Source organism: Cryptomeria japonica, chromosome 2 (assembly GCF_030272615.1).
Source record: "Cryptomeria japonica chromosome 2, Sugi_1.0, whole genome shotgun sequence".
Taxonomy (NCBI): domain Eukaryota; kingdom Viridiplantae; phylum Streptophyta; class Pinopsida; order Cupressales; family Cupressaceae; genus Cryptomeria; species Cryptomeria japonica.
The window spans coordinates 506,074,765-506,146,853 of record NC_081406.1 but is presented as its reverse complement, the minus strand read 5'-3'; positions in this window follow the sequence as shown (position 1 = coordinate 506,146,853).

Below are 72,089 nucleotides of genomic sequence, written 5' to 3'. Positions count from 1 at the left end.
AGTCTCATATACCATATCCAACTGTCATCAAATTTTGCCATCAGGCACTCACTAATCTTACCATTAAGTTGAAACAGGTTTCCTCTAGTTTTCTTATCAGTGCCAACAAGTTCACCACTCTTTCCAGTTATTCTACAGACTCCACCTTTGAATTCTAGTATGAGTCCTTTATCATTTAGTTGAGCAACACTCAAAATATTATGCTTAAGGCCTTCCACCCAATAGACATCATCCACACTTCTCTTTCTATTTAGTGAGATGGATCCTGTTCCTTTGACCATGCAAGGTGCATCATTACCAAATCGGACAACACCTCCATCATATTCTTCAAGAGACATAAACTTTCTCTGGTCACCGGTCATGTGGTGAGAACACCCTCTATCAAAGATCTACTCATTAGAATTGTCAATATGTGAGACAAGGGCTTTCTGGTTAGACAACTCTTCCTTGACAGCCACAAACACTATGTCCTCATTCTCTTCATCCTTATATTCCTCATCGGTAACACCTTCATCCACTGCAACAAGATAATGTCTCCTACCTACTCCTTTATACTTCCTAAACCTCTCTGGTTTATCCTTATTGTCATTGTTAGGATAGTTAATAGCTATATGTCCTATCTTATTGCAAGAAAAACACTTTAGAGGAAGCTTACCTTTGTATTTTCTGGTGCCTTTTGGAAGTCTCTTGGCAAGAAGATCTTCAAACTCCATCAGAATCTCCTCATCGTCCATATCTCTACTTGGCCTAGATTCATAACTGGTACTGACCTCTTTTCCTTTCCTGGTCGGTGCAGAGGAAGCAGACGCTCCAAAGGCTGACTCAATCTTCTGAACACTACCATCATAGTCATTCAATTCATATGCAGTCAACTTTGCAATAATAGAGTCCAAAGATACCTTAGTTTTTTCGATAGACCTTAGCTCCTAAATAGCGGCAACCCTAATTGCATAGACCAGTAAAAGTGATCTCAGAACTTTACTGACAATAGTGGCATCATCAATTGTTCCTCTAGTGCTCTTGATCTCTCCAACCACTGTCTTGATTCTTATGCCATACTACTTAATGGTCTCTCCTTCAACCATCCTCATATCTTCAAACTTTCCTCTAAAGCTTTCTTCCTTAGCCTGCTTGACATGTTCATCACCACCATAAATGGATTCTAGTATGTCCCATACTTCTTTCGGATTGTCCTTATCTTGTACATCAATGAACTCTACATCGGACAAGCTGCTAATAAGGGCTTCCATGACTTGCCCATTTTCTTGTATCTCTCTTTTCTGATCATCAGTTAGAGTGCCAGAAGGGATTACATAGGCATTCTCAACATAGTTCCAGTGTTGTGCACCCAAACTTTTGATATATATCTTCATCCTATCCTTCCATATTTTAAAGTTGTCCTTGTTGAACTTAGGACCTTCCCTCTTCATCATTAAAACAAGATCTTTTGCCTCAAGTGGTTAAGCTTATATCACTGAGCACCTAGATGGGCTCTGATACCAATTGATGAATAATGATGAACTACTAAGGTCCTAACCGGTACTGAGAGGGTGGGGGGGTGAATCAGTACACAAAAATAAAACTGCTTCAACACTTTGACATATCAAAACATAGCTGACTAGTTGTCTTCACTACTGAACTTAATCATAGCTATAATGGTTAAGAAAAAATACTTTAGACAACATTCAATAGATCTCAAACCTTGATAACTACTTCACTGATATAATCATGCATGAGTTGTACCAAAAATACCACAACCATCTAACAATGCATGCATATCTAACTTAATCAAAACCACACAATCATCACATGAAAATCTCACAACCCATAACACACAGATTTTTCATGTGGAAACCCAAATGGGGAAAACCACGGTGGGAATGAATACCCACAAGTTGTTTGTGAACTCTTTTGAAGTCCACTTTGTTAGGAGCCTAGTCTGATTAAAGACTTTACAATAAAGGTCTTGTTAGGAACTGATCCTATTAGGGATCACCTGATTAAGGGATGGCTATATACCCTGTTAGGAGTTACCTCGCTAGAGGATTTAAATAACACAATAAACTTGAGCCACCTGGCTAGAGGATTTACAACAAATCCTGTTAAAGCTACCTGGTCAAGGGATTTACCTTCTATTGAAATAGTTAGAAGACAACAGGTAAAACATTGATCTGATAACAACACTTCTTGCTAAGGTAGATCCTTTTCAGTTCCTCTCTTCTATAGTCACACTCTACAGATTCCTCACTCTGGTTCAATAAGCATCAAATCTCCAACACATGGACACAAATACAACTTTTGCCAACCACTGCAATATCAAAAATCATTGACCTTATAGACAACAACTAGGTCGGTAGCATAAACCCTAAACCTTAAATATTTCAATTTTACACTTACAAGCGGTCCAATCCTAACCATCCAAACACATTACATCAAATGAAACAATCTAAAATAGATCTCAAGACATTCTGCATCATCCAATCTTCACCGCATATGAAAGTCAATAACCCATCACACGCTCTTCACACACTGCTAAGAAAAATGCTCATTCTCGAGGTAGGCATTGAATGCATTCAATATTCATGTGCAAGAACCACAAATAAATCCTTCATGTGCACACAACTGACGTGGCATCTTGATCCTTATCCTTATTCCTTAACCAACTGGTCACAAAACATCATCGGTTGCACCACACAAGCCAAACCGATAACCCTAGAGTTGAACTGATGCTACCAACTGATAGTCACACTTAGTGAACCTCGACACCGGTCTACTCCATCCCGGTTGACCATAACCACTTCCAATATTTATACTGGTGCATACTAGTTCACCTACTTGATCACTTATTGACATCAATGACAACATACATTATCACCGCTTCATCATATGCCAACAGATTAGATGTGTTAATTGCCATAGGATCTACCTCAAGCGGTTAAGCTTCTACAAAAGAGGACCAAAGCTCTGATACCAATTGTTAGGATAACCAGTGGACAACTGAGAGGGGGGGTTGAATCAGTTGTTAATAGATTATAACTTTTAATGCACAATACAACCTTAAACAAATCAAGTATCGGTAAAGCACATACAGATGTCGGTAGGAACAGATATCGGTAAATAATACAACTTATCAATTAACTAGATAATCAATGCAAAGCAACCATACCACATAACACCATGATTTGTAGGTGGAAAACCTAGGAAGGGAAAAACCACGATGGGAAGGCTACCCACAGTCAGATGATACTTTTGCATAAAGTATGTGTTACAATGAGGGGCCTGCACTTGTAGGAAGGCACACTACCTAGAGAGTACTGCTCATTATAAAAGAGTCTCACTGACTATAGAGAGGCTAAAACCATCTCAAGATAAATGGACAACAATCCAATAGAGTGAATTGCTAGAAATAACATCTACCATGCCTGATTACAGTCCCGGTTAAGCTCAGTGTTAGAGGACTAAATCCTCTATTGAATCTAATTCAATCACTAATGATCAACCAACTCCTCTACCTGAATGATATTACAATATTTGCACATTACGTTCCTTGACCATGACCTTTCCAATAATCATGATACTTTACAAAGAGTTTCTACCTCTTATTTATACAAACCTTAAGGCCTAAACCAATTAGGTTGGCCACCTAAAAGATATTACAATAAGATAATTACATAATTCCACATTACAATGATATGCCATGTCGGCTTAAGACTAAAACAACAACGGATCTATAAATCCTCTCGAAACATCTTGGTAACATGTAGAGTACACGTTAGCATGATATCGGTCCATAACCTAGATAGGTAACAGACCTATTTTAGGTCGACCACGCCAAATAAATATCTTCAAGCAGTTGAAGCACGATCAAAGAACATCTTTAGCATCATGAAATCCATGAAGAAGCTGCACCAACATCAACTATGCATCCTGTCGCGATTCTTTAATGAAGGCTCTATTGGTAAAGCCGTAAACCAGTGCCAGTAAGGGTTTACTAGAGTGTATGATAGCGTCCGATTACCAAGCCAATACCAACTAACCAAAACATGCTCATGGAGCATATAACACATGAAATCAAACATACTTTATTGATCCAAACATACTGGAAGTGTCCAACAGATAGTCGCTTCTGCCAGTAACACTAGATCTTCTACCAGTCAAAACTTGTCTGTCAGTAACCAACCATAATAGCTAGTGTTGACATCAAGGACAAAACATCAATGCAACACATAATCAATTCATCCATTATGCCAACAACAATAATGTCATATGTTGGAGGTGTAATGGCTTTGACCATAAAATTCATTACTATAGAAGGATGAACTTGCACTCACATGGCACTCACATGAAAACCAGTGTACCAACTATGCTCAACATGGAAATGGTTATAGATCATATGAGAGACAAAATGTTGCATGGAAAAAAAGGAGAAGAGGTTTTATTCCTACAAGATCAAGTGATCGACCGGTTTCAGTAGCAGGTTACAATGGCATGACCATAAGAAGATGGTCTAACCGATTTCACAAAAGGTCCCAAAATTATGAGTGTGGCATGAATGTTGTTTGCTTCTAAAACAATGTTTGTGGTCATGATGCAGAGCTGGTAGAGAAAGGACCAATCAGAAAAGTAAGGTAACACCTACTTCCAAGACTGAAAATGGGAAGAAGAATGAGACCAAGCAAGTATGGGGGAAGAAGCAAGAAGATGCAACCATGGATTGACACTATGCATTCAATGCACAAGTGATATCTCCTAAGGCTTAAAGGAGATGCATGACCTTAGGGAGAGTAGTACACTGACCTTATCATTCACCCCCTCTATGGAAGAGGACATATGGAAGAACGGGTTGCTGCCGGTATGAAGGAAATGAGATGGTAAGTGTGTGTAGTGGCTGCCCTGGCTACACACCTATAGATGAGAAATATATTTCTAGTGCATGTGCCAATGGATGGCTAATTTTCAATTAGGATCATAAGAAAATTGACACAAGAAAACATGAGTTAAAGAAAAGTTCTCCAGTAGAAATGATGGACCAGTACAAGAAACCGGTATGTGCAGAATGTTATCGATGTGTATGCTAACAGGTTATGTAAGACAATAAGATTCAAGATCATTGCATTAGCCCCGATATCATGGAATGAGGAGTTTATGTCTTAGGTGGTATTGGAGAAGATTTGAATGACATATGGTGGCCCAGTTGTTGATCATGTATGCATGTATCCTTTGTGGGCTAGCCAGTTTAATCTATGGCATGATAAGGATATTGTATGGCATTGTGTACACCTAGGATCATGTCATATGCTATGGTGGAAATTGTGGAGGTGATAAATCATTAGATTGATCATATATGCACAACTCAATCGGTATATGGTGAAGATTGGAGCTCTGGTTTTAAACCTAACATGCAATGAGGACCTAAGATGCATGACTCAGGGGGAGTTGATAGCCATGTTTTCTGACTTGTATCAGATTTGCTAGACACATAGGGTGTGCAAGTGTCTTTGGTTGTACCGGTGTGATGGGGTTTATGGAAGTGTTCAGGGTTGTGAAATATTTCAATGCCTATCCAATTGAAATCACACCTAGATCACCGAGCATGTTGCTTGCAAAGAGGGAGAGTTACCTACACAAGTGAACATGATTTTGGTATCAAAGAAGATACAATTGGTATCAGTGTTAGCCTCAACACTTGATATAAACATTATGGGGTCATAATGGCTTCTGCATATCAAAGGGAGATAATGCAGTTTGACCAGTAGGTATGTTGTATTCACTAATACACGTGCCTTCAATTGGTTTCAGTTGTGTATGTGCATGTGTTTCTGGTTTTCATATACACTTGGTTGTTGAGAAACTGGCATTAGTTGGGGATTGAGCCCTCCATCTAGGGTGTTGTGACTTGAGAGGATGTAATGAATGAAGGTAAAAGGAGAAGAAGAATCTAGTAAAGGAAAAGGGGAGAGAAAACTCTATTAGTGCCTAGTAAATACAAGGAGGAGAGAAAGCTTGTCAGTTCCCTTTGCCATTGTTGTCAAAGGGGGACAGAGATTCTATAGTATACCACATACTACATATGTGAGAATACATGGATCACACAAAGGGGGAGAGAGAATCTATAGTATGTCGGATACTACATGTGTTGACATTAATGACAAAGGGGGAGATTGTTGGCATTGTGTTGTCATTGATGTCAACTGGTATAGGGTTTCAACCGGTATAAGAGATGTATGTGCAACATTGTCATTGATGCATAGTAGGTCATCGGTAAGGAAGAGAAGGTCATCTATAATAATGGCCATTGGAGTCACCGGTACACAAGTTAGTGTTGACTTGTGTTGAAGACATAAGGACTGTAGACTGGTAAGTTGATGAATAATGATGAACAGTAAATACTCAACATATACTGAGAGGGGGGGTGAATCATTATAGACAAAAACTTCCTTAAACCACTTTGACTGCAAAGATTGCACTAACTGGTAAATAATATCACCGATCTAAATCAGGGCACTACAGGTAAAACATAGTAAGACTATGAAACACATAAACTGATAACACTTAGATCTTCACACAACCTAATATCTCATTTCCACTTCACCCATATGCTTAGACAAGTAATACATTATCAAAAATATAATGACCACTAGATCAACATGCTTTACCACTTATCAGAAAACACTAAGACATCACATGAAAAAGCATCACACATAACACGGTGATTTTTCACGTGGAACCCCAACTAGGAAAAAACACGGTGGGGATGAATACCCACAAGTTGTTCTTTGAACTCTTCTGAAGTCTGCTCTATTAAGAGCCTAGTCTGGTTAAGGACTTTACAATAGGTTCTGCTAGGAACCGATCCTGCTAGGGATCACCCGATTAAGGGATGGCTAAATACCCGGTTAAAGGTTAGAACCCTATTAAAGGTTACCTTGCAAGAGGATTTGAAGAACTCAACGATTTTGAATCACCCTATTAAAGGATTTACAAAAAGCCTGTTAAAGCTACCCAGTTAAGGAATTTTCCAACTGTTGAAATGGTTAGAAGTCAACAAGTAAAATACTGATCTAATAACAGCACTTAATGCTAAGGCAGATCCACTTTAATTCCTTCACATTTGCAATCACACTTTGCAGATCTCAACTCACTGCACCAGTCTAGCAAGAATCAAGTATCTCTTTACTTGGATACACACATAACATTTGCCAACAACTTCACAATGCAAATCATCATCAACCTTATAGACAACAATTAGGTCGGTAGCCAAAATCTAAAACCCTAAACATCTAGGTTATCAATACAGTCGGTCCAATCCTAACCATTTAATCACATTGCATAGAGTAAAACAATCTTGAACAAATCTCAAGATGTTCTCCATCATCTATTCTTCACCGCTTCTAGAAGATGATAACCCATCATGCGCTCTCCACCATTTACTGAGACTTCGCACATTCCTGAGGTAGATAGAATCAATCTTCTTCATGCAAGATCCTCAAGGAAATTCTTCACGCACACAAGACTGATGTGGCAACATGATCTAATCTTCATATCAATGCTAACCCATCATAAGATGTCGTCGGTCGAATCACACAGGCTTGAAATGCATCAACCGGAAACCCTAAAGCCAAGACTACCAACCGGTAGTCATATCAAATGAAACCCCGATACAAACTTTGCATATACCAGTTCGCATTCCAACATATCGGTTCACCATTTCACATATACCGGTTCACATCATCATACCGGTTTACTTCATACCATCATACCGGTTCTCTTGCCAGTTTGCTTTCTTCAATATATCGGTTCATACTTCAGCATATTGACATCAATGACAAAAAACAATATCATCATGTCATCAAACTCTATACATATGCCAACAATCTCCCCCTTTGGCATTGATGGCAATATACAAAGATATCTCTACGCCTCATATCTTCTCCCCAATCTCTTCCATATTATGTCTTCAAACCTGCAGATATCTTTTCTGCTTCACATCTTCTCCCCCTTTGACAACCATGCCAAAGTGGAGGCACAAACATCTACGTTCCACTATGTTTCTCCCCCTAAGGAGTAGCATCCTTCAACACACCAATCCTAAAATTATTTGACAATGCAATACTTGACTGATGTGGAGCACATACCTTTAGTTCACCTCTTGAAGGGGTAGCACCCCTAATTCACCTCTTAAATAAGTAAATAAAGCCTTCGGTAGAGGCTTGGTGAATATATCTGCTAAATACTCCTTACTAGAAACATGTTCCAATACAAACTCTTTGTTCTGAACTTTCTCCCTCAATAAATGATACTTGAGCTCAAAGTGCTTGGTTCTAGCATGCAATACCGGATTTTTGGAAATATTAATTGCACTTGTGTTGTCATAAAATATACTCACCGGTACAGATACAGGGACTTTGAAACCACTTAATACATGCTTCATCCAAATTTTCTGAGTGCAGCTCATAAATGTTGCTACATATTCTGCTTCTATTGTAGACTGAGAGATACAACTTTGCTTCTTACTCATCTATGAGACTAGTCTACCACCAAGAAAGAATGCACCACCAGTTGTGCTCTTCCGGTTGTCCACATTACTACCCCAGTTGGCATCTGTAAATACTTTGAGGTTGAAATCATTACTATATGGATACCACAATCCATAATCTATAGTTCCCTTCAGATATCTAAGAATCCGCTTGACTGCTACCAAGTGGGATTCTCTTGGACTTTTCTGGAAATGTGCAGGAATTCCCACTGCATGTGCAATGTTTGGTCTATTGTGTACTACATAGTGCAACTTACCAATCATTGATCGATAATCTTTCTCATTCACCAACACTGAGTCATCTTCTTTTGACAATTTACAATCTATCATAATTGGTGTGCCAACCGATTTACTGTCTTCCATGCCAAAGGTCTTCAACACCTCTTTGACATACTTGGACTGAGTGATAAAGATGCCATCTTTCATTTGTTGAATCTGTAGTCCAATCAAGAACTTAATCTCTTTTATTAGTGACATCTCAAATTCCTTCTTCATCTCATCTACAAATGTATGACTCATCTTGTCATCTCCACCAAAAATTATGTCATCAACAAACACTTCACAGATCAGAATCTAGTCTCCTTTTGACTTTAGATAGATATTGCTATCGTCACTTGTTCTTTCAAATCGAATCTTCACAATATGTGAGTGTAAGCGTTCATACCATGCTCTAAGTGCTTGCTTCAATCCATACAAGGCTTTATGTAGCCTACATACCACATCACTGTCTTCTGATAGGGAAAACCCATCTGGTTGCTCTATATACACTTCCTCTTCAAGTATTCCATTCAGGAATGCAGATTTCACATCCATATGATACACTTTGAATCCCTTGAAGGCTGCATATGCAAGAAGAATTCGAACTCCTTCCAATCTAGCTACTAGAGAAAAGGTTTCTTCATAGTCTTCTCCTTCTTCTTGAGCATATCCCTTACATACCAGTCTGGCTTTGTTTCTTACCACTGTGCCATCTTCATTCAGCTTGTTTCTAAAAACCCATTTGGTGCCAATAATATTTTTATGCTCAAGTCTGGGTACCAAAGACCATGTACCATTCTTTTCTATCTGGTCAAGTTACTCTTCCATAGCCTTAATCCAGTCCTCATCTGTGTATGCCTCTTTAAATGATATAGGCTCAAATTCAGAGATCATGCAAGAATTTTCCCTAACCTTTCTTCTTGTAAGAATTCCTGCATCCTTATCTCCTATGATCTGCTTTGGATCATGATGTAGATTTACATTCCTAGGAATGATATTAATAGATTCCTCTTCCTTTTCTTCTCTTCTTCATCCTCATCTTCATCAACATCTATTGGTGTAGGAGCAGTGTTACTGGTACTTGGTTGTTTGCAACCGGTTCCCAGAAGGTTACAACTGGTTCATCTACCACTTGCTCACTGCCAGTTTCCTCAGGTTTCTTAGAGTTTTTAACAACTCTAACATTGATACTTTCAACAATTCTCTGAGTCCTATTGTTAAAACACTTAAGAGCTTTTCTCTTGGTGGAATACCCTAGGAATATTCCCTCATCACATTTTGTATCAAACATGCTTTGGTGTTCACTCCTCTTGATATAACATTTGCTACCAAACACTCTAAAGTAGCTTACTACAGGAGTCTTACCGGTCCAATACTCATAAGGATTTTTATTCTTACCTTTTTTGATGAGTACCCGGTTCATAGTGTAGACTGTAGTGCTCACCGCTTCTCTCCAAAAGGTGTGAGCAACCTTCCCTTGAATCAGCATCGTTCTGGCTACTTCAACTATAGTATAGTTGTTCCTTTCTACTAGGCCATTCTGCTATGGAGTCTAGGGGGCAAACAGTTGCCTCTTGATGCCATTCTCTTCATAGTACTCATTGAATTCTCCAGAGGTGAACTCACCTCCTTGATCGATTCTAAGGCATTTGATCCTCTTACCACTTTCCTTTTCAACTAGTTCTCTAAAGGCTTTGAACTTTCCAAAAGCTTTAGACTTGTCTTTCAAGAATGTGACCGACATCATTCTTGAGAAATCATCAGTAAGAATCATAAAGTACCTATCTCCTTGAACACTCCTAGTTTTCATAGGACCACACAAATCAGTATGCACAAGATCAAGTAAATTATCTACTGTGAAAGATTTACCTTTGAAGGTTGAGCAAGACATTTTCCCTAGTTGACATTCTCTGCACAAAGGATTCTCTGGTTTGTTTAGCACAAGCAATCCTTTAACTACCTTGATCTTACTAGCCTTCACAATGTTATCAAAATTTACATGGTAGAGTCTCCTATGCCATATCCAACTATCATCAAATTTAGCCATTAGACATTGACTGATATTTGTATTTAACTGAAATAAGTTACCTTTGGTCTGCATATCGGTGGCCATCAGTTCACCACTCTTTCCTTTTATTTTGCACACTCCATCTTTGAATTCCAGAGTGAGCCCTTTATCATTCAGCTGAGCAACACTCAAAAGGTTATTCCTAAGACCTTCCACCCACTACTTTTTCCATTTAGAGAGATGGACCCTTTGCCTTTTACCATACAAGGTGTATCATTACCAAATCGGACTACACCTCCATCATACTCTTCCAGAGACAGAAACTTTCTACGGTCACTAGTGATGTGGTGAGAACAACCACTATCAATAATCCACTCATTGGAATTATCAAAGTAGGAGACAAGAGCCTTCTTGTTTGACACATCTTCCTTAATAGCTACAAATACTATGTCTTCACTTTCTTCATCTTCTGATTCATCATCAGTGACACCTTCATCAACTGCAACAAGACAGTTTCTCCTATTTCCTCCTTTGAACTTTTTGAACCTCTCATGTTTGTCCTTATTATCACTATTAGGATAGTTGACAACAATGTGTCCTATCCTATTGCAAGAAAAGCATTTCAAAGGGAGCTTACCTCTATATTTTCCAGTTCCCTTAGGAAGTCTCTTGTCTAAAAGAGCTTCAAATTCCATCAGGATCTCCTCATCATCTATATCTCTGCTTTGTCTAGGTTCACAACTTGTACTGGCTTCTTTACACTTTCTAGATAGTGCAATAGATGCTTTAAAGGTTGAATCAGTCTTCTGAACATTGCCATCATAACTGTTTAGCTCATATGTGGTCAACTTGGCAATGATGGAATCTAGGGACACCTTTGTCTTGTCAATAGATCTCAACTCTTGAATAGCAGCAACCCTTATTGCATGGACCGGTAATAAGGTTCTCAAAACTTTACAAACAGTGGTGGAATCATCCATTGTACCTCCTACACTCTTGATGTCTCGAACAATAGTTTTAATCCTTATCCCATATTGTTGAATGGTCTCTCCTTCAACCATCTGCATGTCTTCAAACTTCCCTCTAAGGATTTCTTCCTTAGCTTGTTTCACATGCTCCTCACCATCATAGATAGACTCAGGAGCATCCCATACATCTTTGCGATTGTCTTTTTCTTGAACATCTATAAACTCAACATCAGATAGACTACTGATAAGAGCTTCCATGACCTGCCCATTCTCCTGAATTTCTCTTCTTTGATCATCGGTGAGAGTACCTGTAGGGACAACATAGGTATTCTCAACATAGCTCCAGTGTTGAGCACCCATGCTTTTAATGTATATCTTCATTCTGTCGTTCCATATCTTAAAGTCATCTTTGTTGAACTTAGGACCTTCCCTCTTCCTCATTAGAATAGGATCTTTTCCTCGAGTGGTTAAGCTTACAACACAGAGGACCTGGAGGATGCTCTAATACCAATTGATGAATAATGATAAACAGTAAATACTTAATAGATACTGAGAGGGGGGGGGGGTGAATCAATATAGACAAAAGCTTCCTTAAACCACTTTGACTGCAAAGACTGCACTAACTAGTAAACAACATCACCGATCTAAATCAGGGCACTACCGGTAGAACATAGTAAGAATGCGAAACACATAAACCGGTAACAATTAGATCTTCACACAACCTAATATCTCATTTCCACTTCACCCATATGCTTAGACAAATAATACATCATTAGAAATATAATGACCACTGGATCAGCATGATGTACCACTTATCAAAAAACACTAAGACATCACATGAAAAAGTATCACACATAACACACTGATTTTTCACGTGGAAACCCAACTAGGAAAAACCACAGTGGGGATGAATACCCACAAGTTGTTCTTTGAACTCTTCTAAAGTCCACTCTATTAGGAGCTTAGTCTGGTTAAGGACTTTACAACAAGTTCTGCTAGGAACCGATCCTGCTAGGGATCACCCAGTTAAGGGATGGCTAAATACCCAGTTAAAGGTTAGAACTCTGTCAAAGGTTACCCCACAAGAGGATTTGAAGAACTCAATGATTTTGAGTCACCCTACTAAAGGATTTACAAAAATCCTATTAAAGCTACCTGGTTAAGGGATTTTCCAACTACTGAAATGGTTAGAAGTCAACAGGTAAAACATTGATCTTATAAGAGCACTTAATGCCAAGGCAGATCCACTTTAGTTCCTTCACATCTGCAATCACACTCTACAGATCTCAACTCATTGCACCAGTCTGGCAAGAATCAAGTATCTCTTTACTTGGATACACACATAACATTTGCCAACAACTTCACAATGCAAATCATCATCAACCTTATAGACAACAATTAGGTCGGTAGCCAAAACCTAAAACCCTAAACATCTAGGTTATCAATACAGTTGGTCCAATCCTGACTGTTTAATCACATTGCATTGAGTAAAACAATCTTGAACAAATCTCAAGACATTCTCCATCGTCCGTTCTTCACCGCTTCTAGAAGCTGATAACCCATCATCCACTCTCCACCATTTACTGAGACTTCACACATTCCCGAGGTAGATAGAATCAATCTTCTTCATGCAAGATCCTCAAGGAAATTCTTCACATGCACAAGGTTGACGTGACAACATGATCTGATCTTCATATCAATGCTAACCCATCATAGGATGTCATTGGTTGAATCACACATGATTGAAATGCATCAATCGGAAACCTTGAAGCCAAGACTACCAACTGGTAGTCATATCAAATTAAACCCCGATATAAACTTTGCATATACCGGTTCACATTCCAACATACTGGTTCACCATTTCGCATATACCGGTTCACATCATCATACTAGTTCACTTCATACCATCATACTGATTTTCTTGCCAGTTTGCTTTCTTCAATATACAGGTTCGTACTTCAACATATTGACATCAATGACAACAAACAATATCATCATGTCATCAAACTCTGCACATATTCCAACATAAGTGACATGTTGGCAGTACATAGTTGCCAACCAATAAGAGAGCAGGATGATGGGTGGTTGATTGTGATGAAGAGGGAAAATGCTACCTAAATCACATCAACACCAGAGGTGAAGTATGTGTAGGTTGCCAACATGTTTTGTGGATGTCAAACAACAGGACTCCCACTAGATAAAGATGTAGTCACCATTTGCAGAGATGACTGACACTGAATGTGCCAACCGGATCATATGTGCCTAATTGAAGATATGTTGCTCAAACAGGGAAGCCACATTGGTGCATGAGATCAAAGATATGCACTGGATCAGCTAGATAGACATATTGAGTTGCTAGTACAGAGATTGAAGGATATGCTTGTCACTTTGATAAACGTGTTAATAGCAAAACCGGTCTAGTGGTGAAGAAAGGGGTTTCCACAGAATTAGACAGATGGAGGCAGTTCTAGATTGATGACATCAGGTCATCAAGGAGTTTACTAGTAGGTATGTCCACTAATAATGCTGCCAAAGTGTAGATGCAAAAGGCTCCCATCCAATGAAGATGTGCATGAGTTAGGTTGGCATGTGTGCTGATCGATTTAGGTGTTCCACCAAAAGAGAAGCAAAGTGCAAGGTTGAAGGTAGACCGATTAGGGTATAATCGACAGGGTCTGTGAACCGGTAGAAAAATCCAATTGTGTAGTTAGTTAGTGATCGTATCCAAACTGGCATAGCAATCCTAGGAAAGGTGAATGCCAACAAAAGAGGCCATGAGGAGGTGAAGTGGCACACATGCACATGTTGGTATGATGTGTTGATGAGGTTGTTGGCAACTGAACCAACATTTATAATGACTGCAAAGATCGAGGAAGAAAAGTTGAAGATTACAGCTTGAGATAAAGGAAACAATAGAGATCAAGTAAATACTAATCTTGCAGATCAAAGAGGATAAAGGAAACCGCATCAGTCATGTGATCAATTAGACAAAAGGCTAAAAAACATGTTACACTTAGCAAAATAAAGAACGCATGTTTTGCAAGAAAAACAAATGGGCGATTGTCATTGATTGAGTGCTAAACATCAATCAAGGACATGATATTAGATTGGATTTGATATGTCATGATGATCAGAGATCAGATCAGATGTAGATTCAGTGCATGGTGGAAACCCTAATGTGCCAATATTCAAACTCATGTCTTGGAGGGAAAATATGGCTATAAGTAGGTGAGCCAAACATATTGTTCGTGCTTCTAAATGACAGAGTATTGCTACTGAATGTGAGAGAAAATCAGCCAAGTACTCAATGAGAATCAGAGAAGAGACTGAGTTTGCACGTAAGAAACAGGTTGAAGAGTTCAATCGACAATAGTGAGCAAACTGGTAGACGGCCATTGAGTCTGACAGAGGAGTAAACCAGTGGTGACTAAACTGACAGAGAAGAGTTGTTGAAGATTGCAGAGAAGGAAAGTTGAGAACCGATAGGAATCAGATGGTAAACATTTGACTAAGCTATCAAGACTTGTGGTGGATAGCAGCAGTGTGGCAGAGAGAAAAGAGAACCGATAGAGAGCGGAACCAACAAAGAACATAACTGACAGATGATAGAAAAGAGGAGAACCGATGGAGAGATATACATGAGAGTTACAAAGTTCTTTTGAAACAAGAAGATAAATTTTGTACTAAAATATGATTTTGTAATCATTGAGTTGGATCTCAGTGCAAGGGTTGGTGCTCCTTGGGTTGGTACCCTAAATGTTGTAACCAAGGTTTTCATTGTGAGGCTGGATTGGAGCAGTAATCTCAGCAGCACTTCTCACCAAGGTTTTTCCCATTTGGGTTTTCCTCATACATCTGGTATTATGTGATGTCCCTTTTATGTGTGGTTGTATTTGTGTGAGTCTCCAATCTAACCAGTATGTCCGCTTTATGTCAAATCTATTAACTGGTATATAGACATAGAATAGAAGAGGGAAAAGTTTGGAAATCACTGATTCACCCCCCCTCTTAGTGACATCTAGTGTTCAACAGGACTCTCCTACATCAGACACCCCAGGTAGAAAGAGATGTTCCATGAGAGGCAACTCATGAACATCGAAAAGGATTCAGGATATAGATCTCATGCTCATTTCTAATCCAAACATCTTCCTTATCTGCAAACCTCTTCCTTAGCTCTTCCAGAACCTCAACCGGATTCTCTAACTTCTGAATCTTTATTTTTCCTCCTTTGCTTCAAACTTGCACACTATCTCTGCTTATTTCTCTCTTTCTTCTACAACTCTGACTTATTTCTGCCACAAGAATTCATCCTGTTTGTCACCATAAGCTTTCTGTAATCTGGTTCTACCAGTCTATCAAGCTTATCTATCAGGTCCTTCTGCAAATTCATGCCAGCCTCTGGTATAACTTTTGCAATTGGTTTCTTAGTACTTCAAGTTCTCTCAAGACTTAGATTCTTCACCTCCTTCTCTTTCTCCTTCAAAGAAGCCAATTTGAACTTATGCCCATCCTTCTCAATAGTGATTAGGTTTCTTCTACAGTCATAAATAGCTCCTCTATCAAACTCCTAGGTTCTTCCCAATAAGACATGAGAAGCACTCATAGATACAACATCACACAAGACCTCATCCCTAAAAGGCCCAATATTAAAACTCGCCAAATATTGCTCCTTTATTTCTATCTTTTGATCATCTTGTAACCAACTTACCTTGTAAGGACATGGGTTCTCAAGCCTCTTCAATCCAAGCTTCACTACCATCTCCTCAAATACCAAATTATTAGTACTTTCATTATCCACAATAACCTTGCAACACTTACCACTTGATTTGCACCCAGTTTGGAAAAGACTCATTCTCTGAGTAGGTTCGATATCTTCACTGCTCTACTCCATCATGACTCTTCTGAACATAAGGGATTTTCCTTTCTCTAGTGCATAATCAGTTCTGGTAACTCCACCTTCTGGTTCCTCATTTTCCACACAACTTCTTGCCATTCCCTAATTGCATTCATAAAATCTATGTCTAGTTTCCCCACACTTGAAACATTTGTTGAGAAATTCTCTGTTGCTACTACCATTTCCTTCCCTCTATGTTTTTTCATCTGGTTCTTTACTCCACTTAGTTTTTTATTCTTCTTCAACATTTTGCTTCTCTATACACATCTCCCCCTTGAATCTCTCCTTCCCTCTAGGGTTATTCAGTTGTCTTCTCCTCACCTTATCCTCAGCCTTCAAAGCATACTGGTAAGATTCTTCAACTATGGAAATTATCCTCAACATACTCATCTCATTCTGAATGTTAAATACAAGTCCATTTATGTACCTCACCACCTTTTCTCTATCCATCTCGCTATGTCCAAATCTGATCATCACCTTGTAGAATTCCTCAATATACTCTTTCACACTCATGTTTGTCTACTTTAGGTTCTGCAACTTCATGAACAATTCCAACTCATAGTTTCCTAGTATGAACTTGGCCTTCAATCTTGCAACCATCTGTCTCCTCCGGGTGATCTTCATTTCACCATTCTCCACTCTATCTCCCTGCAATTCTTTCCACCATAAGGCAGCATGTCTTTTCAACTTATTATGTGCCAACTAGACTCTCTGCAGGTCCTTGACATCCTCAAACTCAAAGCAATCCTCCAACTCTCTGATCCAACCAATCAGATCCTCCGGGTTTAGCATTTCAGAAAAGTTTGAAACCTCCACTTTATGAACTTTACTTACTTGAGCCACTACTCTCAGAAATATTTCCTCTCTTCCATCTTCTGTCCCTTCAGCCTCTTCTGCCTCAAGCTATTCTCTAGCTTCTTCATATTCATCCTTAGACTCTGGATTTCACCACAAACCAGCCAATGCGTTCTGGATCTCATTCCTCGTCTAATTCTTGAAATCCTCCATTATCTTCTCTACCCTCCAGGTGGCATATCCTCCTCTGCTTAAGTGAATTGCCTCAACTCAGTGACATGGTGACAGATCCAATGAAGGACATCCTTGCCTTGTAGCCTATAACACAAAACACCATGCAAGATACTAACAATCGGTAACACAACACAAGATATAACCAGTAAATAGGTAAAGGGAAACCCTAACCGGTAGAAGTAACACATGATATAACCGGTAACCAGATAAATCCATCATTACAACCATTTAATGAATTACATATGCCTTCAGTGGCTACACATGCTGGATCACAGTCCAAGATTACAAAACAATCCTTATAACACAAATCTAAAATATGCAGATCTTTTGCCCGACAAATAGGCCTCTAGTAATAGTTTGCACTGTTCTGCACTGATCCAGACCTCAGTCCATCTGGACCTCAGTCAATCCAGACTTCAGTCCCCCTAGACCAAAATCTCTCCGAAAACTACATCTTCACTTGATCTCTTCTTCCTTGAATCTTCATCCCCTATAATGATTCTCAAAACTTCCCTTTATACCGTCTGTGAGGAATAACAACTTGATCAAGTCAGCCAAAGACCAACCGGTTCATGATGAAACGTGTAAATGATAACATGTCGGCCCAAATCACCAAGAACATCTTCAAATGCATAAAACCTCACGTGGACCTCTAGAAACATCGGTCAAGGCCCCAAACAACATCGCTCAGTGATCCGCAAGTTATGGAAACCACCCACAACCCAATTCATCTCCACTCCACACACTGCAAGACCAACCGGTAAGAACACACCATACCGAACCAATACCAGAATCGATATCTCACCAGAATCAAATCCAAATGCCATGAATCTCAAATATGATAAAGACAATGAACTCAAAGTGATATATCCAAATCCACAACGCTAAACTCTCAAACATGAAGAAATGAAACGATCTCCAAGAAATTCCACCACTAACTGCTCCAACCAGTTTGAACTACTTTGGTGCTCCCGCATCAGACTCTCGGGGTTAATTGAAAAATGAGTCCCATCACTTGATCTGGTTTGGTGGTCTACTAGTAGGTATTTGCAACTGCCTCAAGGGTTCGACGATCTAACTATAGATTCGGGTTGCCTCTCCCCAATGATCTACTAGTCCAACCTATAGCCTGCCTCAGTTCAGTGATCTATTCAAGTCTCCACCCACTAACTACCTCAAGCTCAAGCTCTAGGTTCAGCGGTCTTCTTGCAAGCCTTGTATTGCCTCACGTTTTGTGATCTGAACAAGTCCACAAGTTGCCTCAACTTCCTTTTTAACCAACTGGTACATAACAAGGTCTTCTTCCATCAACAGGTTCACAACTAGATCTGATACCATTTGACGTAGTCAAGTTAGGGAGATCCAATGAAGGACATCCCCACCTTGTAGCCTATAACACAATACACCATGCAAGATACCGACAACCGGTAACACAACACAAGATATAATCGCTAAATAGGTAAAGAGCAACCCTAACCAGCAGAAGTAACACATGATATAACTGGTAACCAGATAAATCCATCATTACAACCATTTAATAAATTACATATGCCTTCAGTAGCTACACATGATAGACCACAACCCAGGATTACAAAACAATCCTTGCAACACAAATCTAAAATCTATATATCTTTTGCTTGACAAATAAGCCTCCGGTAACAGTCTGCACTGTTCTACACTAATCCAGACCTCAGTCCCCTCGGACCAGAATCTCTCCGAAAAATACATCTTTGCTCGATCTCTTCTTCCTCAAACATCCATCCCCTAAAATGATTCTAAAAAATTCCCTTTATACCATCCACAAGCAATCACAACTCAATCAAGTTGGCCAAAGACCAACTGGTTCATGTTGAAATTTGTAAACGATAACATGTTGACCCAAATCACCAAGAACATCTTCAAATGCATAAAGCTTCATGCAGACCTCTGGAAACATCTGTCAAGGCCCCAAACAACATCACTCTATGATCTGCAAGTTATAGAAACCACCCACACCCCAATTCATCTCCACTCCACACACTACAAGACCAACCGGTAAGAACACACCAATACCGGAATCGATATTTCATCGAAATCAAATCCAAATGCCATGAATCTCAAATATGATAAAGACAACGAACTCAAAGTGATAAATCCAAATCCACAATGCTAAACTCTCAAACATGAAGAAATGTAACGATCTCCAAGAAATTCCACCGCTAAATGCTCCAACCGGTTTGAACTACTCAGGTGCTCCTACATAAGTAATTGAGCATTAGAATTTAATTCCTGAAAAGTTAGAAGATAGATCTTAAGAATTAGAGGTCCAAAGTTGATCAATTCTGTAATTGAGCATGTATGTAGCAGGCCAGTGAGTCGAATCTTGTATCCTAGATGTTACCGGTTATCTATAATTAGTTTTCATGATCTAATTCATTCAGTTATGCATTTTCTCCATCATATCCTCTTGTTTCCATTGTGTTTATTCTTGCTGCTCGGTCTAGATTGATCTCTTTGAGGTCCCTCCTAACCGATGATTGCACCAAGAGCAATATTGCAACCCTTTGAAATAAACAAGGCACTTCGAAGTCCAATGAGGTTGATAAGAAGATTCTGGTAATTTTGGAAAATGTAGCAAAGAATGTTAATATCATCAAGATGAATTATGAAGGGCGAATTACAGGTCTTGAGGCCAAGATGAAGAAGGTAAATGGTAACTTGATTAATTTGGTAAATAGTGTTGAGAGCATAAAATTTCTCATTCATAAGTGGTAGAAGCTTCAAGCTTCAAAAGGTTATAAAAATGCTTATGTTGATTTGGATAGCATGGATAAGGGTAAGCAAGGTGCTGATGAGAAGGGCCCTTGTTCTTGTACTCAGAGAAACATAAAGAATTATGTAGAATATGCTAAATTTGATATGCAAGATTTAAAGAATATGTCTTGGAACATAGATTAGTTGGAGGCTGATGTGGTTGAGACACTTAAGCATCTCCACTAGTGTCCATTTGGTCTTCTATGTTGGTGGATATCTTACTTGTTAATTTTAAAAAAATTGTCAATGGTTGGTTGGTTGTCAATATCCTTAGACAATTTTTTGTAAATAGGGTTTTAGGTCCCTTCAAAACCTTCTTTACCCTTAATATAAAACATTACCACATGATTTCCCCCCCCCCCTTGTTGGCACTATTTTCCTTAGCACAATCTGACATTCACACTAAACTACATCATTAAAAAATGCACACATAATGTTGGAAAATGACACGAGGATTAAAATGAGGCAACAATTTATTTCAAAATGGAAGGGATCCAAAGGAAAGACAATCCAATAGAGTGATTGGATTCATAGAGGCACCTTGGAAAATATGAAACAGAAACTAGAAACTAGATTAAAAAAATAGAAATTGGATTCTAGAAAAAGGAATCTAGATGATGGTCATGATGATATGGGTTATAGCAACCCAAGATAAGGGTGTGAAAAGATACAAGGTAAATATACACTAATAATGATAATTTAAAAATAAATAAAATTGTAAATGGTAATGGTAAAATTGACCTTGAGGTTGTTGTTGGTATCTAGGTTTACACTCTCACTATAAAGTTGCATTCATATAGATATCAAGCATGGGATGCTTGTGAATGTGGGTTGCAACTTAGTTTACAACCTTTGAGATGAAAGTTGAATTCCTTTTATGATGTTCAATGATCACTCTCTATCTACTTTTCTAAATTGAGCTAAAGGGAGAAAATTGTTGACATAAAATGAAATGAAATCTAATCTAAGCGAATAACTAGAAATAACTCACTAGATAAAGTGATTAATTTTTTTCTCAAAACTTACATAGTTTGAAAAAATTGCCTTATTCATACATAAAATAAGCAAAAGGATAGTGTGATGGATAACAAAAGAGGGACATAATTGATAATAACCTCTTTGTATTAGCCATTTGATTAGGTATTATTGTAAATTATAGACTACTAAAAAAATATGAACATATAGAGGCTATTAAAATTGAAAAATAATTGAGAAATAAAAATCCTATAGAAATTTATGAGCATGACCATACCTAGTATCATCTAACCAAACAATGAGCACACAATTCTTATTTATATAAAAAAAATATTTGACTAAAAGATAATTGGAGAGTAGGAAATTAATAATTATTTACTAAATTCCTTTAGAATTTATGAATCAGTCAAACTACATCCATTCAATATTACTTTCTCTGTTTTGTTAATCTGCAAAGATTGTTTAGTTTATCAATAGTTTGCTCTTCAATGCTAATTTTAAGTTGAGGTGTAGTTTCATTTTTAGCTAGCATTTTTAATGTTATGGCATGATTTCTAGAGAACTATTAAAATTAAAATCATGGTAGGTAAGATATACACATGTTAGTTGTTCATTTCCTTCAAGAGTGGAAAATTATAATTGAGAACATAATAAAATGGTTGCATAGGAGGCTCAAATCTACACAATTGAGCATTTTTCACAAATTTACAACTATGATGGGCGTTTGAAAATCCTTGCTAGGTACTGAAATCTGTAATAGAAGGGCGATAAGTTGTATGCTTTCTAATCATCGTTAAAGACGAAAAGGTAGTGATAAGGTTTCGAAATTTATTTAGTTAGAGCAACCATATTGTATCTGTTTTGAAGCGAAATGAATAATGGAGTAGATGTTTATGAGGCATGTATTATGTGCTCATAAGACTGCGCAAGAAGTAAACCATGAGACCAGTTTGACGATTCATAACACGTTTGGACTGCACATATCTACAATGAAAACGTGGTGAGCTAGGGCTTTTATGCTGGGACAAGTAATCAAAGTTAGCGCCTATATAACACGTTTGGGCTGTAATTTTTGTATTGCTATTTATTTACGCTGCTAGATGGCCTCGCCATTATGAATTTAAAGGAGAAAATAGGTGTTAGATGGAACGGCTTAAATCACATACATTAAGTTTTAGGTTTAAAAGTGTTGAACATTTAGAGTTGACTGACATTTTATAAGCTTAATATGTTGCTTAAGGTGTGTGGTCACACCTAAGAATACACTTCTATGCTTAAAAGTCTAAATACTTAAGAGTTAACTTACATTCTCTAGGTTTAATATGTTGCTTAGTGTGTGTAGTTTAAGGCTGGTCATGTTAGAAGGGGCCATACTAGACCATGCATCAGATAGCTCTATTGATGATAGCTCTATTGATGCATTGGAGGTCTTTTCTACAGGTTTGAATTGTTATTCCAAATTGTAATTATTTAAGTCATTTTTCAATTTGAGTAAACATGCATTCAATAGGGCTTTTATATGAGCAGATTAAAATTAGTGGCATAATTGATAGTTGAAGGGCATTACAAAAATAGCAATATATTGCATTCATTATCTACAATCTTCTCATGTGCACTTTACATTAGTAAAGAAGAAGAAAAACTCTAAGGTGACATGTGAAATATATAATTTAAGTGTTATTTATATAAGAATTTTTTGAATGCTTAATTATTTTAGGAGTTCTAAGGATTTCATTGTAACGACGCATTATTGGTTGATTCCAACATCCACTCTCTCATTTTTAATTATTGCTACACATACTTCTTATATACTTGAGGCCATCTTTGCTACACTTGTAGTGGTTTCAAGGCTCTCGGAAACTCATTCGCTACATTCGCAAGATAGAGCATAAAGAAGATCAAATCAAAGGCTACACCAAATGGATACAAGAGGACATCTATCATCTTGAGCTAGCTTCCTTCTTATAGATGATCTCATTGCATGAGAATCATCTTTTTTCCATCTATGTCCTCAAAGAAAAGAGGGTGCTTGGGATCTTGAGATTTCTTTAAGTGAGCTCGTACGCGCTCATAAGCCCTAAAGAATCACATATGCGGTACCTGTAAAAAAAAGCTTTTTAAGAAAAAACTAGGTCTTATTTTCTCATGACCACGACGTTTTTTCCTCCATTTCCTCCATGAAACCGCAAACGGGCTGCCTCATTTCTCCTCCAAACTCTATGGATCAAGGTTAGTTTTTCTTAATTTTTGTCTTTCTTTCTCGTTTATTCAATTTGTTTTACGTTTTGAATTTAATTTCATTTATTTTGACTAGGTTTTTTTATTTTTTATTTCAAAAAGCAGATTCCGATAATCCACAACAACAACAAAATGCACTTCTTGAAAACCCCGAAGAAAATCCACAAGATACACCTCTAGTTCCTCCTTTTGACCGTACACCTGAAACACAAGAGAAATTGATTAATCAGTTAGGGCAAAACACGTCTAAAATAAATAGATTGATTAATAAATTGAAAACATCTAAACTTGAGCATCATAAATCCCTCGCCACTAGCCTAGAAACATTAGCTAGTGGTGCCACAGTTGTTTCCACACAAATTATAAAATGGGGAAACTTTAGGGATATGTGTCGTCAATATTATGCTATGGGTTATCATATGAGGGAGTGAAAAACAAAAATATTAGAAAACAACAAATATATGCCCTTTTTGTTGATCCTAAAACTAGCCAGACGTCGCCTCTTAATGCAAAGAGGTTTCCCATACATTGGTGTACCAATGTCCAGATGAAAAATCTTTTTTGGCAGAGGTGGTGGATGGTCTTTGAAGATCCACCTTGTAATAATTATGAGGTGCCATTGTATTTTTTGAGAAAAGTATACTATGAGTTTGTCCTCAATGTGCAGCCAAACTATTTTGACTTGCGAAAGTTCCATGGTAGAGGTGGCGGCTTTGCCCAAGATAGACCTGGAGCCCATAGGCGAGTAGCCCTGGAGAGTCGTTTCCCCCTAGCACCCAAACCCAAGGTGCATCAAGTTGTCCCAGTAGAGGTGAAAGAGTCGATGGAGCTACAGACTCTTTAGGTGGCCACAACATTGAATGGTGCTATCATATAGTATGGGACATAGTTAGCACACCCTCTTGTACTGGATGATGAGCCATTAGTTACTCCAGGTGGTGACAGAGAGCCCATTCAACATCTATGTGTCAATTTCACGGGGATATGCTTAGGGACAGATGATGAGGCCGCTACAGATGGATCCACATCTCATTCGTGCACGATTTGCGGGAGTAGATGTGAGACCCGCACAACTGAGTATGTGGTGCTGATAGAGGAGTAGTTACATATGTTGTTTCCCCATCAGCAATAGACACAAGGGTGTTGATTTGAATTCATAGCTTTTTATTTATCAGTCACTTTAAATTTGTAATTACATAAATGAATTTTCATTTATACATTGATTTAAATTGAGACAAATGATATGCATTTCAGGATGTAGCAGTGGTATCCCATACTCCTCCCGTAGTTACTACAACTACAACTTTGATGCCTGAGGTATAAATTTTGTAACATGTTAAAATAGAATAGTACACTTTGAATTCAAAAAAATTACAAGATTTACTAACTATCTTTAATGCTTGGTCCAATTTTTGGTTTGTAGGTGTTGACAGGGGACCAAATGTCCCAGATTCATGACATCACGCTATCAGAGATTGATTTTGGCCTACAAGGCTGTACAATATCATATTTTGTACAACCTTTTTTATGTATTGTTTTGATGGAATATGCAAGTCATTTCATTTTTTATTTTTAAAATTATGTTTAATATATTATCTGTACTAATATCTCATGTCAATTTTATTTTTTTAGGGTACCCCCTCCATATCTAGGCCTTGTCCTAAGCAAAACAATTCCTTGAAGATGCCAAAACATGGGAAGAAGGTAATTGAACACATTTTTAGTTGTACAATTGTTTGAAAAAATGTTGAAATCAAGTCTTAATTGGTGTTTGTAGATTGATTAGTGTTTTTTGTCTATTTTACATGTACAACAACCATTGAGCTATGTGGATTTGTTGAATGCACCCGATTCACCCGTGGATTGAGAGAGGGTAGAGGTATGTATCTCTACTTTATTTTCTTGATTTCATGATTATATGCACATTTACATGTGAACTTGTGATAAATTATAATCTTATCATTTTTTCATACAGGAAATATACATAGCTGCTTCATCAATTGTGAGCCCTCCTTCGTGCACTACAGAAGCATCTCAAGATCTGGTACACTTTTGTTTGATATAATACACTTGTGTGAGCTTGAATTCCATCCTTAGAATATTACTTGTAATAAGTTAATTTCACAAAATACAATGGAAATGCATACAGGAAATCCAAAATCTACCAATGAAACTACATGAAATACATACTAAAATAAATCGTTATTTTACCTTCATGGATTATGTCTCATTGTGTCTTAACTCTACTGTTCCTGGTTGCAGATGGTGTGCTCTTAGACAATGCACTGTTGGCTTCCAAGATGGCATATGAAGAATGGACTAATAACTTGTAGTTAATTGATAGTATGATATGCAAAGCTACATGATTATGCTAAAATGATAATGCTATATGATTATATTGCTAAAATGATATTTTCTATTTGCTAATTGCTTCAAAAACTCACGGATGCATAAGATTGGCTTGAAAACTATTTTTGAAGACTAACTTGAAGATTAACTCTCTCAACTGAAGCTCTTGATTTTATAGATTTTGAGAGGATAAGATGATGTGGCTCAGATCAACGGTCATGATCAGATCTACAATTTTGAATGGCTATGAGAAAAGGTGAAGGTTGAGAGAAAGGGGGAAGGAGAAGACAAGTGTCACGCATCTCACCTTGACTGGGTTGCTGACTGAGAGAATCTAGGGATGGTTGGAGGAAATTTAGGCATGGTAGGACAAGTGGACTCAAGTCCTTCCCAAGATGTAGGGGTGTTAGAGAGAATATAGGAAATGGTTATGAAATATGTGTATGTAACAATTTTCATTAAGTTTGGTAGTTGAGGATAAATCATGAATTAATATTTAAGGAATATTAATTTCTTTAGCCACATGTTTGATGAGTTGGCAAAGGGAAGATGAAGTGGAGATGGAGGATGAGTTGGAAAAGAGATATTAAATAATTTAAGAATTATTTAATATTTGAGACTATAGGATAGGAGAATAACTATTAAATATTGGATATTTAATTGCTTGGAGGAGATAATTAAATATTAGATATTTAATTAATTCGGAAGAATAGGATAATGAATTAATTAATAAAATATTAATTAATAGAAAGATATGAAAATGAATTAAATTAATTAATCTTTTCAAATTAACTATTTAATAGAAGAATAAATATTAAATAAATATAAAATATTTATTTAATTGCTCATAGCCAATTTTTAGGTGTATACATTTTGCCCCTCTTTGAAGCGAGGTGTCATGACGTGTTGATTCAAATAATAATTTTATTTGATGATGATATTGGTTTGATAGAATGCCCCAGACCTTGGTTGATAAATTATGATACGATGATGCCCCCTCGAGAGATGAATTGAGATAATTGATTGGCGAAGTGGTTGGATGATTACGAGATTGATGTCCTGATTAGAAAAGGTTTGATTCTGCAAATTTGATTGATGCAAGTGAGAGTTCTTTGATCACAATGGTTTAGTTTTCTATTGATAAGATGAGATGGATAAGATCTAGATATAGTCTAGTTTCAAGAATGACATGTCCTGTATAAGACGTGATCAAAATGTCTGGTTTCAGGAAGGATACATCCTGTATAAGACATGATATGATAGATCAGATGCGATCGATTGATAGAATGGATTAAGATTGATTGGATAAAGAACTGATAGTTTATTGATATCAGGTTGCAGGATCAGTAGATATGCTGATGGTGATTCAGTTGAGGGGGTGATATAAGATTGGCGTTGGGTTGACAATATCATGAGAGAGATGAGTCATTAGTTTGATTTTGTATACACTTATGATGATGCTTCGATGGTTCTTATGATGGATTTAGCCTTGGATAAGATGAGCTTATAGGATCCCACTCAAGAATGAAATGCAAGCTAAATGCAAATGAAATGCAATGATTTATATACAACTAAATGAGATGGATAATGATTAAAATGATTCTAAAAAAAATGAATGCACCTATAATGATTAAATGCAAATTGTTTTTGTTGTCCAAGTATACTCAATCTTTATTTATGACCGTTGATCTGTTAATGAAATGATATGCTTATAATGCAACTTGACAATGAATGCTTATAATGCAGATGAATAATGAGCTAATCCAAAATCATCTAACTAAAAATTGTACTGCCATTCTTCATATGCTATCTTGTAACAGTGCTTGATTTCATCATTGAGCTTTAAATGTTGTAGGAAAATACAAGCAACTTGACATAAAGATTCAAGATGACCTAAGTATTTCTTGCATGGATTTTGATATAGCAAGTTAATACAAGCAACTTGATATAATAGATCAAGTTGACTTGAGTATTGCTTGCAGAACAGACAAGGAGTATCTCCTTTCATGCATGACTTGGAACATCCTCCTTGATCTTTTGTTGATCATATCTTGAGACAAGTTCATACCGTAGTAAGAGATAAACCACAGATAGCAATCAAAGAAAATAGCCATGCCCCATCATAGCTCCTCTAGTCATGGACATCCTTGAGTCACATAGAGTACATGATTAGTAAAAATCAAGATATAAACACTGAATCTTGTATGTCATTCACATGTTCTTATGGTCATTAACTGATATAATCATCTTGATGAATGATCTTTGATAATACTTTATAGCTTGCTGATTGATTCTTCAGTTTTTGAGTTTCACGATTTAGTTGTTGATGAGATGCCTTGATTTTCATTGCTTTGTTACTAGTTATCTGTTTGAAAACCCTAGATGTTTTTTATTTTTCTAAGTTTTTTGAATGTTTTGGATTTTTAAGTTTTCAAAAGATCACCTTAGCAAAAGGAATTAGGATTTTGCCCCCAGTAGAAACAAAAATTTATTATGGATGTATGAACTGATCAAGATCCAAACCATGATAGAATAGAAATGCAGATTGATAGATACTGATAAAATCTTAGACAGTGACTACAACAAGTATGTCAAAAGGTTATAATTGTTGGTAAGCTACATATTTCTTGCTAAATGGTTCAGAGCAATGGATGTGAAAGATGGAATGGATAAGCTAAGATAGATGGAAGTGATAAATACGAGGGGGTGGAATGGATAGGTGTGCAAAGCGGTCTCATGGATGGAGGAACTGACTTTTTAGATAGTGCCTGTTTACCAGGTTTTCACCATCTAAATTTATTGCATTTTTGTTATTTTATACTTTATAGGGATTTTCTACTTTTCTGATTTTTACTAATTTCTTCAGGACTTTATATGCCTTTTATTGATTTTTCCAGGACTTTATATCTCAGGCATAGAATTTCTTGAGATGGATAGAATTGATAGGTTCATCAAACCAATCACCTTCAGGGGTAGATAACTTGTATGCTCCTGTTCCATATGTTGCTACTATGACAAAAGGTCCTAGCCAATTTGGTTCAAATTTTCCCTTCTTTTCTCGGTCTTGCTGATTTCTCGGATTCTCCCTTAGAACTATGTCTCCAATCTAGAAAGTGTGCGGTTTGACTCTGCGGTTATAGCTTCTTGCCATTCTTTGTTGGTATACTTTCAAATGGTCTATTGCATTTTGGCGATGTTCCTGAATCGGTTCTAGTTCCTAGAGTCGAGAGACTCTTTGCTCTTCTTCTAGTATAAGACCATGCAAGGATACTCATAGAGAAGGTATCTCTACTTCTATAGGTAATATAGCTTCTGATCCATAGACCAAATAATATGGAGTTGCCCCTATTGGAGTGCGGACACTAGTTCGGTATGCCCAAAGAGCAGGATTTAGCTGAATGTGCCAATCTTTTCCAGCTTCATTAACTGTTTTCTTCAAGATTTTCAAGATAGTTTTGTTTGATGCCTCAGCTTGACCATTACCTTGTGGATAATATGGACTAGAGAATCTATGTTGGATATGAAACTGTTCACATAGCTCTTTCACATCTTGATTTTTGAACAGTCTTCCATTATCAGTGATAATGGTCATAGGAACTCCATAGCGACAGATTATATAATTCAAGATGAATGAGGATATTTGTTTTCCTGTCACTTTTGTTAAAGGCACTGCTTCAATCCATTTAGTAAAATATTCAGTAGCAACTAGAATGAATTTATGGCCATTAGAGGATGAGGGATTGATCTTTCCTACCAAATCCAGGCCTCACTGTGAAAATGGCCATGATCCTGTCATAGGATATAACTCTTGTGCTGGTGCATGAATTAGATTTCCATGAATTTGACATTGTTTACACTTTCTAGTATAGGCGAATGAGTCTCTTTCCATAGTAGGCCAAAAGTAACCCATACGAATAAGTTTCTTAGCCAATGTTAAACCACTTGAGTGTGTACCACAAATACCCGCATGAATGTCATTAAGAACTCTCTCAGATTCATCTTTTTCAAGACATCTCAACAATGTACCATCTAGACCACACCTATATAGGATATCAGCAATAATAGTATAGCGAGAGGACTGACGGATAAAGTTTCTTTGTTGATTACGAGATAATTCCAAAGGAAGGATATGATCTTTTAAATATTGGTAGGTTTGACTGTATAAGGATTGACTGGTTCCTGATATATGGCAAATTCGATAGATATGCTGGGATTTAATGGTAGCGGTTAAGATATCTTCCACAAGAAACTTGTAACGTTGTTGATTCTCTTTATTTTGCAAGAGAGATGCTATTGTAGCCTTTGCATCTGCTACTTTATTCTCATTTCTGGGAATCTGGGTGAATGTGATTTCTTTAAAATGTCCTTTAAATTCCTCCACTAGTTATTTGTACGACATAAGCTTATCATCCTTTGTTTGATATTCATCATTTATTTGATTAATGACAAGTTGTGAATCACCATAGTCATGTAGTTCTTTGACATTCCATTCAATGGCCATTTTGAGCCCTATAGCCAATGCTTCATACTCTGCAATATTATTGGTGCATAGAAATCTCAATCTATACAAATTCGGAATTGTATGTCCTTGAGGTGTGATAAAAAAACATTCCTACACCTAATCCATATTGAGTATAAGAACCATCAAAGTACAATTCCCAAAAGTTTGTACTTATTGTCAAGATATCTGCATTAGGAAATTCAATGTGCAAAGGCATGTCATTTTGTAAAGGTGCATCAACCAATTGATCAGCAATGACTTGTCCTTTGATGGCTTTCCGGTCAACATATTCTATGTCAAATTCACTCAGTATCATAACCCATTTGGCTAGTCTCCTCGTTAATGTTGACCTTCTCAATAAATATTTGAGAGGATCTATCTTTGCTATTAGTTTTACATAATGAATCAACATATAATGTCGTAGCTTCTGAGCTGCAAATACAACTGCTAAACATATCTTTTCAATTGATGAATAATTTAACTCATATCCAACAAGTGTTCTGTTGATATAATAAACTGCTCTTTCTTTTCCTTCATTATCATGCTGAGCTAGGAGAGCACCTAATAATACACTTGTTGCTGATACATAGAGTAACAAGGGTTTCCCTTTGGTTGGTGATATCAGTACTGGAGGACTCATAAGATATTCTTTTATTTGCAAGAAAGCTTCTTCACATGTTAGATCCCATTTGAATGGAACATTTTTATGTAGAAGATGGGTAAAGGGAAGACATCTATTGGCCAATTGGGACACAAATCTTTTGATTGATTGCAACCTTCCTTGTAAAGATCACAATTGACTTATGTTCTTAGGTGACTCCATCTCCATGATAGCTTTAACTTTTTCAGGATCTACTTCAATGCCACAAGCTGATATAATGTACCCAAGGAGCTTTCCAGATGTTACCCCGAATGCACATTTCTTTGGATTTAATCTCAATTGATATCTTTCCATCCTGTCAAAAATCTTGCTTAAAATGTTCAATGTTCTTTTCTTGTGTGAGATTTTGCAAGTATGTCATCGACATAATCTTCCATAAATGTATGCATCATATCATGGAAAATTGTCGTCATATCCCTTTGATAAGTCGCTCCTACATTCTTAAGCCCAAATGGCATAACATTCCAGCAGTACGTTCCCCATGCACAGGTGAAAGCTGTCTTCTCTTGATCTTCAGGTGCGATTCTTATTTGATTATATCCTGAGAAGCCATCCATTAATGAAAACATCTCATGTCCTGTCGATAAGTCCACTACGATATCAATGTTTGGTAGTAGGAAATCATACATGCTTTATTCAAATCTCTGAAATCTATACAAACCCTTATGCTTTTATTTGGTTTTGATACTGTTACAATACTTGAAACCCATTCTGGATAAGCCATTGGTCTTATGAAATCCACATTAAGATGATGCATGATAAGATTTGGGTTAAGTCCTGACATATCTGCATAAGACCAAGAAAAATTTATTTGCCTTTGCTTAAAGAATTCCATGTATTCTTTCCTCTCTCTTTCTGATAATGAGGCAACAAAATGAAGTATTTTAGGATCCTTTGATGTATCAATGTTTATTGCTTCTATTGGTTCTATCAGGATAGTAGATCTCTCTTGAAAATATGTAGGAAAAATGTCAAACTTTCCATCTTCTGACGCCTCAAGGAGGTTTTCACCATCAGAAATGCCCTTTATTTTGTCTTCTGATTAATCTAATGTTGCCATGAAATGGTTTTCAACAATAGGTCTCTTTCCTTGTTTTATTTCATTTTTGCAACTGGAAAGTTTGGCATTCTCCTATCTATGAGAAACATCACTTGATTCTGTAGTGGAAGATATCTTAGGTGGTATGGGTTCAATAGCGTTAAGGTATACAGCTAAGTCATGATAATTGGAAAAGACATTTAGTTCAGGGTTATCTAAATTATCCCAATCAGTTAGTTCAGGATGAAGAAGGGGTAAATCATCACTGTCATCATTAGGTGTTTCAACGTTCATGACATAATGATCATAATTTATCATAGAATAGGTATTGTCATAGATTGAATGTTTTTGAGAATTGTCTTTCTCAAGATTTTCTGAATTAGTCTTAACAAGATTAATATTAGCATTTTGTAGTTCATACTCAAGTGGTTCTTCAATTAATGTTTGTCCCTTAAATGAATGGATTATATCAACACACGCGTCTTTGGTATTGCAAATTTCTTCCTGATTGACTCCATTTGCAGTTTGGAGTTGATAGACTTGTGTACATGTTAAAGAGGATTCTTTTAACAGATTTTGTCTCCTTTCAAACTTAGCTTCTTCTGGACTAATAGTTAATCCAACTTGACTATCTCTTATTTCTTCTATGGTTCTTGCATATCTGATTCTTGTTTGCACTTCTTGTGGCATTGTGTCTCTATTTTTGTCATTCTCTTTTCTTTTTGCATACGCCTCTTTTCTCTGAATTCTGAGTTTCTCTTGTCTCCTTTCTAATTTTATCTTTTGTTTTGCAATAGACAAGTCTTCTTTTGTAATAGCTGCTTGATCTTCATTGTGTTCTTTACTTGATGTAGTAGATAAGGCATTTGGTCCACATTCATACTCATTGGAATCTATTTCTGAATTATGATCTAAGATTACTCCACTATACCATACTGGAATGTCGTATGGTGTAAAAAGTTCTCTGATTTCTGTCATTTCTATTTTTACTACTTCTGGAATATCTTGTTCAGATTTTTCTTTTGTTTGTATTTCTAGGACTTGCTGAGAAGATTTTTCATTCCCTGGGATGATAATCTCCTCTTCTTTCTTTTCGTGTTCTTCTTGCTCTTTTTGTTTATTGGTTACTGTTTCGACCACTTGATGGAGCTTTTCTTGCCAATTTTCTTCTTTAGAAACTGATTTCTTTCTCCATTTTTGTTGTTGATGATTATGTTGCTTTTATTAGACTTCAGATATCCTAGCCCAGATTTATCTTCTATGGATTGTGAATGCGAACAAATAGGTTCTGAAATACCTTGATGTTTCTTACCAATTGGTCCTTTCCCTTCATATCCCATCTTTTGCATGATTTCATATCCTTTGCCATATTGTTTTATGGGATTATTGACTTCTGTTGCTATTGCTATAGTTTTATCTTCATCCTTGTATAGCCAATCAAGAATACTTTTGTCTTCATTTTCTTCTTTAAGAGTTCCAGCACTAACAAATGTCCCTTTAAACATATGTTTTGATTTTCCTGATGATTTTGATTGAATATCTGAAGGTTTTCCATATGACTTAGGGGAAAGTAGAAAATTATTCAAAGAATACTTTCCCATTCCTTCATCATTTAGCTTGAGCTTTTCTTCAAAAGTTTCCCATAACTTTGCTTGAATTTCCTTGGTAGGATATACTGATTCTCTGTTATGTGGAACTGTGGTATCTTGTGTCGGCTTCAAATTATTGCAATATTGACTAGAGTCTACAATTATAGTGATTTCTTTTCCTTCATGAGGAAATTTTACACATTGATGGTATGTAGAAGGAACTGCTTGCATCTTGTGAATCCATGGTCTTCCTAGAAGAATGTTGTAGGAGAGATTCAAATCTAAAACTTGACACAATGTATCCTTTTCCACAGGTCCTATCCTTATTGGTAGCATAACAGTTCCTTTAGAAGAACGTTCTGCTTCATCGTAATCCTTGATGGTTATTTTCTTGTTTGGGTCTACTACATTCTCTGAATATCCCAAAGCTTTTATCAAGCTTAAAGCATAAATGTTTAAACCGGCTCCTCCATCTATGAGTACACGTTTGACATGAGTTTTATTAATGGAGACTTCAACATGTAAAGGAGCATTGTGAGGATGTTGTAAGGGTGCATCATCATTTTCAAAAAATGATAAGCAATGAGGAGCTATAAGATGTCCTACCATGTTTTGGAACTGATCTACATCCAAATCTTTTGAAACCATTGTTTCCACTAATGTTTTCTCCAAAATTTCTTTATGCATAGGTGAAACTTTGAGAAGTTCTAGAATTGATATTTGAGCGGGTATTCGCTGTAATTTCTCTACTAAATTGTATTGTTGTGATGTAGATGTTGGGTCTTTTGCTATACCTAGAAAGGTTACCTTTGCTTTGCTTCTTGTGATAACGTTGATTGGTTCTGAAGATGGATTTTCATTAACAATGATCACATTTACTACATCATCGTATGTATAAGTGTAATTCACTTTGGTTTTCCCTTTGTCATTTTTTAATCGGGATGATTCACCTTTATCATAGTTCGGAAGTGGAGTTTTAAAAGCTAAGTGTGATTCATTCGTCTTATGGCTATCCACCGTGATGGTTCCATTATCAATTAGATCTTGGATAATGTGTTTCAATCTTTGACAATCATTTGTTAGGTGTCCTTTATTCCGATGATAATTGCAAAATTGATTGTCATTCCACCAATTTGGCTTAACTGGTGGTTCATAGATTCTTGCTTCTGGTAAAACAATCAATTTGTTAGCAAGCAAAGTTTTTAGAGTTGATTCTAAAGATTCTCCAATGTTTGTGAATTTTCTTCGAGGATTAGAGAAAAAGGACTTGGCTTTATTGTTTTCTAGATTGTTGCTACTTGGGATTTGACTTGATAGATTGAAAATTGGTTGTTGTTGTTTCCCAGTATTGTTATCATCATTTCCTTCATTGCTGACATTCCTATTCTTTGACCAGAACTTGGGTTTGTCATTGTCGTTGTTGTTGTTGTTGATGTTGTTGTTGTTGTTGTTGTTGTATGAATTGTTGTAAAGTTTTAGTTCTCCTTTCTTTACCATTGCGTTCTCTATTTTCAGACCATTTTCAATCCTTTTGGCAAAAGAGGGAGGACATTGCATCCTTAGTCAATAACTCATTTCACTAATAAGATTATCAATGAATATGTCCATTTCTTCTTGATCAGGTACATCCCAGGGATACCTATTAAACATGTGTTTCCATCATTGTAAAAAGATCATAAAGGATTCACCATTCTTTTGTTTAACATTGCAAAGATCTAGCATTGTTATTTCATTCCTTATATTGTAGGAATATTGTGAAATAAACCTATTCACAAGTTCTGCAAAGGATTTGATTCCAGATGGTAATCTTGAAAACCACTCCATTGATTGTCCATTTAAACTCCTAGGAAAAAGATGCATAAGGTAAGTTTCCTCATGAGCAAATTCCATGCTCATAGTACAAAACTCCCTAATGTGATCTTGAGGATCATATTTTCCATCGCATTTGTTATATTTAGGGATCTCGCAATGTTGCAGAAATGGCATCATATTCAAATTTTTGTCAAAAGGATATGGGCATATATCTTGTAATGAATATTTCTTGGAGCTTGTCCCATTTTGCATGTCTTGTATTTGCTATTGTAGAGCTTGTATTTGTTGAGTATGGTTTGGTAAGGGATTATCTATATAGTCTCTCCTTGTTTCATCATGAGTCTTTTTGTCACTACGCTCTTTTCTTTTATCATCCCTTTCTTTCCTTGTTTCTTCATTGTTCATATCTTCATTTTTTTTCTCATTTGTGTTTTGGGTGTTACTTGTCTCCGCGTCTTGTTTTAAGCTTTCTATGTTGAAGTCTTGTGGTAGTTTAGCTCCAGATTTTGCCAACATCAAGAGATATTTTTCTTTTTGTTTTGCCAACAATATTTCCATTAGCCTATCAAATTTGAAATCTTGTTATAGGTCTCTAATGGTGCTATTGATGGCTTCTTCATCAACAATGGTAAATCCAAAAGTGGTATCTTCTTCCTCCATTTGTTGTTAGTTTCTAAGCTATTCGTATTGGGCTCTAGTCCAAACTGGCATGTGTTTATTTCAAAGTTGTCGAAAGTTCCCAAGGACAAGGTCATTATTGGTTTAGGAAGATATGCTTTATTGATCTTACCACTATTGTTTGTTCATTGGGATAAAGCGTCTCTTTGTTGAAAAGCACATCTTTGTAGAGTTTCACCGTCAAATTCTGTACCGCAGCCACGTAAGTAGTGACGAAAACGGTGTAGGAATGTTCTATGTTTTAGTAAGATCTTGCGATTGATATACAAGAATCTTATTCTCTTCTGAGTAGCTTTGCAACTGGGTTTTCTTTTCTTAAGGTGATACTTAAAAGTCATATAAGCATTTGACAGTTTACAAGTTTGATTCCAATGTTGGTGCAATTTTGGTTTTGATGTAACCTAAGTTCAAAATAGGAAAGATATATCCAAGATTAGGAACCTAGTATAGATTGATCAAGCTTCGTGATAGAGGATTTGATTATCCTGATGAGAGACTTGTCAAGGATGTTGATTTTTGCACTTAAGATGTTTGAATCAATAGCTTGTTGAATGTTGATGTTTATAGAACCTTTTGGGAATAACCTATAGGATTAGCAACCTAGTTGTTTGAGCTATTTTGAAAATACGTGATGGTTTAGAGACAAAACCTACCTCAAGAATTATTTTGATATTTTGATGTTTTGATACCTTGGTTTTGAGTTGGTGTTTCAATTGTTGGAATGCTTTTTGTTTTATCCTTTTGATCATACTTTTCCAGAAATTTGTTGATTTTGATCTTTTGTAGATGATAATTTTCTTCAATTTTTGACCATTTGGAACATGTTACAGACATAGAAGACACAATTTTTTAATAAATAAAAAGTACAAGCAAGTACAAATCCCTATGGCAGGCTGAGACAATAGTTGTTGAATCTCACATGGAGTTTCCCCCAAGGCTATGCTTATTCAAAGTGGATATTTAGATGCTTGACCCCACTGGCTCCACCCTCGGCACTCACTTCTTTGGGGCAGCCAAGCACCAGTTTCCATGAAATCTCCTCATGGCCAACTTTATATCTCTACTAGGAACCATATGTGTGTGAGCTGCTTCAGAGGTCCGACCTCCTGGGCCAACCACTAGAAGGATTTTGGCAACTAGTACAAGTGGTTTTTAGTAAAGGCTTCTGGTCATGTGGCCATACGTGTGGCACTTTCAGCTTTGTAAATACAGAAGGTTCCTAGCCTATAGAGGTTATGCTCCAAAGGGTGTATGGGGAAACATAATGTCGGCATGAACTTATCAGCACATGTTGTTTGAACTTTCATCACAAACACAATTTATTTATGGTGGATTGGAAGGACTCAGTATTAGCCCGTTTCCACTTTAGGTCGTTCCCCTCTCACTGAAGCCCTCAAGCCAGCTCAAGAAGGTACCCTCTAAAGGATTAATTACTTCAAAGTAAAGAAAGCATAAAAAGAGTGGGTTTGGCTTTTTGATCACCCAATTAAGGGGAGAGCATATACCTACCACTTTCGAGACATGGAATACAAGTGTTCTTTTTAACTTTCCATAGCAATGTGATCTATCCTCTACTTGGAGATGTTGCTCCAACAAGCATGGTGTTTATTTTATCCCTTCATAGCAAATGATTTTCTAATCTAGGAATTAGAAATCCTGGTCAACAAAATGAAAATCGTTACAAAAAGTAACTTGCTTCGTAAGAATGGACAAGTTGGTTGTTCTTTTTAACTTGCAAAAATAAGATTGATTGTGCTTTTTTTTTTTTTTTTTTTTACCTTTGCAAGAAAATGAAAGATAGTTGTTCTTTTTAGAGCCCAAAATTTGAGGTGTGAATCCTAATTTTCCAATAAAGTAAATGTTTCATTTGTTGTTCTTTTTACCTTGCAAATGTGATTATTTTTATAGCCAAAAAACAAGTGAGGTACTGTTTAGAACACCAAATTTGAAAAATGAAGTTCTTTTTACCCAAAAGGAAATATGAATTCTTTTTAACCAACTTTGAAAAAGCTAGAAAAGAAATCATTAAATCCTAAGTTAACTCCTCCAAATCTGCAAGAAATTGTTAAAAACCTACAAAATAGTAAAAAGTTAGTGAAAAACCTTAGGTGGGCTTCTACAAGCCTAATTTCAAATCATGGTTACAAACTTTTCTGTCAAATGCGCTAACCTATGATGCAAAAGCGCTAACCTGCATTACAAAAGCATTAACTTGCATTACAAAAGCACTAACCTGTGTTACAAAAGTGCTAATTTTTAGACAAAAGTGCCAACTTGCATGACCTATGCATTAACCTATTATGCAAAAGTGCTAATCTTCCGACAAAAGTGGTAACCTACATGACATATGCGCTAACCTATGATGAAAAAGCACTAATTTTCTGACAAAAGCACTAACCTACATGACATATGCGCTAACCTATGATGCAAAAGCGCTAACCTACAATGCATAAGCGCTATCAAAATTGACATATGCGTGAATCTGCATTACAAATGTGTTAATTTTACATTTATTTTTTTTTGCGAGATTTTTAAAGGTATATGCGAGGTCTGGCCCCATAGTGGGCGCCAAAATGTGTGAGCTTGAATTCCATCCTTAGAATATTACCTATAATAAGTTAATTTCACAAAATACAACGGAAAAGCATACAGGAAATCCAAAATCCACCAATGAAACTACATGAAATACATACTAAAATAAATCATTATTTTACCTTCATGGCTTATGTCTCATTGTGCCCTAACTCCACTGTTCTTGGTTGCAGATGGTGTGCTCTTAGACAATGCACTGTTGGCTTCCAAGATGGCATATGAAGAATGGACTGATAACTTGTAGTTAACTGATAGTATGATATGCAAAGCTACATGATTATGCTAAAATGATAATGCTATATGATTATATTGCTAAAATGATATTTGCTATTTGCTAATTGCTTAAAAAACTCACAGATGCATAAGATTGGCTTGAAAACTATTTTTGAAGACTAACTTGAAGATTAACTCTCTCAACTGAAGCTCTTGATTTTATAGATTTTGAGAGGATAAGATGATGTGGCTCAGATCAACAGTCATAATCAAATCTGCAATTTTGAATGGCTATGAGCAAAGGTGAAGGTTGAGAGAAAGGAGGAAGGAGAAGACAAGTGTCTCTCATCTCACCTTGACTGGGTTGCTGACTGAGAGAATCTAGGGATGGTTGGAGGAAATTTAGGCATGGTAGGACAAGTGGACTCAAGTCCTTCCCAAGATGTAGGGGTGTTGGAGAGAATATAGGAAATGGTTATGAAATATGTGTACGTACACAATTTTCATTAAGTTTGGTAGTTGAGGATAAATCATGAATTAATATTTAAGGAATATTAATTTCTTTAGCCACATGTTTGATGAGTTGGCAAAGGGAAGATGAAGTGGAGATGGAGGATGAGTTGGAAAAGAGATATTAAATAATTTAAGAATTATTTAATATTTGAGACTATAGGATAGGAGAATAACTATTAAATATTGGATATTTAATTGCTTGGAGGAGATAATTAAATATTAGATATTTTAATTAACTTGGTTAGAGGAATAATTAAATATTAGATATTTAATTAATTAGAGGAATAAGATATATATATATATATATATTTTTGATAAAAGTGGAAAAGCCACTAAACTTATATTTTATTAAATTTAAGAGTTGAAAATACATAACAGGTTCAAAGGGCATACCGCCAGGAAAGAACCCGCAAGAAAACCTTCGGTTGTGGCCCAAAAAAGAGCAAAAAACTAAAATTTAGATCCCCATATACCCAATTACATATCTGAGTTTGATCACCCTCCCGTTACAGAGCTTATCATAATATACTTGACATTATCCAAAAAACCCCATAGACCCATTACATACTTGATATTAACACCCTCCCCTTACATGATTCTTCAAAGATGTGTATCATTCTCCATTAGGACCCAAAAAGAATATACTGTAAAAAAGGAGGAACACAGCCACAAAGCTTCCATGCTTGACAAGATTTTGTAGCACCCACTCAACACCATAATGTCCAACAGGCATGTAGAAAACCACCCATTATGTTTGCCAAAATGAGGAAAGAACCAGATGCAAACATACCCCTGCTCAAAAAAAACATGTGGACAAAACCTACTACACTCAAACAGAAACCCAAGATCATGATGTCAAGGAAATGAGAACCATGAGCTAGGCCCTTCTAATGGCGAAGAGGAAGGAGGCACCATCTGTATGGGAGGAATCTAGACTGGTAAAGATTGAACATTAGACAATGATTCTAAAAGAAAATGCAATCCTGCAAAAACATTAACCACTGCAGCCATACAATCTGGTGATACATAGTCTAAAAGGGTTGCCAATTCAAATAATGTGTCATCATATATGTTAGATATTAGCCCATTCCTTAAAATTGAGAGGAGTTCCCCATGCCACCTAGAGGATAATAACTGAGAACGAGTAATAAAACCAGCATATGCAAAATTACCAAAATCAAAGTGGTAATTAGAGAGAGCATTATCCAAATCAACCGAAGAGTAAAAGTGTGAGTTGAAATATGTATCACAAATTGGCCTAACCATAGCAAAATCCAGAAGCACATCCATACATACAGTGAGAAACTGAGATGCAATATCAGCAAGGAAACAACCAGGGTCATCCACAAGCCATCTCTTTCCCAAAACTTTGCGAATAGCCAGAGAAAAATCCACCGAATGAATTTGAAACAAATGCCAGAGTTTCTCATCGTCCAAAACAAAAGAGTCTTGAAAATCATAGTGTTTGCGGGGCAATAGAATGCGGTAACCCACTGATTCCATTAGGAAAGAAAATGCAAAGCTAGGAGAGCCAAGGAGAATAAAAGAACCCAATGCCATCATAAGACAGTAAAAACAACCACGAGAGGATGATACACTAATAAAAAATGATGTCATTATCCAAGCCGCCACCCTAAACAAATAATGATGATAGTTTCAAAACAACTCAGCACCATGAATGCAAGATAGAAACAAAAGCCGCCATCTTACTAAATGATGATGACAATGTCCATGCAAAGCATAAAGCCAGCCAAGCCAATTAATGACTCAAGATATCCACACGAAAAATATTACTCAAAGGATCACAAATTTTGCCATGTTATGAATAGGAAGAAACCAAAGCTGTGCAATCAACAAGGGAGGAAAACAAATAATGAATTTATGAGGAAAGGATTACTCACGTACAAGAAAACTCCCCCATACCCTAAAAAACATGCCAACATAGCTCTCAATAATGACACCTTGTGTGGCAATAAATAGAAGTGCATTACTATAATTAACCTTCCAGCCACCGTACTTAGACAAGCTTTTTGCCAATGAGTAAGAAACAAAAAACTCTTAAAAGTGGTACCAAAGAATAAAGCAAGATAAAAAGCAATTTTCGCACACATAAGACCAACTAGATCGAGGAAGCAAAAGCCTTGAGCCCTATTTGGGAATACACACAAGTATGTAAAAATAATGAATCAATGTCCCAAAGTAGGATACCACCACCTTAAACTTTTATGTTTGAATGTGAACAATATAAGACACAAGGGAGTACTTAATAACAACATTTACAAATAATAGAACAAGCACCCCTCTCCAAGACATATGTAACTCATGAGTTAATAGAATAAACTGAACAGACTTCACCAATCCTCAAGGAATACACACATTAACATCTACCCCAAGAGCAGAGATGTATAAGTACTTCAAATGCAAATAGAAATAAAAGACTCCTATCAGCACAAAAAGAACAGATACAGGATGTACTGGGGAGAGGATAATATTTATACTTAAGTGAGAAATGAAGATAAGAGAAGGAACTTATTATAATGTATTGCCAGCTGACTTACTGCCTCCCCAATCCTCAAGAAGTACATATATTACCATCTAACATAATACAAAATCTGAGAAGGGGATAATTTATATACTTCAATAAGAAATGGAGGAACTCAAAACAGATGAAATTAATCTTTGGGAAGAGGCATATACCTGGGGAGGACATCCTAAGGAATATCACCTATTTCCATAATCTTATGAAAAGAAGCCGAGTCAATTGCCAAATTAGCTAGGAAATCTGCCAGTTTATTTAACTCTTGAAAACAATGAGATAACAAATAGGTATCAAAAAAAGACAATTTCTCCAAGATGTGGTCAATTAAATACTTCAAGTGCCAACAATTACTCTTACAATTCAAAACACTTTGGATAATAACCATTGAATCCCCCTGAATGTGAAGATGTTTTATCCCAAGGGAAATAGCCATGTCAATCCCAAGTGACAAAGCTTGACATTCAGCAAAGTTGTTTGACTGACACCCAAGGGCATGACATTGAGCCGATATTAAAATTGCATTATGATCTAGAATGGCCATACCAGGCCCCGCCATACCCAGGTTCCCCTTGGAAGCACTATCAAAATGGAGTTTATAATGACCCGGAGGAGGAGGAACCCAGGTAGCCATAATTCTCTTATTTTTAAAAGCCATACCCTTTGAAACTGACCCATGGGAGGGAATAATAGATAGGGATTTCCATGTCCTTGTGGTCATGCCATCCCAATGGGAGAAGGATGTCAGATGATCTAAATTCTTATGAATATATGACAAGGCCACCTCCGAGATAGAAGCCTCTATCTTGACTAAGATATCAGAGAGTGATGTGGATGATTTTTTGAAGATCCTATTATTTCTCTCTAACCATATGTTCCAAACAATGATTGATGGAGCTATGATCCAAAGGCAGGCATAAAAAGAATAAGGGAACAAAAGAGGCCAAGCTCTGAAGTGTGAGAGGAGGTCCCCACTAGTAACAAAAGAGAGACCCAATTTCTCGAAGAACCAATTCCAACATTCTAGAGAAAAATCACAATGAAGAAAAAGATGAGATGACGATTCCAATTTCTGATTACATAAAACACAAGGGAAGACAATAGATAAGCCCATCCTATCCAATCTCATCCCAGTAAGAACCCTGTCTTGAACAGCAAGCCATGCAAAGGCTCCAGCCTTCGGCAGACATGCGAGATGCCAGAATAATTTGTAAGGCCAAGAAGATAGATCCTTGACCGTCATAAGGGAATTATATCCATCTTTCACTGAGTACTTTCCAGTAGAGTTCTTGGTCCAAATCAGCTCATCATCGAGCTCAGATAAGATGATTATTTTATTTCTAAGAGTAGAATAAAAATTTTCTTTAAGACTAGGACTAATAGGAAGAAACTCAATCGACTTCCACTGGGCCATCACTATATTGCCATCATGAACTACAGTAAAATAGTCTATAAGTAGGTCCCCCATTTATCCAAAAGAATAGATTTCAAGGGTGACCAATCCCTAATAGAATCCATAGGACAATGACCATTCCAAGTATCATCCCAAAATCTAACTTTCAAACCATTATGCACAACCCAAGAAAGATGCGGCAGCAAGACTCTTCTACATTTTCCCATGAAATTCCAAATGACCGACCCCTTAGGTAGAGACTCAGCTCAAAATATAGACTCCCTATCACCATTAGAAAGATACTTGGTGAACATGATTCTAGCCCAAAGGGAGGCTAGATTATCATACAATTTCCTTACTAATTTGGCCCCCAGTGCCAAATTTTGATTTTCCAAGCTACAAATTCCAGATCCCTCAAGTTCTTTAGGAAGACAAACCTTATCCCAAGCTAACAGAGGGATCCTAGATTTCCCATCCCTATTGTTGTTCCAAAGAAAAGACCTCGGTGTATCCTTTAAACTGACAACAACTTCCTTTGGAGCTTTGAGAATTGACATTAAGTAAGTTGGCACCGCATTCAAGACTGACTTAATCAACACAATTTTCCCCACCATGGTAAGCCATTTGTGGTCCCATGCCAAAATTTTCTTAGACACCCCTGAAACTATTTTATCCCAAAAACTAACCTTAACCTTGTTATCAAAAAAAGGAACACCTAAATAAGTACAGGGAAGATCCCCAAGTTGGAATCCCTAAAACTTTTGAAGCTTATATCAGAGCAGGGAGTGAATATTTAAGAAGAAAACCTTAGATTTTTTGACGTTGACCTTCTGACCCAAAAAAGATACATAATTCCTAATCACTTGATCAATAGCTCAAGCCTCCTTCAAGGTTGCACAACCAAATAGGAGGGTGTCATCAGCAAAAAGACAATGAGAGATCCTCTGATCTAAATTCTGAATTTTAATGCCCTTCCATGAACCACTCTCATGAGCAGAGCCAATTGCCCGACTCAGAACTTTAGCTAGTAGAATAAATAAAAAGGGTAAGAGTGGATCCCCTTGCCTTAAACCCCTAGAAGAGTGAAAAAACCCACAGGGGGACCCATTAATAAGAACCGAGAATCTTGTCGAGGAAATGCAAGCCATAATCCATTTTATCCAAGCCAGGGAGAAACCCAACCTTGACAGGACAATTTTTAATGCTTTCCATTCAACCCTATCATAGGCTTTCATCATGTCTAACTTAAGAATCATTGCCAGAGATTTCTGGGCAAAAATCGGATGTAGGACCTCATGTGCAACTATAGCCCCTTCAGAAGTTTCCCTATGAGGGACAAAACCTCCTTGCTCAAGGGATATTATTCTTGGTAATAACTTAGCCAACCTCATTGCAATTACTTTAGAGAATATCTTATAAATGGTGTTACATAAAGCTATAGGACGGAAATCTATGAAGGTTTTAGGATCATCCTTTTTAGGTAAAATGACAATCAAGGCAGTGTTCATTTCTTTGAGGATAGACCTATTCCTCCTAGCTTCCTCTAAAGCCAAAAGGACATCCTGACCGACAAACTCCCAACATTTTTGAAAAAACAAAGGAGTGAAACCATCAGGCCTGGGAGCCTTGTCCAGATTCATAGCAAAGATAGCCCCCCAAACTTCTTCTATTGAAAAAGGTGACATTAACATTCTATTATCCTCAGGAGAGACAAGAGAAGGAATAAGAGACGAGATATTGTTTGAATCCTCAATATTTTCAGAAGAAAGAAGATTCTTAAAAAACTTAACCGCTTCCTTAGAGATATCCCCATCCTCAGAAAGGATATTCCCCTGGAAATCCTGAATACAAGAAATCCTATTCCTAGCCCTTTTCAATTTAGTCCTAGCATGAAAAAATTTTGTATTCTTATCACCATCTGCTAGCCATAACTCCTGAGATTTTTGTCTCCAATAAACTTCCTCTCTAGCCAAGATTTCTTCTAACTCACTCCTAAGAGACCTAAGTTCATACAACACCTTAGAGCCCAAACCATGCAGCAAGACATGCCTATTGAGGGCCTCTAACATGTCTAAAACCCTCTGTTTTTCTGCAAAAATATTCTTGAAATGAAGGGAGTTCCAACCCCTAATATTGTTTTTTAAGAAAGTAATCTTCTTAACCAATTGGAACATTCTGGAACCCTTATAGAAAGGAGACTCTCTCCACCATTGTCTTAGGAGGGAAAGAAAAGAGGGGTCCCTAAACCACATTGGCTTGAATTTAAAAGGAAGCTTGTGACCAGGTTTATCCCATACAATAGTCAGAGAGACCGGGAAATGATCCGATCTAGTCATGGGGAGAATGGAAAAAAAAAACTCAATGGCTGAATCAAACCAATTGGATAAGAGTAAAAATCTATCCAATCTTTCCGCAATCTGAGAAAAAATTTTCCTCATATTTGTCCATGTGAATAGACCATTATTGGGCTTGCAATAAAAAAGGGACATGTCAACAATGAATGCATTAAAATCATCCATGGATTTCTTATTTGGGTAAATCCCCCCCGGTTTTTCACTTAAATTCAAAATTGCATTCCTAAGGGGGGAAGACACCCTAATGAGTTCCTACCATAGCCTATATTTAGCCAAAATACCTAAGGGGGCGTAAATGTTGAACACCCATACTTTAAAACTTGAGGCTCTGAATGAGACTAATGACAACATCTAGTTAGGCTCAGATGCAACCAATTTTACATCAACTACAAAATCATTCCATAACAGAGCCAGACTTCCCGAAGCCCCAACAGCTGGACAAGAAAAAAACTTCCATTTTTTCCAAGAAGAAAATACAAATTCTGAGTTTTCCAATGAAAGTTTAGTTTCCTAAAGTAAACCTAAATCCCACTTAACCAAATCTAACTGATACTTGATCAAGTGTCTCTTGCTAGGGGCATTTAAGCCCCTAACATTCCATGATATAATCTTCATTGGATTCGAGGGGAGGTCGACACTCCCCTCTTTTCACTAATGGGAGAAGAACATTTCTCTCCAAAGCTTTTGTGTAAGCTTCTCTTGACCAAAGCGGATCTAGTAATCGGAGGGCTAATAACACACCTTTTTTTTGACTTGAGTGACCCACTACCTTTTCCATTCCCAAAATTCAAGATGGTCGCTTTCTTGAAACTAGGAGAGGTCGACAAAACTTGTTGAATGCTTGCATCAATTTCCAACTAAGTTTTACGACCCTTTGGGGGTCTACCCCTTCTAGGAGACACTATAGTGTTAGGGAAATTTAGATGAACCTGAGCAATAGAAGATTTAATGGGTGTTTTCTCTAGAGATGAGCGATGCAACAGGGTCACATTCTGAAGAACAACTCTATTTGGATCATCTTGAGAGGTGATAATAGGGCCTCAGAAGGATTTAAGGAAGGAGAGACATACAATCTCTTATGAATTAAATCCAGATCCTTCCCAATAGATCACACTAACTTTTCCGAGACCTCATCTTCCACGAAGTCCTTATTAGCTTTAAGCAACTGTTCAACTAGCTGAGCCATGTGATCATCTGGAAGAATATGTAGATTTTGAGGTTTAGTACTATCCCTAGGATGCTCATTATGTAGTAAATCTTTAACTTGTTTAATTAAAGCATCCTCATCATGATTAACAATGCTAGGCCCAACTGGAGCAATTACCCCGATTGCAGCAATAGGATCAGACAATCAATCAAAAACATTAATGTCCTCAACCCCTACACTACTATCCAACCCCTACACTACTATGTAATGAAGGAAGAGCCGACTATTTACCAAAATTGGCAATGTCATATTTAACATGACCAACAGTCCCCATACCCTGAGATGAGATGTTCGCCTCATTTTCAGAAATGGCAGTGGCATTTTTACTATTAGGGAGAACGATACTGTTAAGTCCCTCCTTGAGATATTAGACAGACCCAGTTAATCACTGAGGAGATTCTTTAGCAAGATTATTGTGATTTAATTGAGCGGCATTGTTAAGGTCTTCCTTGCCATGACAAATAGACCCTACCAAGACCTAAGAAGAGTCTTTGGCTAGAGCAGGAGTAAGAGAAATATTTCGATCAACCTCATTGTTTACCCCAATTTTTATGTTTCGAAAGTCAAAAACAAAGGAGCATCCATAATTATCAGATTTTGAACCAGGTCATCCTTCATTTTCACAATAGGTTGCTTCCAAATGCCTTCATTTGACTTGATATTACAAGAAATTGGGCATAATGATGTCGAGGAAATCAGAACACATATTTTTACCAGAACCTTCCCTTCCTCAAGATAATTAAATATTAGATATTTAATTAATTTGGAAGAATAGGATAATGAATTAATTAATAAAAAATTAATTAATAAAAAGATATGATAATTAATTAAATTAATTAATCTTTTCGAATTAACTATTTAATAGAAGAATAAATATTAAATAAATATAAAATATTTATTTAATTGCTCATAGCCAATTTTTAGGTGTATACAACACTAATTGTTTTTAACCTACAATACTTATCATTATATTAATTGTACTTAATATTTGATCATTTTTTGTATAGGTAATAGCGACAATTTCTCCATCAATGGTGAGCCATTCTCAGTCCATTGGAGAAGCATCTCAGGCACTGGTACGTCATTGTTCTCTATATTATAGCTTTAAGTGTTTTTGATGTATTTATGTTAGTACATTGTATTAATTGTACATTTAATCTACAATAGCCCCCTTCATGGTTTGGCCATAACGTGGATCCTTCTAAGTTTTTCTTCAAGAAAACTCCTAAGAGTGACAAGGAGAGGAGAGTGAAGACATTAGCTTCGAGATCAGCTGATGAGGTAATATACATTTCAATTGCAAAAGAATTATAGTTAAATGCATAGTTATGTTGTTAATTGTGAACTATTTTCTACAAAAGAATTCTAACTTGGTTTTTGAATTGTGGTTTTGTAGCCATCTACGGAGCCGCATACTGCATTGAAGAATCTTGATTTTGATGATCCACCACAAGTTTAGGATCATATAGTGTTAGTTGTGGTCATAGAATGACCAATACATGTAGATATATTCTACATTTTTATTGTATATCGATTTGGACATGGCATATGCCACATTTTTGTAATACTTGTATTGACTTGGCAGACATGCATTTTTTTGATATATATATAAATATTGATATTCGATCCAATAAATGTGTACTGAGTTCATTATTGTGTATTCGTTGTATTTTGTGGCTGTCCTTTTATAAACTTAATTGATCATTTGCCTATGTAATCAACAATATGAATATAAACAACAAAAATCTATGACATAAAACATTGCAATCGTGGAATATGATTTGATTAAATTTCTAAAATGTCGAATTAACCCTACAAAACTCCTTGTATTCAGTTCATTATTGTGTATTCATTGTATTTGGTGGCTTCCCTTTTATAAATTTAAATGAATATTTGCCTATGTAATCAACAATATGAATATAAACAACAAAAATCAACAATATGTGTGTGGTGCGAGAACACCATCATGATCGCAATGGTCAAATTTTGGTTCTCATGTGAACAAACCAACATCACGAGCACGTTCGGGTGGGAATGTTTGTGCTAGGCATGCTCCTCTCATGCATCCCAAAGCGTTGGAACGTCGAGAGTCATACCCTACCAACGCGATCTCTCAAGTGCCCTGAGTTAGAAAAATTGTCAAACTTTGATGAACTGTTTCTTCCAATAAAGGAAACATATGATCAATCTATTCCTATGGGGTCACATGAGGCTCCTCTACAATGGCCTATCTCAGTTTTTGATGACTAGGAGCCCTTTTCAATTGGTAGCGTTTTTTCGCCTGCTACAAAAACCGTCAGTTGCATGCAATGCAAAGTTGCAAGATAGGATAGAATTGATTTAATTCATTGTGTACACAAACTGACGTCATGAGCATGTCTGAGTGGGTATGTTTATGCTAGGAATGCACCTCTCATGCATCCCAAAGTGTTAGAACGTCGAGAGTCATACCCTATCAACGCGATCTCCCAAGTACCCTGAGTCCAAAAAATTATCAAACTTTGATGGACTGTTTCTTCCAATCCAGGTGACATATGATCAATCTATTTAAACTTGTGGGGTCATGTGAGGCTCCTCTACAATGGCCTATCTTAGTTTTTGACTACTTAGAGACATTTTCAATTGGTAGCATTTTTTTGCCTGCTGCAAAAATCATAAGTTGCATGCGATGCAAAGTTGCAAGATAGGCTAGAATTGATTCAGTTCATCGTGTGCACAAACCAATGTCAGGAGCACATCTAGGTGGGTAGGTTTACACTAGGCATGTTCCTCTTGTGCATTCCAAAGCATCAGAACGTCGAGAGTCATACCCTACTGATGTGATCTCTCAAGTGCCCTGAGTCCAAAAAAATGTCAAACTTTGACAGACTATTTCTTCCAATCTAGCACACATATGATCAATTTGTTTGAACTTGTGGGGTCATGTGAGGATCCTCTACAACCACCTATCTCAATTTTTGATGACTCAGAGCCATTTTCAATTGGTCAAAATTTTTTGCCTGCAACAAAAATCATTAGTTGCATGCAATGCAAAGTTGCAAGATAGGCTATAATTGATTCGGTTCATCCTGTGCACAAACCGACATCACGAGCACATTTGGGTGGGCAGGTTTACACTAGGCATGCTTCTCTCGTGCATCCCAAAGCATCGAAACGTTGAGAATCATACCCTACCGACTCGATCTCTCATGTGCCTTGAATCCAAAAAATTGTCAAACTTTGACAGACTATTTCTTTCCATCCAAGAAACATGTGATCGATCTATTTGCACCTATGGGGTTTCTTGAGGCTCCTCTACAATGGCCTATCTTGGTTTTTGATGACTCAAAGCCATTTTTAATTGGGAGGCTTGGTGCAAAAACTGTCAATTGCATGCAATGCAAAGTTGCAAGATAGGCTAGAATTGATTTGGTTCAACTTGTGCACAAACCAACATCATGAGCATGTCTTGGTGGATAGGTTTAAGCTAGGCATGCTCCTCTCATGCATCCCAAAGTGCTAAAATATTGAGAGTCATCCCCTACCAACATGATCTCTCAATTGCCCTAAGTCCAAAAAATTGTCAAACTTTGATGGATTGTTTCTTCCAATCCAGGACACATATGATTGATCCATTTGAACCTGTGGGGTTGCGTAAGGCTCCTCTACAATGATCTATCTCAGTTTTTGATGACTCAGAGCTATTTTCAATTGGTAGCATTTTTTCACTTGTTGCAAAAACCATCAGTTGCATGCAATGCAAAGTTGGAAGATAGGCTAGAATTGATTCGGTTCATCCTATGCACAAATAGATATCATGAGTGCATCCAAGTGGGCAGGTTTACAGTAGAAATTGTCCTCTCATGCATCCCAAAGCGTCGGAACATCGAGAGTCATACCCTACTAGCACAATCTCTCAAGTGCCCTAAGTCCAAAAAAGTGTCAAACTTTGATAGACTGTTTCTTCCAATCCAGGAGACATATGATCAATACGTTTGAACTTGTGGGGTCATGTGAGGCTCCTCTACAATTGCCTATCTTAGTTTTTGATGACTCGAAGCCATTTTCAATTGGTAGCATTTGTTCGCTTGCTGCAAAAACCATCAGTTGCGTGTAATGCAAAGTTGCAAGATAGGCTAGAATTGGTTTGGCTCATCCTGTGCACAAACTGACGTCACAAGTGCATCCAGATGGGAATTTTTATGCTAGGCATGCTCCTCTCATTCATCCCAAAGTGCTAGAACGTCGAGAATCATACCCTACCGGCATGATGTACAAGTTGCTTGACAACTTTTTTGACAATATTGACAATTTTTACTCAAATTGTATCTAGACTCAATCTATGACTCCTATGACCTAATAATGACTCAAATAATTATCCATGATTATACAAGAATCAATAATTCTCATGATTGACTTATCAATAATGGTCATGATTGACCTTATCACATCACATAAACTCAAAACATAGTCACAAAACATAGACACAAAAAATCATTCTACTCTAAACTGTAGAATCAATCAAGTGAGCCTTCAGGATCGGCTCTAACCTGTATTGTGTCAAGTATTGCCTCATTGTCAGATTCATGAAATTTCCATAAAATATTGTTATGAGGTCTACCATGATACTTCATCAAATGAATATTTGTTACAACAAGGTTAGAGAAATGAAGAACATGAGTATGTGTTTCAGAGTCCTCGAACAACCAAACATTAGAATTATTGATAGGGTATCTCCTAAGCCATGTTACTGTTATGACAACAGACCCTATTGGGTACTCAATACCCTCTCCATTAATGATTGTGGTTGTCAATTTTCTTTTAGGCTCAACACAATGACACAAATAGTAATTTGTTCCTTCATTGTTCTCTTCTACAACAACTACATACACATGACCTACATTTTATAAAATGGTAATTAATACCAAAAATAAAGAGTGATGTACAACAAAAGGAACCAAAAAGAATACTTGCAAAAATATTAACTCAAAAAATCACCTGAATCCACTAGGTCAGATACATGGTCAAAATCCACTGATGTCTCCATCTGGCTCAATTGTAGTGCTTTGGGAATTTGATATGTATCAATGGGAAGCAACGGTCTACAAGACCATTTGTCAACCCACTCTTGTGATTCAAATTGTTCCCACAAACAATACATGCATGAAGAGAAAAAACATACCATCTATCTCATATAAATTACTACTGACCATGCATTTGAACTCATAAATGAGTGCATGTCACTTGATCTTGCAACTCTACAATAATCTAGATAGTTTTCAATGTTAGATTTAGTGATCAACCAAAAATATCTATGAGCCATTGATGTACTTGGATTACCTAGACCCATCATAGATTTACACCATCGCACAATTGTTTTTGTATCTATCAACTCAACACCACCTTCGTACTTCAATTCTTCTCTAGCTAGGGCTCTTTTTACACATGCTCCTGCATCATCGTGCTCTCTCTTACCATGTCTAGCCTTAGTGAAATTCCAAAAATATTGTACATCGCTTGTCATGTGCATCCTTGTCAACCAATAAAACATCCTTGCATTCTTAAATTGTGCGGTACAATTATCTGACCATATTAAGTGTCAGTTGTATTGTATGTTTCTTTCCTTTAAATTATCATAGAAAACTTTAAAGCATCCTTGTACAAACTCTAATGAATGGGTACGATCATCACTTTTATGGAAGTGATACTCTCTTACAACCTTTCTATCCTCCTCTATGCTATCATCTACATGCATGAATGTTTTTTATTAATGAAAAAGCAGGTTTTGAAGGGGCCCCGAAACCCTATACAAGCAAGATTAAAATAGAAAAGCCATGAGAAATAGAGAGAAACAAAACAAAAGGAAAAAACCAGTGGAAAACTGAGAAAAACCCACAAAAGCCCCTAAAAGCCAGCAGGCCGTCCAGGAATCCGATTTTATCTAGGGTCCAGGAATCCGATTTTATCTAGGGCTTTAGCCAGGGTGCTACTAATATCTTGCAGCTCTTTGATGTTGTCTTTGAGGTTGGGAGGGTCCTTGGCCACAATAGCCACAACTTTCTTGATACTGGCCTTGGTTCTCTTAGCAGTTCTGCCAGCAGGGGTAGCATCACCACCACTTCCAGTCTGGATGGTCTCCTCCTCCAGGTCGAGGTCCACAACTAGTTTAGGAGTATGGTCAAAGACCTTGGAAATGTCTTCCAGGTTTTTGGTGACAGCAGAGAGGATACTTGGGATAATTCCCATCAGATTTTTCATCACTTCTTTTCCCTCTTCTAGCGATTTTACCTTATTCTCCATTTCCTGCTTCCAGGTAGTATGCTCTCTGTTTTCATCCTCCCTCTTTTTATCTGAATTTATCCCTTGCTTCTCCATGTTTTTCAGGGTTTCGTAAGTCCATCTGTCAAAATTCATTCTGGCCTCCGAGAGCTTCTTAAGATTATCCAAGATAAGCCCCTCACCAGCACTATCCTTAGCCTTGCTATCCCCTTCCTCAGCCAGGTTCTTCTTTGAGCCTTTATTTGTTCCCTTCTCAGAATTAACTTCAGTTTCCTCGTTATCCTTGGGAGCCGTCTCCTCTATAAGGTGGCTATTGTCCTTACTAGGGTGATCACTTGGAATAGGGATATCTTGACCAGGCTCAAAATCTCCACTTTCTTCCTCATTGCCCAGTTCCTCTTCCTTCCAATTGTCTTCTCCGTTAGAGTCATCTATCTCCATACCACTACTTTCCTTGACAATGTCCTCAGATTCTAACCTAGGGGAGCTTTTCCTTTTCTTGCTGGATGACGCCTTCTCCTTGCTAGTATCTCCCTCTTCCATCTTCCTTTTACCAGGGGAGGTGGAAATCCACTTGTTTTTCTACAGAGTGAGGGTTTTGCAATGCTCATAGATGAGCAGCAGGAGCCTGTAGTGGAGAATCGGGCTGGAAGGGTTCGACATGTGCTTGTTCAGGGACCTAGAGAGGGATCGAAAAAGGTAGTAGGGCATAGACACTTTTTTGTCGTGTCTGAAATGGTTCAAGAGCATGAAGTGGTAAGTGTGGGCCCTAGAGAAATGTCCTTCAACCGTAATATACTCCATGATTGCAGTCAGGACCCAGCCCCACAACTTCTTGATGTTTGCAGCATCGTAGTAGCCCCCGGTAGCCTTGCCGATTTTGGCCCGCTCTTTCTCTTTATGCAGGAACAGGGTAATGACATTGTTGGAGACCTTGAGGTCTCGAAAGAAGTTGAGCCCAGAGTGGGGCATACCAGTTATAGTAGAAATAAGCCCAACATCCAACTTAAATTTAACTCCATAAAGTTTAAAAGAGCCGTTAGACCAGTTTTCAGAAATCTTGGAAACAACAAGGTTGACCCTACCTTTGTCATAGTCCTCAAGCTTTTCCATGAAGTTGGTGAGATGGCCCTTCTCCAGCTTTGCCCAAACTTTAGGCATTGCTTTCCAAGTCGACGTGTTGTCAGGTTCTTTGTGTCTTAGATCTCCTCCCATTTTTGGATGCAGGATGTTGACTCTATTTCTCTATAATTTAAGAACTTCTTTCCCTTTGCAACTCAAATTATTGCCCTGAGTAACCCACAAAGCATGCAGAAATTTTTTGGAAATAGTAGGAGATCTACCACAGTGCCAGGTAATGATGGCCTTTCCAGTGAGGCGCGAGTGGTGCTTTTTACTTGTCATGATTTAATTGTCCTTCTCTCCCCGTATAACATTCCTTTCTGAGAATCTCTTTAATGTTTAAATTGAGATCATCCTCATGCTAAATCATTTGAATGCCAAAATTAACTCCAGCATTCACTAAACAGTCAGCAACACTATTTTTCTCTTTGTAGGCATGTCGTATAATAATTTCTTTGAAACTGGCGATAATCTCTCTAGCTTTCATGATGATATTCTCAATGGACCAAGAAGGCTCTGATTCCCCCTTTAAGCACTTAATTATATTAAGTGAATCCCCCTCAAGCCATATTTTATCATAATTGAGATTTTTGGCTATAATTAAAGTATGCAAGGTAGCGGAGGCTTTAGCAAAATGGCTAGTTTGATTCCCCAAAGGACTAGCCACCACCTTAAGGCAACTTCCAGCAAAATTCCTGATTATGCCCTGATATCCAGCTTTACCTGGATTTCCTTTAGAAGCCCTGTCGAAGTTGGCCTTAATCCATCCCTGTGGAGGGAAACACCAGACAAGGCCTTCTCTACCTTTCTCCTTACTAGTAGTGGTAGTGGAAAGGTTCCATCTATCTTTGAAATCCTCTTTAGCAGCAATTCCCTGATCAATACCATAGAGGCATTCAGAAATACTCCTATAGATTTTGTTTGCAACCACTTCAAGAATAGCCCTTTTATCTCTGAAAATCCTGTTGTTTCGCTCTTTCCAACTATTCCAGATAACAATTGGCAGAGTAAGTCTCCAGATCTCCACAATTTTAGGATTAGAGTTAGGACAATGCCATTGAAGCCAAGTATCACCAAGAGAATTCGGCAAGACCCGGCTCAGGTTCCACCTAGTCAGGATGATTTTCCAAATGTCATGGCTAAAAGAGCATTGATTGAGAATATGGCAAGTTGCCTCTTCTTCCCTGCAACAAAGAGAACACATATTAGGAAAAATAATGCCTCTTTTATGAAGATTATCTAGGGTTAATATCTTATTTTGGATGAAAATCCAAAAGAAGATGTTGATTTTGGGAGCTAAATTCTTAATCCAGACTTTAGCCCAAATGGGAGTGGCTTCCTCCGGGACATTATGAATAGCAACAGTAGAGGAGACAGAGTATTTCCCATCCAGAGTATTCCCCCATATTAGAATGTCATCTTTGTTGTCTCTAGGGATTTTAGCAGAAAGAGCAATCTAAAGGAAGTTGAGATCCGGGCTTTGTTGGCTAAAGTCAATCCAATCCCCATTTTTCCAGTAATCTCTTACCATTTCACCATACCTACATTTGAAGCTGTCTTTCTAGTCTTTGATGATAGGGATATCCACCAGAGGTTTATCCAGGATCCATCTATCTTCCCAAAATCTAATTTTCCTCCCATCCCCAAGGTTCCAGGTTCTGCCAGTAGCAGCCCAGCCTTTTGCAGATTGCACTGCATTCCAAATGGCAGATCCATCAATAGAGAAAGAGTTGTCAAAGAATTCTTCCTCAGTACCTCAGTAGGTTGCATATAGAGATATGTATTTTTCCAAATAGAGTTCCATTCTCTTTCCTCCCCTTTGAATCTCCAGATTTGTTTGGCTAATACATGCATGAATGTTATGTGTACAAGAATAGAAACTTGTGTAGAATGATAATACATAGATTGCACTTCATTTTGAGGTTGTAGTGTATAATTTTCAGAAAAATCATCGATAGAGACAATGGTTCCAAGAGGAAATGTGTCCTTATATAACTTGAATTGCTCATCTAACCATCAAGCTCTATGTGTATGCATTATGTACTCATAAACTAGTTTCTCTTGAAACATTTTCATAAATTCAGCTACACATATCATTTTTCACTAGCTCACATCTCTTCAAATCTTTTCTATCTTTAACTCCATATGTGACTGTCTTGTATTTTCCAAAAGAAACTAGTTTCCTACCAATTTCATGTGTGCTCTCCAAATGTACACGTCTTGGTAAATGTTGCAAACCACCACATATAGCACAAGAACCTTCCAAATAAGACATATTATAATAAATGAAACCATCATGTCTATTACATAGCACACTTGAAATAAATTCTCTTAGTGACTTAGGAGGTGCTTGTATATTGCATTCCTACAAAACATCGTTAGTGTGAAAAGTAGAACAAATATGATGAAAAATATCATAGGGCATGGAAAATTCAATATGCATCCTACAACAACATGTGGTGCGTACATGATTAATCTTAATATAAAAAGGTTATACCATTTCAAAAAATCTTTGAGAAATTCTTATTTGAGGAAACTTTTCAAGGAATCTTTCATAAAATTTTGTTTGAGTCATATCCAAATAGTGTTTGGCATGTGGCTCATGATTTGTAGACCCGATTCGCCTTCTAACAACATCTCTTTGGTTGGGAGAAACTCTTGTGTTTTCATGCCAAAAATTTTCAATTAATGTTCTTAGTGCATCAACAACAACCTTGTCTTTGCATGGTAGTCTACCCGAGAATGTCCAAAGAGAATTATTGTTAGGTTCCTTTATTTTTTCTCTCCTTTGTAATGCTTTACTTAATGTTGTTCTACTAACGTTTAATGACTTACTTATTTTGCTTATCAAACAATCTTTTTTTATTTTCTTGCTCATTATGGTTGATGTAATGGCACATCAAGTAGCATTAGAATATTTGGTACATTATTTTGAACCAATTGCTTGATATGCATCAAATAGATTTCTCACAATAGTTCTTTTGTTATTACTTTCAGATGATCTTAGGCCTAGAATTTTCATTGTCTCTCTAAAATTCAAATTTTTAATCATTTGAATAATTAATTGACATATTGCGGTTTGATTTAAGTTTTCAAAATAGTTTTGCCATATTATTTTAACCATTCTCCTACAAGTTTGTTCATTCATTTTATTGAGCATTGGCTTCAATATATTCTCATTAGTGTCAATTATATACTTTGGTTTCCTACAAATGATTCTAGGAGGTGTTAACATCAGTGCATTGTGTACATTCAATTCATCAAATAGAGTAGGTGTATGTTCATAATTTAATCTATTATTCAATGTGGTATCTTCTTCAATTGCATTAGGTTCATATAGTAAATCAAATGTCTCTTCTTCAATTGCATTATGTTTGTTTGGTAAATCGAATTGAGATGTTGAGGATGACATACCTTCTTCTCCCATTGTTCTTATGTCATGTAATTTCTTCATACATTGCCTTTGTCTTTCCTTTTCAGCCTCTCATTGTTTCATTGTTCCTCTCTTGTTCTTTCCCATGGTTGATATCAGTTGTCCTAAATAGAATCATATTACATATATATGTAAACAAAACTTCATAAACAAACAAATAACCATAAATATGCATCTTAGCATTATTTTTTTGAATCACAACTATTAAACAATCACAATAATATTGACAAAACTAATATGAACAACAATTCAATCATTTTAAATCATGCAAAAACAAAAAAATCACTCACTTCTATGTATAAAAAAAGTGATAGAAGTGCATATACAGTTGCAGTGGGGCCTTCAATGACCTCAAAAACTTCTTTGAAATTGTTGAGGCTCTTGGGCAAATAAAACTATGTCTAAATATCTCGTACGCAGTATATTAATAACCGTGTGCACACTGTTAGTCCCTAAAATGTTGGCAAGCCCAACAGTATTTTTTTTTCACCCTGTATGCACTCCTATGCCTTAAAAATGTTATGGCAGGGAAGCAAACTAATAGGCTTAGTACCCCGTATGCGCTATTTGTAGTAAAGAAAATGTGAAGGAAAAGGGAGGGAGGGAGAGAGAGATGGGCTATGGAGGAAGGGAGAAGGGGAGAGAGGGAGAGGGAGGGAGAGGGAGGGAGAGAGAGAGAGAGAGGGAGAGGAAGAGATAGGGGGAGAGGGAGAGGAAGAGGGAGAGAGGGAGAGAGAGAGAGGGAGAGAAAGGGAGAGAGAGAGAGGGGGGAGAGAGGGAGGGAGGGAGAGAAGAAGAGAGAGGGATGGGTTATGGAGGAAGGGAGAAGGGGAGAGAGGGAGAGAGAGGTAGAGGGAGGGAGGGAGAGAGAGAGAGGAAGGGAGGGAGAGAAGAAGAGAGAGAGGGATGGGGTATAGAGGAAGGGAGAAGGGGAGAGAGGGAGAGGGAGGGAGAGAGAGGGAGAGGAAGAGAGAGAGAGAGAGAGAGAGAGAGAGAGAGAGAGAGAGAGACACACACAGAGAGAGAGAGAGAGAGAGAGAGAGAGAGAGAGAGAGAGAGAGAGCTTGTACGCACTTGAGAGGAGGATAGAGGGAGACAATACATATAGATACACACATATGTGTGTATATATATACTTAATATATTATTTATTATATTAAAAATATTATATATTATTATATACATATATATATATATATAAATTATATATTATATGTATATACACATACAATATTATACACACTCCCAAATTTTAAACAAAAACACCACGTATGCATTGTTTATAGTAAAGATAGAGTGTACATGCTTCTTACACCATAGGTACCCCATATGCACTTCTTATACAATAGGTACCCCATACGCGCTTTTGACCGTTTAGGCTTGGAAATAGGCCTAGATGACAAAGCTACAGGTTGGAAGTTTGATTTCCCTCCATTTCCCTCTTTTTTGATGTGTTTTATTTTATAAAATTGGTTTCTTGACTTTGTTATCATCAGGTTTACACTTCATCAAGTGGGTATTTCTAAAATTGCCACCATATTTTCACCCATCTTCTGAGCTTTCTAACCATATTTTTTTAAAAAATTTGAACAACAATAAAATTATTACTGAATTTCTTTTACCAGTGTCTCCATAGTTCTCACAAACATACGTGTATCATTTTTTTAATAACTTTTGATCTACTTATCCAAATTTAAAAAACTTTATATATTATTGTAGTGCACTTGATTCTTTACAATTTAAAAAAAAAATTATATTTTTGAGTTTTTTAGTGCAAGTTATGCTTTGTGCATGAACAGGTACCTAATTTTCAGGATGTGCTCAATTGGAAAAATCATTAAAAAAAACTACTCAGCAAAAAATTACAAAAAAATACACATCTTCTAGTGCTCACTCTTAACTATCTTTCTGCCAAAGGATTTGTCAAAATACTAAATCTAACTATATGACTTTTTTGATGTGCATGTTAGACACTATGTTATGTTTTTCAGAAAAAATCAGGGTCTTTTTTTCATGCACGAAGGATTTGATCCCCTTAATTTTATCCAATTTTGAAATTTTTTAGTAGTTTGGAAACTAGATTCAGAGTACTACAATATTTCTTCTTTGATTATCTTCATATCTTGAGTGGATGACTTTCACATTTTGCCTCCAAGTTCAGGTTCACCTGATTTCAGAAAAAAATGTCCACTTATACCCCCCCTTTTTACCACCATCTTTGTGCACTTACCTTTGGTTGGGTTTATCATGTACAAAAAAGGAGGGATGATTTCCATAGAACTAAAGGAGGGATTTGACACTTTCAAAGGAAATGTGGAATTTTCGAAGACAATTATTTTGTCATCATGTAACCTAGAGGTTGGGGAAACTTATTATTCTCTCATGTTTTGTAGATATTACACAAGTTTCACAATTAAGATATCTCTTGATTTGAGTTAGTTTGGTGTTTCATGAGTGAGTGAGGAGGGTTGGCGAAGGTGCTTCAAGTCTTGCAATGTTCCACCTTTGCTTAGATTAATGTAATAAGGGATAAGGTACCATTTACAAGCAAAAATGAGGCTATATTAGCCCATGGGCAAGAATATAAAATCGTCCAAAACAAATCAAATTTTATGCTTCTAAAATTACTATGCAATAATGTGATCCGGTTCTTGTTTGTATTTTCTCTACCATTCATCAATGCATACCATATGATTGAGACAATTAGATGGTTGATGCATGTTCAAACTATAAATAAACATTGAAAATCTTTATGGGTGGATGGGCTAGATTTAACGGAAACCAATTAGACTAAATATATTATCAAGAGAGAACTCTACTTTAATTTCTTAATGAAATAATATAAAAACCATCAAAATGTAAAAACTACTCAAGATCAAACATAAGAACATGTATTAATAGATTACTCTACCTAGATAAAAAAATTATCACCTTGAAAGATCCATTATGAAAAATAGAATGTATCTAAACTACAAAATTAGGGGAAAACAATCTATAGTTCTCGGTGACCTCTCAAGTGTTCTTCACCTATTAAGAAAAGAATCATTTGAAAATTTTCAAGGATATCCTTAGAGCATGAAGTCAAAGTGGAAAACAAAATTTTGAGCTATCTCTCCTCAAGCTAAGCTTGAATATTTTTCTAGTCCTCTAATTGGATGGATTTTTTTCCTTTGTTGGTTAATAGATTTTGTTCTCTTCAAAATGTGACAATATTGACTCTTAGCCTGAGCAAGAGAACAAACTATTAACAATAGTTGGAGATATTGCAATTGCTTTGTAACTTTCCTCTAAATTTGAGAGGTACAACTCCCTCTTATGATATAAATTTAGGTTTTAATTGGGTATGCTTGTAACCTAGAAAGTAGGAAAGGTGAGACTTTTAACCAAAAAGCCTTAAAGGAAAAGAAAGAAATAGAAAAGAAACACCATGGGAAAGGGAAATAAATCTTTAACTAATTATCAATAAATGTCACTATCATTCAATATTTATTCAAAGATAAACACTATATAATAGTGAATGATAGAGGAAAAACAATTACTTTAATAATTTAGAGCTCAGGATCTTGAACAAAAAGCACCCACATAGGAAGAATGCAAATTTATACTTGGTTGCACAAAGTCTATTCACATCAGATAAATTGTTCAAAAGCTTCCTTACTTATTATTAAAGAAACAATATTAACTAAATCCAGAGTTTTCATAAAACAACAGAAAGTCTGCATTCCCAAAAAACTCTCCCCCACCCTTCCTTTTATCTAAAATCTCTTTTTATAATTAATATTCATTTGGAGTTTCAAAGTAACGGTTTCTAGGAAGGTAACGGTCTTGAAAATGACCACTTCAAAACTAGCCCTATACTAAGTTTTTAATAGCACCCCTCCTTTTTTTTTAAAAGCTTACAAATGAATGTTTATATTTTATCGGGTGCACCTTAGTCGGTAAAATATTAATGCCTCAGAACCATGTTTCAAAGTTTCCAAGTTCTAAAGCGATCTGATACCGTGACCCCAAAAAGGACCATTTCCTATCGGATGGTCGGGCAATAATTGAAAACCCGCATCACTCAAATATTTATGTTTCTTCTCCGATGACAAATACTACCTTTTGAGACCGATGTTGAGCATTGGAGAGTTCAAAATCTCTTGTTTTGCACCTCATACACTCCCAGGTTAACCAGGTGTCGTACATTACATGACTCCCAAGGGATAAATCAAATGAAAATTTTCAAGTACCCATATTTAATGGTTGATTAAATAGAAAAATCACATAAAGGTGGCAGCATGTGTCATAGAATTTGATATTGTCACCTTTGGCAGATGAAATTTAATGCACCAACTTTGTAATTAGCTAAGTAACATCATGAGTTTCCTTTGTCAGAATGGTTTTGCCCTATGATAATCAGTTGCTAGTTGTTGATCCTAACCTTAATTGGTCGGAAAGAAAACAAGGAAATATTATCCAAGGACTGCATGCTCTTGCATGGAAACAACAAACCAATTTTGCAGGATATAGGAAGACCATCACCTTATTAAGAAAGATTACATAATAGGTTGAAAATCATGAACAATAGTTGCAAGAAGAAATAGCTGTGAGGAGAGACCCTAGTAATTAGCTCTTCAAATGACAAGGAAGATGGTGCTCAAACTAGATGTTGAATATATGCAAAATGACATCCTCTTCGACTAGACTGACTTCGCCCAAGAAGACATATAGGATGAAGATGAATTTGCAGCGATTCTCTAAGTATTGATTTAAGAGGAGACAAAGGCCAAGATTCTTGATAATCATATTGTAGGCCATAACCCAGTACCTAATGAAGAAGAAGAAAATTAGGGTTGTTTTTGGTATGGGTTTAGTGCTACTAATGCTTTTTAATGTGTTTGTCTTAGTTTAGGGCTAGTTATGAAGCGGTCATTTTCAAGACTGTTACCTTCCCAAAAACAATTATTTTGAAACTCCAAATGAATGTTAATTATAAAAAGGGGTTTTAGATAGAAGGAAGGGGGGGAGGAGAGGTTTTTGGGAATGCAGACTTTGTGTTGTTTTTTGAAAACTCTGGATTGAGTTAATATTGTTGCTTTAATAATAAGGAATATTTTGAACAATTTATTTGATGTGAATAGACTTTGTGCTACCAAGGATAAATTTCCATTCTTCCTATGTGGGTGCTTTCTGTTCAAGTTTCTAAGCTCAAAATTATTAAAGTATCAATTTTTCCTCTATCATTCATTGTTATATAGTGTTTATCTTTGAATAAATACTGAATGTCAGTGACATTTATTGATAATTAGTTAAAGATTTTTTTCCCTTTCACATGTTGTTTCTTTTATCTTTCTTTCTTTATCTTTAAGGCTTTCTGGTTAAAAGTATCACCTTTCCTAATTTCTGGTTAAAAGCATACCCAGTTAAAACCTAAATTTATATCATAAGAGGCAGTTTACCTCTCAAATTCAAAGGAAAGTTGCAAAGAAATTACAACTTCTCCAACTATTGTTAATAGTTTGTTCTCTTACTCGGGCTAGGAGTCAATATTGTCACATTTTGAAGGGAACAAAATATGTTAACCAACATCCTTAAAATCCTATAATATCTTAAAACCAATTGAATTTTGTCTTTAAAGGAGATAATTTATAGATTTTCAACTATTCCCTTGACTTGCACAACAACTAACCTAGAGGCTTGAAGATAGTATTTAATTAAGTAATGCTTGGTGTATGATACCAAATTGGGGGCAACATTAAGGAACCCCCCCCCTCACACACACACATTGGTGAAACTTTCATTTCTTTAGAGTTGACAAATCTATTCTTTTCTCAAAAAGATTAATTTTTTATTAGTAATTTTGTTTAAAATCTAAAATTTGTAAAAAAATTTAGTTAATCTTGGAAAATAATAGGAAAATGCATTAATCCCTTTGGCCCTTCAACATTTTTTATACAAAAAATTATAAAAAAACTTCATAATTAAAGTCTTCCCCCTTCATAATTAATAACACATTATGAAGTTCGCTATGATATGATTATAAACAAGGGTATAGTAGACAAAGCCTTGGAAGGTTAGACCAAGGAATCAAAGTCCCTATAGATCCTCCATCAAAATTCACTAGAGAAGGCATAGGATACCCCCACTCATCACCTCAAACATTCATGTGTGATCTTCTTAAAGCTTAAACAATCTCTCTTTACTTTGAAAAGAAAAGAAAATTTTCTAAGACAAATAAAAATAACACTCATTTTTGCACATATCATAATGTCTAGGGTCATCACACTAATGAATGTCTTGATTTCCAAAATAATACAAAATCTTGTTGATAATGGTACTATCAAAGTAATAGATGAATAGTGCTTCCTTCAACTATTATGTTGGTCTTCACTATGTGACATTAGTAGCTTACAATTTGGGGGCTCTTTGTCATTTGTGGTGGTACAATTTCATGTGCAATAATACTTGGTTACCAACATATTAGTCTTTCTTATTCTTGTCTCCATGCTTGGTGGGAAAGAATAATGTTTCAATCTACTCTTGTTTCAAGGATTTCCTTTTCCTTTGTTTAGTTGCATCTTTCACAACTTGATGTCCTTTCTTGCATAGAATTATCCTTTATGTGAGTACACGTGTGTCCCTTGGTTCAGACTTATTCCTTGCTTGAAATGGTACATCTTTTATGGATAATTTCACCTTACTAATTGTGTGTAATATTTCACTAAGAATCAACTTTTCCTGGCAATGGGGAAGGTGTGTATTCTTAGTTTCCTTTCCTTTTTAAATATGTCATTTTTACTAGAGATCTACTTTATTTTTTGGGATAGGTATTGTTGAATGGTTGAATGGACTGAAATACTGAGGGGGGGGTGAATCAGTATTTCCACACTTATAAAAGAATTTCAGATATATTAACCTTAGCAATTAATCTCATAAACATGAATCAACAAATGCATAATAAGGAAACAACACAACCACAAATGGAACAACATATTTTATACGTGGAAAACCCAAATGCGAAAAACCACAGAGATAGTTAACTCTCAAGATAATATAGCTAGTTATATGGTGTTTATAAAATGGGTTTACCAGAAGTCATTTTATTCATTAGGTATAAGTTTGAAAGGTGGAACATAGTAACTGGTAAAGCATGAGATCATGGTGCACATCTTGTTATTGGTGTTGTAATTTTGGTTGTGGTGATCAAGGAAGTTGATTCAAGGTTCGAGACAAATTATCTTATGATCCTAACATTTAGTGTTGAATTGTGTGCAAGTTTAGAGCTTCGATATCTAGTAATTCAGTTAGGACAAAGCTATTTTGGTGTAACGTGTGTTGCGGATTTGTTGGGATGTTTTCGGTGATCAGTTTCGTGTTTGAGGTGATTGGGCCGACTTATGGGAATAATTTTAACATCTTATTTTGGTCTGCATTTGGATTTGTGATTGGATTGAGCCGACTTGGTGATACATGTTTCATGTTGCATGTTATGTGGGTTTTGGAAGCCGACTTAGTAAATGTTTCTTTTTGATGGGGTGAATATATAAGATTGATTTGGTTGATCATTTTGAGGCATGTTATGTGCAAAGGAAGTCTGTGTGAGTGAATCTATAATTTTTGTGAAGATTTTGTTACTTCGATGTGTGATAGAGTAGAAGAACAAAGAAAAATGACAAATCAATTGCAAAAGACAATCTAAGACTAGCTGGAACTTTATTTTGGCATATAGACGCTACACTTTAGTTAATTTATCATTGTAATCATTTAGCAATATCCTGTAAGGAATTGAGCCTTCCTCCGAGTTGTAGCCCTTTTGTAATTGAGTAGTGAGCTCTAAGCAATGTGCCTAAATGCAAGTGTATTCCTCTTTTGTAATATTGTTCTACTATTGGCTATAGTATAATAATATTGTGGGTGCTCAATCCCACTGTGGTTTTCCCCTTTCCAGGTTTCCACATTAAAATCTTGGCATTATGGTTGTGTGGTTGTTTACTTTATGTTTCTACACTTTGATTACTTTCTCATGCATCTAGTGGTTTAAGTATCAGATTAAAAACTTTGCAAATTATAAAACACTGATTAACCTCCCCCCTCTCAATGTTCATTGATTCCAACAATTGGTATTAGATGATAAAGGGAAACACGTTTCTATTGATTCAAATGATTTTGGTCAAGGGCCTATAGACCTAAGCTCATTATCTCTTATTCAAGCACTTAAATACTCTAGCTCAAGACAAAGCCAGTGAGGACTTGCTTAAGTCCCATTTTGCTGACAAAGAGTTAATATCATTAGCAAGGGATATGTTGGATAAAATCATGCCATATTTCAAACCAAACTCATTTGATCCCTTTGGTAAGCTCAAGGCTTTGCTAAATGTTGTTGGTACTCATTTTTATTCTTTGAAGAAGACTGCAAATATTAAAGTTTTGAATCAATTCAGTACAATGAAATTAAAAACATTTTTTGAAGATGAATGAAGATGATAGAGTCAGTTTGGTTACTGCACTAAAAAGTATTCAGAATGCAATTGATTAAGGTGGTAACATCTACAAGTCATGTCTAATTTTGCCCTAATTCACTATATACATTGACAAGAAAATTAGGGAATGTGAAGGCCAGCTAGCAAGCATATCATAATCATATGCACCACAAACTACTTTGACTAGCAATTTTGAACCCCAAGTTTTGAGTGTATTGAACGAGTTCAAGAGTTTAAATCAAGAAAAGGAAATATTTTTGGGTAGAGTGTTAGAAGTGAGAGGTCTTATTACTACCCGAAAGATTCATTGATGAATAGCATACCAGATGTTGAGGATGCACTAAATAAGCCTCTGGCAGATAGACAAGGAGCGGGAATGTATGTCTACCTTTTCAGTGGGATGATAAGCATTTTAGAGAGTTTAAAGAAGGCATGGGATAATCATTTGCAGTCCCTTAGAACAATTTTTGTAGAGAAATTCAAGTTTTTGTGAGTAGCTGTACATATCTTTGTATATCATTTTTGGTGGATTCTTTGGCATTGTTGTCAAAGGGGAAGAAAGAAAAGTGAAAAATGGTGTAAATTATTAGGGGGAGCTTGTATATTCTTGATGGGTTTGAAATTTTGAAGTTTTGCAGTATTGAGTGTACAGTTCATTCAGTTCATTTTTCACAGTGTTGCCATCAATACGAAAGGGGGAGATTGTTGGCAAGAGACACTGTTCCAATGATTCCGGTGAATATTGGTGCATAATAGATGCTTAGGGGTTGTCATTGATGGAAAATCAATTTGCAGATCACATCCAATGTACATAAATCTAGTTTACTGGAAGTCATTTTGTTCATAAGGCATAAGTCTGGAAGGTGGAACATAGTAATTGGTAGAGCATGTGATCATGGTGCACATCTTGATATTGGTGTTATAATTATGGTTATGCTAATCAAGAAAGTTGATTCAAGGTTCAAGACAAATTATCTCATGATCCTAATATCCGATGTTGAATTGTGTGCAAGTTTAGAGCTCTAATATCAAGTAATTCAGTTAGGGAAAAACTATTTTGGTGTAACGTGTGTTGAGGATTTGTTGGGAAGATTTCGGTGATCAATTTTGTGTTTGAGGTGATCGGGCCGACTTATGGGAAGCATTTTATCTTCTTGTTTTGGTCTGCATTTGGATTTGTGATCGGATTGAGCTGACTTGGTGATACACATTTCATGTTGCATGTTATGCAGTTTTTGGAAGACGACTTAGTAAATGATTCTTTTTGATGGGGCAAATATATAAGATTGATTTGGTTGATCATTTTGAGTCATTTTATGTGTGAAGGAAGTCTGATTGAGCAAATATGTAAGTTTGGTGAATATTTTGCTCCAGTGTGTGACAGAGCAAAAGAACAAAGTAGAATGACAGATCAGTTGCAAAAGACAATCTTTGCCTAATCAGAACTACATTTTGGCATATAGTTAGATGCTAGACTTTAGTTTATTTATCATTGTAATCATTTAGCAATAGCCTATAAGGTAGTGAGCCTTCCTTCAGGTTGTAGCCCTTTTGTAATTGAGCAGTGAGCTCTAGGCAATGTGCTTGAGTGAAAGTGCATTCCCTTTTTGTAATATTGTTCTACTACTGGCCATAATATAATAATAGTATGGGTACTCAATTCCACTGTGGTTTTCCCCTTTCCAGGTTTCCATGGTAAAATCTTGGTGTTATGGTTGTGTGGTTGTTTACTTTATGTTTCTACACTTTGATTACTTTCTCATACATCTGGTGGTTTAAGTATTAGATTAAAATGTTTGCAAATTATAAAACACTAATTCACCCCCCTCTCAGTGTTTATTGATTCCAACAAAACACACACACAAACACACACACACACACACACACACACACACACACACACACACACACACACACACACAAATATATAAGCACATACTCCAATAATATGTTGCCCAAGAACAAATGATTTAGATAATAATTCATTGCTTGGATCAACACATTATCCAAAACATGCCTCGACCAAAACTAGGATAACCAAGTCAACCTTCACTGATCTTGTTTATACTTCATTTACAAAAACGTACATCTAAAATACCGAAGCAAAACAAGGGTTTGTCAGACCTATAGACTTAGACATATAAGTAGAAATTCCAAGCATGACAACTTCCAAACTCACAATACTGGTTCCCACTTTTTGACCAACATTGACACTTAGATGAACATTTTGAAAAAAATCTTCACTTTCGGAGACCTATAACTTTTAAACTGTTAAGAATTTGGAGATGATGTAAACTAGTGATTTGTAAAATCTTGTTTTTAGATTCTAAATATATTTTAAAATTATTTTTTTTAATAAAATTTAATGGATTTTTCCATCTCCCTCGAAAAGTAGTTTTTTACAACAAACAACATTTTTTAAGAGTGATGTGCATCCTAAAATGCATAAATTTTTTTCTATAAATCATAAAGACTTAATTCTTTTGAATTTTGGTTTTTAACATCAATACCCAAGGCATCTAGTTGGTTTGATAGTGATATGTTGAATATTTTTCATTTTATTAAGTTTTTAAGTTTGACTAATTATAATATAGATATAGGTGTACGTTTGAACACATAACTTGTTCTATATATATCAAAATTCAATTTTATTTTTTTTGTTAGAAAGAAGATATCAATACCTAGAGAATAGATATTTTTCAGAATTTGTTTGAATTAGTTTACTATTTTTTCCAATGAGTTGAACAAAGAAGTTCATGTTTTGTGAAAAACCTACATTCATAAGGATTTAAATAAAAATATATAAATGAAATTAAATATATTAAAAATTATACTATTTGGAAAGCTTATAATAAGGACTAAATACTTAAAAAAACAAAACTTCTAAATGAATGTATTTGACCCCCTAAAAGATAATGTAAAATTGGTTTTTTATCAACATTTGATAGATGCAAAGGAGACTCCATTGCAAGTATGATTTAAAAGTAGAGAGATCTTATCCAAGAAATTTTGATCTAAGAGACTTTGATCTAACTCTCTTCAATTAATTACTTCAAATGGGACCTCTTCAAGCTTAAATAATTATATTTTCTAAAAAATGTATGATTTTAGCAAAAATCATGATGTACCAAAAAATGGGAACCAACATTGTGAGTTCACCATTTGCACCAACACCAGAAACAACACAAGCAACATAGATTTTAGAACCTAGAACCATGTAATATAATCATTTGGATAGCAATGCCAACTGACATGATTGATACAACAAATACAACTGATACCGAAATAAGATACAAACCATGATAAACCAAACACAAGATTCTAAAGAAGAGGATCTTCTAGAAATAACTCCAGTAGATCATATATGCCTTATTGCTTCATATCACATACATACCTATCTTCCACTATTTCTCAATGTGACATATCCGGTCCTAACTGGATTACTGATTTTGACATCAATGATAACATTCACACAAATCTAATAATCTCCTCCTTTATCATTAATGGCAAAACATCTCAAAAAGAATAATCTCAAAAACATATCTGCATATAACTCCCCTTTACTCATATATCTCTAGTATTCTACCTTTCTCCTTTTTTCTCCATTTACCTTTCCCTTTGACATCAGGGACAAAGGGTTCCTTTGATGAAAAAGAAAGAAAGAAATATAAATGAGCTTAATAATAAAAAGAATGTCAAAAATGTGTGCCAATAAAAAGAACTCTTAACTGCTTTTCTTCCCAAGAATCTGCTTGTATTTCTCCTTAAGCTATGGAAGAAGAACCTTGTAGGAATGAACAACCAATTTAATGTTGAGAGATAAACTTCTACACTCCACCAACACATCAATAGCATGAGAAAAAATATTTGGAGCAAATGGATTCTGCTCATACTCAACTGCATCACTGATTAACACTGAGAAATGTTCCAATTTAGCTTCAACAATTTCCTTAACTTTCTAGAAAGAACTCACATAATATTCCTTCTACCCTTGCAAAGATAACAGTTCAAACTATAGGGAATTCACATTTTTCTTTTGCTCTTCATCTTTGTCACTCAGAAAGCCAAATGTCTTACCCATAGAATTCAGTTCTTCTTCAACTGATTCAACTTTTTCTTTATGCTTTGCCATAGAAGCCAACCATTGAAGACAATATCTATAAACTCTATTGGCACTATTGATACATTCTCTGATTTCATTTATGCATGCTGATAAAGTTTTCTTTTAGCATCATCATATTTTTCCAACCTATACTACATGTTATATGCTTCATCTTCTGAATCATCTTTTTCTTCTTCTACAACCTACAATTCTTCCTTAACCATAGGGGATTTTGGATCATCTAGCTCAATTACTTCTTCTCAAGTTCCAAAGAACTAGAGGACACAATCTCCTTCAGCTTCCTCTTTCGGAGGCCAGACCCTCCTTAGCCAAACTAGTACTAGGGGATACCGGACCAACATACCACATATCTTGAAATGATTTGAAGTAATCATCAATAGATTCTTCTCTCTTTTCTAATCTGTTAAGGTATTGAAAGATCTGCCTAGCATCTGGGACTCCAGATTCCCATATCACATTTTCCTTTTCCGGTAAAGATCCTAGATAGTACATAGCCAAACATATAAGCAACAATCCAAACTAGAAGGGGTAACCTTGATCTTTTGTTATTCCGATATTATTTAACAACTAATTCTTCCACAATTCATGCAAATTGAACATTGCATCTTCCATAGAAATCATGTGGGCAACATATACTACAATAGCCAAAGTGGAACCTTCCCTATTTCTAAAATAAATCTTATAAGATATATTATATGCAACATACCTCACCACAAGATTAATGATTTTTTCGATTAACAATTCTCTTTGATCACTTGTTACACCGGTTAGGGTTTCAACCTCCTTGTTCTTTATAGTCTTATTAACTGGTACACTCACATTATTGCACAGACTAGTAATAGCTAAAATAATGTCCTCCAAAATCAGATAGGGTTTATCCAACATGATATAGTCATTCTTCACTCGACCTAGGGTTAATCTAATCATACCTCATCATCAAACCACAATAACTCACTCCACAAATCCATTTCTTTGTGACCTAATTCCTTAACCTTCTACAAATCTGCTTCAATTAAACTCCTTTCCATTTTTCTGATATTTTTTGTGTCAAATTCATCTAGCCATACCTGTTTTAAAGTCTGAAAACTTTCTTTGCTCGATTCTCTAATAACCATATTTGATTCCATGATAACTTGCTCTTCTCTCTACTCTTCACTCTTTAACTATTTCTCCACTCATGAAATTCTCTTCTTCACATAATTATGAAAATGATCTCAAATTCCCAAATTTATCTTACTAGTATCTTGTAGGGTTTTGCCACCAAAATCTATCTTATTGATGATGTTAGCACAAACATCGAATTATTGGATTACATCTCAAACACAGTCATGCCATACAAACAACATGAACTACTTCAGAGAGAGGGGATCTTAATTATTTTCCTTGAATAATCCTTCTAAGCCGAAGCAATAGGCTCAGTTACCAGAGGGGGAGGTTCCTACACTTGATTCCATACACCAAGCTTGCTCACATTATTCACCTCCTTCATTCTCCTACCATGACTTCCTTTTTCTTTAATTCACTAGTCTTTATTACATTCTTCTTTGTAGACTTC